Raw genomic sequence first — 72,089 nt, 5'->3', positions numbered from 1 at the left:
GGAAACTATCTTACTTAAGGAGAGAGAAAGATTTGGTGAAAATAAAATCTTTAACCGCCCACGATATTTATGCCTTCAAAGGCAATCATGACATTGGGATAACGCTTAGAATTAAACGGCTATTTAAAAAAAAACTACCTTTTTCGTTTTGTGACCTTTGAGTTGCCTAGTATAACCGCCCAAGTGGATTTTGTTTCCTCCCTTATGTTTTGTCCGAAGGGTATTTTCCATATCTATCGCATGAGATTTTTTCTATGCTTATTTTTGGTGAAATGCCTTGATTGCATTAAAGATTCTTCATTTGGTTTTTATGATTTTTTAACAATTGTCTAATGGTTTTCGCGTAACCCCGATTCGACAATTTGGGAGCAAACTGTTATGGCTGAGTTTTTGCAGGATGACGTGGAAATAATGACACGACGACTGTGACGTGAAGACGCGACGAAAAGACACGAAGGTATGAACAACCGAAGTACATGTAACAAATTATCTGAAAATGGAAAGAGTTCAGCAAGGCATTAAATTAGCCGTAAGATCCAATGACAGGGAGTAGATTATGCAAAGGAGGAAAGAAGATTGCAACGTTGAAGATCTCCTATAATCAAGCTACCGTTACCATTGTAATAGATTTAGAATTTATTATTGTATTCGTTGGAAAAAAGCCAAAGGAAGAAAAGGCATACAAAAGAAGAACAAGTATCATTAGAGAGGACTACGAAACAATCTTTGTACTAGGCGAAAAGAAAAGCATACTCTGTAACGATTGTCATTAGCTCATAACAACAGTCAACCATAGTAGATTAGTGGATCTCCATCCACCTGCGGTTTTTTACCCATCTTCATTGGGGTTTTCCGCGTCACCATCTTTGTGTGTTCATCCCCTTTGATCCCCATTGCATTCATTCATTGCATTGTCTTACACATAATCTGGTTTAATCGTCCCAAACTTTAATTTCATCGTAAGAGATAAATTTTAGCATAAACAATAACTTTTGCACATGTTTCACATGTTTACATAGTGTTTGCACATAGTTTACATAAATAACTTCAAATGTTTCTATAGTGTTTGCATATAAATAACTAATGTGTATACTGAGTTTACGTAAAGTAAAATAGTATTTGGTAAGGTACTACAAAAAAGACCTAGGAAACCGGTTGAAAACAACATAGGAAACCGGACTACAACCAGTCTCTATCTCACAGGAGTCATAGGCTAGGAGACCGGTTATGATGTTTGGTTTCTTTGTTTATTTGGGAGACCATATGTCAACTAAAACCAAACTTTTAGGTAATCATAGATATCATATGTAAAGAGGCTAGGAGACCAGTTAACAAAACCATTTTCCTTACCTTACCCTTTGAAAACAGTTATTGACCATAATCGGTTTCTTTGGTTTATAACACGATTTTTTTAAAAAATTAGAATAGATTATAGTATATATATATTATCCTGTAACTGCTCCTGCATTTCGGCTCCTTGTATATACACTTTTTTCTTCTATAAAAAAAATATATAAATAACTACAACAATATTATTAAACAGGAATTCTTGCTTGCTTTATCCATCATGTCGAGAAAAATATTCGCTACATTCTATTTATATCCAAAAACAAATTCTCTCAAAGCATCACTTTCATCCAATAATTTCTTTAATATAAAGTTTCTAATGCTATCTACTACTAAAACTAAAATTCTAAAATAAATAATATGTACTATTCAAAATTGACCGTCGTTGTCTTCAATCTCTATCGTCTTGTGCTTGGTTGTTTAAATATGCCACCATATAACTTTTAGCTCGTCAATCATCTCTTGCGAATAAGTGGACAGAATCCCAAGAAAGTACTCCAAAATAATTTCGAATATTTATAGTTAGAACTAGCTATGATATATTTTATAGTTTCTCATACACAAAATCATAAACAACAAATTGATCAAAATAGGATATATTCTAGTTCATGACACAAAGAGCCATTCCATCTCATCAGAAGCTAATTCATAAATAATTCTATTGGATACATGTATAAATTAAACATTTGTCTTGAAAGTATTATTCATAGCACTATATCAGAAATCGGAATACAATGAATCATTTAGCTTTAAACTATTAAAACAGTAAATTAATTTTGAAAATGTAGTTATGGAACCTATTTATTGCAATATTGCAAGGGAACTGGAGTGTCTAACTTGGTGATTTACTAATCTTGCCATTCCAGCTCATCAGAAGCTAGGTTTTGTAGCTGCATCCTAAAAGTTAGTAGTACTATATCAAAAATAACAGATCGATTATGTAGGCTCGTATAATTGTAAAGCCGAATGAGTCTCGCGTTAGTTTTATGTAGTTGCTATTTATCAATTGTGAATTAGATTATTCCTAAGCATAGCTTCATTTGTTGGCTTAATGCTTGTAGAAAGTTGCTAGGCCATGAAAACTGTGAACTTCAGTCACTGATGTGGGTGTAGGCCAATCTCGGATTGCGCTCACCTTCTCTTCATCCACCTGAATTCCTTCGGCACCCACAACAAACCCTAAGAAAAGTAACTTGCTGGTACAGAAAGTGCACTTCTTCAGATTAATGTACAACTTATTCTCTTGCAAAACTTGCAGCCTCATGCTCCAGGTGATCTTTCTTGTTCTTGCTGTAAATCAAAATATCATGAAAATAAACAACGACAAAAGAACCAGTAAAAGGACGAAGGACTTGGTTCATCAAGCGCATGAAAGTGCTAGCAGGCGCGTTCGACAAACCAAATGGCATGACCAACCACTCATACAACCCCTCCTTACTCTAGCTGTTTTCCACTCATTTCCCGGCCGAATACGAATCTAATGATACCCACTTTGCAGATCTATCTTTGAAAACTCCTTAGATCCTGACAATTCATCAAGCATGTCTTCCAATCGAGGGATAAGGAAGCGATACTTGATAGTTATCTTATTAATGGCCCTACTGTCAACATACATCCGCCACTGATTTCCTTTCTTGGGGACCAAAAGGACAGGAATTGCACATGGACTCATACTCTCCCGAATGAACCCTTTCTGCAACAAATCCTCAATATGCTCTCTCAAAATCTCATTTTCTTTGGGACTCATATGATAGTGAGGAAGGTTTTGTAGGCTACAACCAGGAATCAAATCAATGTGGTGTTGTATGTCACGCATGGGTGGTACTTCCTTCGGTAACTCATCAGCAATCAACTCCTTGAAACCCTCTAATATCTCCGAAACTTCAGCTGGTATGGGGTTCTCTTCTTTTACAGCACCTAACAACCCCTTAACTACTATTGGACAGAAAATTCAGTTTCTTTCATAGCATCATCAAGTTCCTTATCATTATAAGTCATTACTAAGAAACTGGTTTTCTTTCCCCTTGCCTTATCATCAAAATTCAAAACAGGAGCCATGGCAATTTATGGGATCCCCAAGTAAACATCATCACATTATCCCTTCCCCGATAAGTAATATCATTATCAAACTGCCAGGGCCTACCAAGTAAAATATGACACACATCCATATCAAGCACATCACACATTACCTCTTCTTTGTAGTGTTTCCCTATGGAGATGGGAACTCTGCAAGTCATCGTCACCCGAACTTGAGACCCCTTGCTGACCCAACCCAGGGCGTATGGTTTCTGATGTGGTGTTGTGTGCAGCCTCAAATACTCCACCAACTTCTGGGACACCAGATTCTTCGTACTACCATTATCCACAATCAAGTTACAGAGCTTGTTCTGAATTGAACAATGAGTTTTAAACAGGTTCTTGCGCTGGCCCTCCTCTCTAGAAGCTAACAGGACCCTTTGCAGCACAAAGTTAACTCGGTCAGTAGACTCCTCCTCAGCAAACTCTGCATCCGCATACTCATCATTCTCTCCTTCAAACTCCCCTCCATCTTATCTCCATCTTCTTTTCCTTCTAAGACAGCAATGACTCTCCGAGTTGGGCAGACATTGGATCTATGACCCTTGCCGTTACAATGATAGCAAGTGTCCCCACTAGGTCTTGTATACAGATTATTTTGCTTCTGGACAGGGGCCTTTCCTTTTGATGCACTACTAGGACCGACTTTTGGTGTAGACCCAGACTCCTTAGTTACTTCACTCTTCTCCTTCTCACTATGTTAAATTCAAAGTTACTCTGGGGTGAGTATCTTTTGAATGAAGAGAAATTTCTAGGGGATTTCTCTATTTGCTCCGCCTTTAACGCCAAATTAGATGCCTCAGCCACAATCTACACAGTTTGCAAACACATCTTCTCTTACAAAGAATTCTTCAACCCACTAACATATCGTGCCAGCTTCTGATTCTTGGATTCCCCTAAGTCATTGCGCTCAGAAAAAAGCAGGAACTCCGCTGTATATTCTGTCACACTCCTCTTCCCTTGAACACATTCTATATATATATCTTATACAGAATCTGCTCATAATCCTCCGGTAAAAACCGCTCCAACATCATTTGCGTCATGCGTCGCCAGGTCTTAACTGGCCTCTTCCTTTGTCTCTGCCTCTGCATAACCAACTTATCCCACCACACGGCAGCAGTACTCTTCAACCTAACCGCTACCATCTTAACATGCTTATTTTCAGGAATCTCCATAACCTCGAAGAATCTATCGACATCAATCTGCCAATCCAGAAATTCCTCCAGTCCCATAGTTCCATAAAACAACGGAATATCTGCTTTTACTCGATAATCATGCTTATGAAAATTATTACCTTCATCGCTACGTTCTTCTTCAAACACTTCCTCTTCAGAACTCGAACTATCTGCCACGACAGTTCGTTTACCTCTTCCTCGTGGAGTTTTGTTTGTCTCTCCTTGACTATTATTATTCTGCATATTGTTCTTCTGCGTAGTCAACGCAGTCATCTACTCGGTCAGTGCAGTAAGGGCCGTGGTAAAAGCCGCGGTACCCCTTCAAGATATGCCCTGGTCACTGGTTCTCCCATGGTCGTTCAAGCTAGGAAAAGGAACAGGAGAAGGCCTGCTTTGATACCACTTGACGCAGTTGGAAATTATGGAGAAAAGCAAGCGCTAATCTCGATCAAGAACAAGCAGATTTACAAGCGGTAAATCTGTAAAAACTCCGGAATCCACCAGAAAAGAGTGGGAACTCTGTGATATTATTAAAAGTCAAAAACTGCCTCCAAACAATGACCTAATAATGTTTAAATACTTAACACAAAACCCTAATACGAAATTAAGGAAATAATAAAATACGAAAATAATTAAAATGTTGATTTCGGGCCTTAAACGAACTCGGATGGCTTAAAAAGCCTATAGGTCACAGCATAGCGATGAGTTTGACTCGTTGGCCCGTTCCGCTTCCGAAAAGGTATCACAATAAGCAATCGGACTCCGTCGGCCCAATTAGTAGAAATCATTTCAGGCTCTTTTGTCGAACTTCATTATCGAACTTATCCGCTAACCTTCCTACGTCAAGTGGGCATGTTATCAGTAGTGTTTTGTATGCCTATTTAAAGGTTGTTTTATTTAGTTATTTATGTATGTAAAATATATAAAAATGTAGTCTTTCTAATTCTCCCAAAGTTTCTCTTTTTTCTCCTCTACAAGTTCTATAGAGGGACCTAGGGTTTCGCTAGCGAGAAGGGGACTCTTTAGTGTACAAATGGTGTGTCATGCATGTTCTTATTCCTATTTGAAGTGTTGTGCTCAAGTAACTCTATCATGTTACCCTCCATTGTTTATTAGTTTACTCCTTCGTTTTTTCAACGTCAACATTCATCTTTTTGCAAGTTAATTTTACTTTTGTTAATTGGCATAACTTGTGTACACATTGAAAAATTCTAATGGAATAACAGAGGTGCCATGTGGCGTGTATACATTGTCACGCACGCCTTCTAATATATTTGTACTAGTTTTTGGACCCGTGCAAAAATGCACGGGAATTTTTTTGTTTAATAAGCATGTTTATATACCAACTACAGTAAAGGCATATAAAAGATTTTCTACGTCTACTCGATTTAGTATAGGCTTATGTACTACTCGAAACACAAATGAGTTTAACCTCTATACCATATTAAATTAATAAACTTTGAACGATGTATTGAAATACAGAATAATCCTATACATATTTAACCAAAAACAAAGCATCAATGATGCACTTTACACCAGAAGACAAAAAATGCTCCTTTATTTAAATTATGAAGTTGTTTTGCAAATACATGACACTCTTAGGTTGTAGAAGACTTATTTATACATGTCATTAGCTGTAATATTAGACATATCGTGTTCTTTCTCACAAATCAGTATTATTATACACTTTCTACCCGTGACTTTAACCACATGAAATTGGCTATGGCTGAAAACCGAACTTGGGGGATACAAACCCATATGTGAATAGGGATATCTTTTACTTTTATTTATAGTCATTGCAAAACACAATTCAAGGGAAATTTTGTTCCATTTGATAGTATGAGTGTCATACGGGGTATAAATATCATATTACTCCTCTTTCCTTGACATACTCAGGCCCCCTTTAAATGATTCTCTAGGAATTACCAAATATATGTTTTCTACTATATTGAGATCCTCTAGAGTTCCAAAATAACTCTACACGGTAGAGTTCGTTAAATATTAGTCGTTGATTAAGAAATCAAAGGTTTGTATTTTCTTTCCCAAAAATCCCTCTTATTTCCCCCCCGAATATCATGCCCATATCTTTTCCTTTCCCACTAATCATGAGCCCTTGATTTTATGATATATGGCCAGGATTCAACTCTAGAGGATTCGGACCCATATAGTTGATATATGATCATTTCCCTTTCCCGAGCTAAAAAAATAACGTGATTGATTTTCTTGTTGCTGGCTCCTTGAGCCACACCGTGTCCTTGCCACCGCCTGATTTGTTGTTTTTCCATCTTTTTTTATTCTCATTTTAGTAGTGTAGTCTCCTTTTATTTGGAGCCCTTTAGCTTGAACATGTCTATGACCTCGAAGATGAATGATCGATTATCCATGTACCACAATTAACCAAATTTAGTAGAAGAAATACGCTATTCATTGGTACAAAAGATGATTTGTTTTTGTAGAAAAATTAAATAATTCATAATTTACGTTTCATAAAAATACACGGATGAGATAGCCCGTACAATAAAAAAAACTCAAACGGCATGAGATAAATACATCACGTTGATGTCATTTTTGTATAATCCATGTTATTTTAAAGTCATTAATTTTACTCAAACAAAATTATGGGTTACCTTTAAAGAATTATAAGTGAATAACATAAAGAGTTATGATTAGCATAACTTTCATAACTTACTAATAGAAAGTGGTCCTACTTGACCAAAATACACACTAAATCACACCTCTGTTATGCAACTTAGTAAAATCAGAATTTAGCATTTACTATTTTTCATATCGTTTTGTCCTACTCAATGTAAACCAACCTTAGCTTAAATATAAACCACCCTCATCCCTTTAATTTTATTCTCATAGCCACCCCACTAATCATACAATTAACTTCAAATTGAACAAAAATATTGACTTCAATTTATACTTGACATTCACCTATCGCCTATCTTTAGAACAAATGGGTATTATAGACATTTATTTAGTTCCACTATAATAATCATGATTGAAAATATAGGTGTTAAAGAAATTAAACACGCCAAGTTTGGATTTGTCAATATTTAAACTTATAGTATGATTAATACGATTTGATAAGTGTTTCAATAAAATAACCAACCTATTTCTTTACATTTGAAAATTTCATGTGATGGAATAAATCTAGTTCGATCTTGATTATGCATTAGTTCTAGGTGATTATGCTCCACTTATGAGGAAACTAATTTTAATTATGTTATAATCTTAACATATATTTATTGAGATATAAAGAGTTTTCTAACTTTCTTCCTTCTTTAATATATCATAATTACATAAATGAAATATCCTAATCATCTACGAACTTTATTTAAGTTATCAAATAGTTACCTATTTTTCTTCTCAATGAGATCTAAAGAATTCCTTAAATCTGAACCATAATGTTATGATGTTATCAAAATGAAATTTCCTTTGATTTTTTTTTTTGACTAAAATTATCTTCATAATCTTTTGTGCTCTCTCACCAAGTGATATCTACCATTTTGTTCGATGACTCAATTTTTTAGCTTCATTGAAAAATTCTCTAACTTCATACCAACATTCTACAAGGATTTTGTTTTAGATATAGAGATATTATAATTCAAAAAAATTAAATTAAATACATACTTTATTTAATGGTTGCGTACAGATTTAATAATAAATTTTAATAGTCATTATTAACAGCCATTTCAACCAAAAATCACGATTTTCAAAATTATGAGTAGATAAAGGAAATGTTAACACAATAATCTATTATATCTATAAATGTGATCAATTATAATGAAAGCGAAAATAAGTTATCTATTTTCCACCGTTCCCCCCTCCCTATACAATTCAGATCTTCAATTTTTATTCAACAAAAAAGTACCTCAAATTTCCACCTTAATTTTATTGAATAGCAAAATAGGAAATAATAAATTAGAAAATTTAGTCTGGAAAAATACTCTTTTATGTTTTCTTTCGTCTTGTTAATATCCTTTAAGTTTCTAAGCTATGATGAATATTGAGATTGTTCAAGGAATATTTTCACCTTAACTTTATTGAAATGTGTACAATGTTTACACCAAAAAGGGGTTTTGTCCTTAAAAAGGTAAATGCATAGACAAAATTTATATCATTCTTTCATGACAATGGTATGCAACTTTTTAAGATTATTTTCATATACAAAGTTTTGGAGTTGTTCTATATTATGCTTGTATATGCTGAATAATTTGGAGACATGAAGAATATATTCATTAATACTTATGAATTATAAGATATTATTGAGTTCAAGGCTATTTAGGATGTACATGAATCTCATTTGTGCTTGATAATCACATTAGATTTATTGGCTATTATGAAATTGCAATTTTTAATGTTTGTATTATCAACATAGTTGTTATATATATACTTATACAATCATAAGTGCTTATATTCTCGTACATTTGTTGGTTCATTTGTTCTTTGGTGGTCTAATCAATATGATGATTCTAATAGAATATGGCTTTAATAACTTGTACTTTTCCTACCGAAATGTTATTCATAACTTTCTACTATGATATATTAAAATCAATTATCTTTTCATGATGTACAATTGTCATGAAATGAAACCATGCATTCATTCCTAATTTAAACTTCGCAACCCATGTTTTAAGAAAAATATAATAAAACTTTTTTAAAAGGAAAAATTTAGTTAAAAGGCTAATAGTTTTCAATAAATGGTTCAAAGGAAATATAAGGTATACTTTTATAGTATAGACTTCTCTTTTCGTTTGCATACTATTGTGTATCATCTCCCGTCGTTTTATAGTTTTATTATTTCACTTTAGAAAAATCTTTATATTTGAAAATAATTACACGAAAAAAGAAGAAATCAAAATTTTCAAAAACTTGCAAAATTTCATAATGTCAATTTTGTATTAAAAAATGAACATTAATAATATGTTGATAGCTTGATATGAACGAAAAAATGATTTTATACAACCATTTCAATAACATATTCCCTCAGCGAAAAGATCATTGCCCAATAACAAATTCTATTGCACATATAAAAAAATTCTTACGAATCATGACTTTACTTTTCATTAAGGAGTAAGTAAGTAGCATATATTTCATTGGTATATATGACATATTTATTGACAAATTATTATCTCAATTACATATTAATTCACTCATACTTTCATATTTAATTTGAGTTTAGGATATTAAATTTTCCACGTTTAGTGTCATTTTTATCATCTTTTTCATTGTATTTTCTCTCTCCTCTAAATCGGTATTTAGCTTGAAAATATCTTCATAACTGGTATTTGTGAAAATAATAGCAATTATCGCTAAGATAATATTTGATTTGTTTCCTTAACTGATAAATGGTTGATTGATTTCTTTAGCTATTGTAATTAATATTATTTTCTTTTTTTTTTTTTTTGACGGAAAGAAAAGGGATTTCATTAATATTTTGCCAAACGGCACTTACAAGCCATTTCTGAAAAAACATAAAATTCTAATAGAAATACATATCACCCTAGAAATGTAAACATCGCAGATTTGATTTAATTTTGCCTTAATAAAATCTCATCTGAAGCAATGCAATCTGTGAGTTCGCTCTGGTTCGGCATACGATCTGCAGATGCGGAAATTTTGAGATGAACGTACTCCAATAGTCTTCCATAATTTTACAGAAGTTGTGAAACCCTAATTCTTCAAAAACCAACACAATCAACATAGTAGAAAAAATCACCATCTAAAAGATGGGAACTTTTATTGAAAGCAAATAAATAGGATTTTTCGGGGCTTACCACTGGTTAAGACACCAGTGGTAGCCCCTAAGAAAAGGATGAAGGAAGAGAAGAGGAAGAAGGAAGGAAGGAGAAAGCTTTTAAAAAGTGAAAACCCTAGCCGCGGAGGCTAGGAAGAAACCCTCCCAAGAAAAAACCTAGAGGGAACAAACTCTCTCTTTATTTTCTTAATTATTACACAATCGAAGGAATTAATTGATTATTTTTAAAATTATTTTTAGCAATGCCATGTGGTATAAGCAAGAATTAGGTCGAAAAGTTGAGGGTGAAGGAGAACAAAAGAAGGTTGAGGTCTTGCCACTTAATTTGTTTTTTAAAATGATTCCTATATTTTTCGTGAATTTCTTTTCTCACTTGCTTTGTTTTGTCTCACTCTCTGCTTGGTTTGCACTTATCTCCCTCCCCTGCTCCCCTTCTCTTGTATGTTCTCTCTCTCTCATTGATATCTTACTGTCCAAGTGCCAAATTCTCCCTCTTTTCCCCCATAATTGTAGTTTTTGGACCCGTGCAAAATATATGGGAATATTTTAGTGAATAATTTTTGTATTGATTATTAAACAAATCATATAATCTATAATATAGAAGTTACAATGTTGCAATGCATAAAAATATATCACCAACTCATTAATATATTTAATAGTTATCTTAGTTGGAAAAAAGTAATTATGTTGAATCTTATCTAATCAAATGATTACCTTAAAATAAATACAAACGATAAAAACAAACAATGTCATAAAAGAAATCTACATAAACAAAGTAGGGAACTATTATGAGTACTTATTCAAATATTTTGAAACACTTCATTGTATACCACGGTAGTGGTAAATGAATTCCTTATATGTAATCATCAGAAACTGCAAAGAACATGATTAATTATATTGCTTAATTAATATATTTCAACAATGAACTTGAAATTATTAGTGTGGCATCATATTATAAGTCATACTTGAACCATGTGTCATAAAGCTTGTAGATTATTAACAATTCTGCCTTAAACTATCCATAATGAATGTATTATTTGACTACAAAAATAATTGATAATAAATGTATTATCTGACTAATAAAAATATGCCTTGTTATGTTAATACCGGTTTTTCAGAGTGAGCGTCAAACTTATTTTATCTAAATTTTTTAATCTTATCTATAATTTTATGATCTTATTTTGTCAGAGATAAGACCAAATAAGTTGAAGTGATCGGACCCTTATGTGTTGCTTTTCAACTTTTCACCTAATTTAATTTCTTGTTGGATATGTTGTCTCTAGTCTCTCTCAGTTAGGCCTTATTTTTCTTTTCCTTTTCAATTTTTTATTGTGTCATTGGTAAGGATTTCTTCTAACACAATACATATTAGCCTCCCCATCGCACTTTTGGGCTAAGACTCAATTGTTGTTGTTGTTTTGATATATATACTCTCTCATAATACCGTTAACCATGGCATGTAATATAATGTCATAAGATATAATATGGCTATTAAATATTATTTTATAAAAAGTAGATTGGTAGAAGTTTATAAGATATTTTTTTAATGAAAAGGAGAGACAGTTGGATATTTTTTAAGAAATAGAGTGTGGGTCAAAAGGGGTTAAATCACTTATATAATAATAGTGAGACCACATCAAAATTAAAAGTATGTTCAAATTAATTTGGGATGAAATAGAAATGAAGGTATTAATACTATTATGAGATGAATAGAATATTAAAATTTATTTTTCAATAGACATCATTGAGAACGAACAAATGTCAAAAAGGCCATTTAATTGTCAATCATTTGTCAAATACAAACGAACCATTTCTCACTCTAATCCACCTTGATTGTTTTCTTGGTTAAATAACATAGCATTTAGAAAAGAGTTTCATGGAAATGAGTTTCATTTAGAAAAGCAAATAACCAGAGGAAAAAGAATAAAGAAAAGAAGAGAAAACCAAATTTCTACAACACTGCATTGTGGGTTCCCTAGAGCCTAGAATCATCTCTCCCTCATAAAGAAAAATTCCACCTTAAGCTTGAATACTCAAACATCCCAATCTCATTTAAAATCTATCTCCTCTGTTATTATTAATCAAGAGAACATCACCATATGTACTGTTGCCCATGTTTATTTGTCACTCCTCTTGTCCACTCGACATTTTCTGGTGTTGCCGCAAGTGTTAGATGAAGTGGAGGTCAGTTGTGGTCTTGTCTTATGTACAAAGTATGAACCCTCCAATTTCACCCATTTGAGTGGTCTGATTATAAACATTATCATCGATAAGTGGATCGTTATTATAATTTTTATAAAGTCCATAAAGTATCTTGTGGGACAATCGATTGATTGGAAAAACATTCAGTTCGTGATTCACGAACAATCCTCCCTAATTTTTTAATGATAGAGAGAAATGGCAATACATCACTTCATATGCACTTTAATCTATTATATATTCCAAATATATAATAAGTTCATATCCTAACTATTACTCTATGAAAGAAAATTGGATTTTAATAATCGAACTTTAATCAATCTTTTTAAAACAGTTTCCACTTATGAGTTAATTCTAAATAACTCAATCTTTTGTTGGTAGCTTTTCATATCGGTACCTGGCCTATTTGTGGCCGGCATAACACGTCAAGTGTGTCACGTGTCACAATCAATCTCATTGGTCACGTCATTTTCTCCTTCCTCTACCTCTTTTCTTCCATAACCACCACCACCACCTATCTATCACTTCCACCACCCCATGTCAGCCCCCTACCCCACCCCATCCCAATCCTCTACCGGCTTGTTCCTACCCCCACAACAAACCACCTATAGTCCCCCTACTCGTTGTAGACAACCAACCCCCACCCACGACCTTTGTCTCGTCCCAGCCATGCCACCCTCCCCCTCTCCTTCACCCCCAATGCCCCTGTCGCTCTTCCCTCTCTCCTCTCCCTTCGTCTCTTTCCACCCCCTCGCATCTCCCCTAAACCTTTCGTCCATCCCCCATAACCCCCTATTCCCCGGCAGGCCTCTGGGAAAGAAGTCACAATTTAACTAGGACCATTATGAGAAGATACCATCAAAAGGTTACATTATTCAAAAATAATTCATAAGTGTAGGATTGTTTTAAGTGAAACAATTAAAAGTTGGATTATTAAAATCTAATTTCCTTCTGTGAATGGTATAAGGGTTGCCATGTTCCCATCCCTTCCATTAGTTTTACTTTGAAGTATATGTAAAACTGAAAAGTTTGTATTTCCATCTACTCTTGAATGTTCACTTCCCATAATTTCTATCTGAACTAAAGAAGTTGTTATAATTTAAATAACTACTTTAAATGCTAATCTTTAACAATCATTAGCCCACAACAAACTAACAAGTATCTCAATAGCTAATAGCTACTACAATGTTTAGTTTTTCCGAAAAGTGAATAGTAAACAACTCAAATTTTTTATTGTTATGTTGCATCCACGATTAATTATGGATCCCTATGATTGACACATTTGGTACATTCTTATACATATTTCGTGGGTTCGAGCTATGACTATGGATATCAAGTCAAGTACATGAACTCCTTCTACGTATCTTGTTATTGTCCTTTTCATTACATATTAGAATATAAACTTATTTGTTCTTATATTCTACCAGATTCTACGAAAAAAAGGTTCTATCATATTCATATACAATCAAGTTATACAATGGATTTCAAAAAATATTTCTTTCAATTATAATTATTCACTTTTAAATTTTTAGTTAATAATCGAAGTGATTGGATCTAGATGCTTATTTTGACAGAAAATATTCAAATCAATTTTCATCGAATGACTATTCATCTATGTTATTTTCATACAACAAAGGAAAATCTCTATGAAAAAATGGTGGTTTAATGCAATGTTGTTTAAGAAAGAGTTAGAACACAAGTGTGGGTAGCGAAATTCCATATTGGGTAAAACGGACCTGAACGAAATTACGAAAGGCATAACATTCTAAGCACTTTCTCGGAGAGATACTCGGTGAAATAGACATGTCTGAATACTTCAAAGTTAAGAAAAAAAAAGTAAAAAGAGGAGAGAATAAACGGATCCCACCTTAAGTAAGACCGCATCACCATGGGGAACTGCCTCAAACATATCGCCAGCAACATAGATCACGCCACTTCCATTCTCTTGTATCCCTTCAATCACATGTGGTAGTTCAAGTACAGTACACTTCAACCTTGGGAAGGCCTCCATAATTGCCTTAGCAGTAGTCCCATTACCGCCACCGACATCGACCAACGATTCTACACCTTCAAATAAACCTCTAAAACTTTCGTTAGTCACTAAGAAGCTCGTAACAAATCGAGAATCACTCTCCATGGCTTTGTTGAAGTACGCATTAAACTTGGGCTCGTGACCAGCATGTTCCCAAAAACTTTTTCCAGTGCTAATATGGAAAGGAGATTCAGCCTCATTTTGGAACCAACTACTCAAATGATGGGAGGGAGGGGTCGATAAGAGTTTGGTCAAGCAATGCAAGAGCAAACGGTGCTTGTGTGAGCGGATGATTTGTTAAGAGAAGTTTAGAGCTTAAAGTTAAAGCAAATAATGATTCTCCATTTGCTGAAGTTTCTTTGGAGATGAAGTTGGAGGATACTAGAAGGCGCATCAGGCGATGGAGGGATGGAACCTTGTTTGGGTGGATAGCAAGTGAATTAGCTAGCTCAAGAAGAGTTATGGACTTGCCGTGTTTCTCAATGGTGTCTGCGATGCCGAGTTCAAGTGCACATTTTAAAGCCATGGAGTTAAGGAAGTGGAAAACATGTCTCCATAAATGAGCTTGTGCATCTAATAGCTCTTTTGCTTCTGCTTCTGGCAAGGTGACCGAACCCATTTGTGGTACATTTAAATTTCAATACCGTCCTTGTATCAAGAGAGTGACCAATTTATATAGGAAAACTAAAGACAGTCATTGCATGTTCTAAGCTTTTGAGCTACTTTTTCAATAAGGCTCCGTTTGGTAGGGCGTAAAACATTTTCAGTGTAAAATGATTTTCATGGAAAACAATTTACAATGGAAAACACAATTCCAAAATTAGTTTTCCGTTGTTTGGTTCGATGTAAGAAAAATGATGAAATGAAAGGAAAATGAAAGGGAAAGTAAGGAGGTAGTGAGAGGAGTGTACAACAAGAGATAAGGAAAATAATTTTCCCTTCATTTTGAAAAGAAAATGGTTTTCCATCATTGGGAGAGTAATTTTACCCCAAGGAAAAATGGTTTCACACTATTTTGCCAACCAAACAATATAAAACTGAAAATAGAGGAGAATAGTTTTCCGGGAAAACGTTTTACGCCCTACCAAACGGAGCCTAATTGAGAAAGTTACGGAGTGTTTGACACGAGCGATAGGAGATACTAGTGGGATAACGCAAAATAATAATTCGGTGTTCGAGTACTTTGATGGGTCATTTTTAGGCTCAACCACTAAATTTATTATAATTACTTTTCCTTTATATTCTATTTATGTCAAATTATATAATTGATTCATTTGAAAAATATAGAAAACAATTTTAAAATATTAAATAGACTATTATATAATTTAAGTTAGCTAGATTTGCAATCCTCCCAATTGAGATTGTGTCATTTAATTTATATATTATGATATATTGGGTCCCAACATGCAATACTTACAACATTGATCACTCATTTTATTCAAAATATATGACTTGTGGAATTATTTATGAAAATCATGCATAAATATCTCCATGTATTTTCATTGAGTGATGTAATAACTACTTACAAACAATTATTACAATATATAAAAAATTTATGATCTCTAGAAATTTTTATGGCAAGAAAATCTAAAGCTTAGAAGAAGGCGCCTAAGGCGGAATTACATTTGGAGAAGATGATTGGACGGAGTTCTGCATCTTATGCGAAAATGAAGACAATGGATTCGATTTTGGGAGTTTCAATACTGGAGATTGAGGATAAAAGCTCATGTCGAAATTCAGGAGGAGATCCTTGCGCCACGATCATCAATGCAAGATCTTCAGCAACAATATCAATTAAGGGAGAATTTCTTAGTATGGTTATTAACGATGAATCAAGCGGCAGAAAAAATGACACCGGAACAAAGTAGACGAATCAATCGAGTAAAAGGTATGATTGATCCTGTACCAATTCTACTATCCCCTAATAATGAAATTGGTAAAGAATTGAATGGAATAATAACACATGATAGTCCTATGTTCAAAACTGATATAGCAACGAAAAAACATCATATGTCATAAAAAAGTGATCTGGTTTATTGTAAACGGGGTCAGTTAATTAAGCTCAACTGATCCGGTTTCAGAAAGGCCTGAATCAGTTTATTGGCTGGATTTTGTATAAAAAACGAGGCCCGTATGAAATCTTGAGCTCCCTCACTAATGGATCCGGTTTCAATAAGGCCCGAATCAATTAATGGATTGGACCTTAATAAAAAGCACAAACCCCTCGCTCCTTCCCTCTCTACTAATCTTCACTCACTCAACCTTCATCCTTTCTCAACACCACAAACCCTAAAACACTCATCTCCCTCATCCTCACAATCTCACTCATCTCCCTGGGTCCTCTCTTCTCTCTTCACTCTCCTCATCTCTCAACACATAAACCCTAACAACACCTTCCTTGACCGCCATTACTTTCATGTCATCAGTTATATGTTCCGTCGTCTTGCCTCGCCGATAGCACTGCACACACCACTCTCTCTTCTTCTTTCCATCTTCACCAACACCACTATTAGCGGAGACCAATAACTCAACGAAAATGAGTTTGCTTCCCTCCATCTTAACCGATTTTTGTCTTGTTCATCATCGAAGACCAACAACGAAAATGGGTTTCCTTCTCTCCATCTTCCTAGCTCGATTCTCGAATGCATTTACCTTCATTAGCGAAAATGGGCTCGTTTTTATTTGAAAATGGATTCATTTTTCATCGGGGTTTCGGTTTTAAGTTCTACATCTAATTTTAGTGATCAATTTCATTTTTTAGTTTAAGAAGTAGTTTCTTTTTGTTTTTTTAGTTTGGATCCCATTTCATTTCTTTTTTCATTTTTTAGGGTCTAGGGTTATAATTTATTCTTTCATTTTTCGTTGTTGTAATTTTGTTCTAATTATTTTAGTTCCGATGTAATTTCTAATATTATATAATATTTGTAATTTACTAATATATATTTTTCAATTTTTGTTTGTAATTTAATATTGTAGGCGTGGATTTTTACTTTCAGCGTACCGCGGTGTGAGCGCATTTATTTGACTACCCCATTGTTAAGGTTTTATTAAAATACTTTTTGAAGTCGCCGACAAGTCTTTAAAGGAAGATTTATAAACCTAATTGGATATTGAAACTCTAGAGACATCTTACAGACTTATCCAATGTAAATTTCCCTGTCTGGACTCCATAGATGGTTAAAATGAACCAAAGATTAAGTTCAGGGGTGAGAGTATAACATAGTCAAGAACCATGTTATCAATTGCTGGCCTCTACTAAATATCGATCCATAACAAATTTTATGCTAAGGAATAATCATATAATATTTTAATACACCCTAAAAATATTTAGTTTAGGTTGGTTCAAAAAACAAATAAAAATACTATATTTTTAGTGTCAAGCTAAGTTATTAGACAATCAATGTTACAAGGTACCTAACTGGTTGTCCATGTTATCTGAATTAGTTAGAACAATTCTATAGGTCTTGATTAACAATAATAACATGTGGGCGATAGAATCATGCATAGGAAAAGTAAAACAATCAGAAATATTATATACAAGAATAATAAGAAAAGGATTAGAATTTACAACAATCACGGTTATCAATTAAAGATTTATATCATGACAACAAATTGTTAGTAACTTCAATATAATAAATATATTTGATTATTCAATGGTCCTCATGAATTATACCTATGCGGCTTAGGTCGAAGAGCGTAACGACTTTCAGGCAGATCGAGCAATTGTGGAAAATGTAGTATGAGCAAGAAATAGAGAGTAATTTAAAGTATTGAAAGTATTTTGTGTTTAGATGTTCGAAGTCTGTTCCGCAGATAATCGTATGTTTTATGTGTTCGTAAATAATAAATTGAAAACTCATAATTGATTCAGAAAATCGCCCATATTTATAGGCAAAAGGCAGTTGCGTCGCACGTGCCTACTGCCGTCGGCGCAGTCTATCGTGGCAGGTCCAGGTCCACGTGTCAGGCGCACATTGGCGCGCCTGACGTGGTATACCCAATCAAGTTAGCACGAGTGTAAACGCGTGTTTAAAAAGATAAAAAAGAAACTTATGTCTCATACAGGGTCCGCGCTAGGCGCATGACTCTGTGTGAGTTACAAGTCCACGTGTCATGAGCTCATTGGCGCGCCTGACGCGTTCTAGCCAATGTGTTGGACGCACGTGGCGTACTGAGCGCGTCCGACGCATTTTTCAGTTTTTTATTAAGCGCGTCTTTTAAAGATAATTTTCTGTCCCTAAAATCTGGGGATTGAATTTTACTGAATAAAAATCTGATTTGTATTAAGGCATTTATTAAAGATAATTAAATAATAAATATTTAATTTGGCTATTAAAATACCTTATGTAACACCCCCAAATTTCTCTGTTTCTAAAAACATATTCTAATATAAAACTCCTTGAGAAACTTGAGAGTATTACCGTCACGTGATAACGTTAAAGACTTTAATACTAACTGCTAACTGATTTTTAAACTAATGCAGCGGAAATAACTCAAATAACTTCTCTTTATTAATATAACTTTATTGTACAACTATATAACAATGGAAATAAAGAAAATAAAATAACAACTCCTTGACTAATTATGATTCCTCACTAGCTCTCCCACATGAAGTATGATAAAATCAACCTGTAAATTCTGCTCGCCAAAATAGGGTCATCACAGGGACAATGCCATAAAACAAAAGCGTGTCAGTAAAAAAAAAATACTGAGTACATGTATATGCGGAATATTAAACACTTTGTGTAATTAATTATTTGAAATATTTAATTTCGAAAACCTTTTCTGGATACTTGATAATACTTGTATAATATAAAGTATATAACTTTAATAAAAACTCATTTTCCTTGCCTAGGTACCTTGCCTAAAGTGTGCACACCCTCGAAGTTTAGTATTCCTTACTGAGTCTATTACGAGGGGTTACTACCTTGTCCACATGACTTATACAAAAAGTACATAGGTAAATAATATAATGGCTACCGTTCTTGCTAATAAATAACAAGTCGTTGCCTGGGTCAATAATATAAATAGCTATCGTTCTTGCTAATAAATAACAAGTTGTTGCCTCTTTATAATTGCGATCATAAAAGATCATATATCTAATAAATATCCTTCTGAAATAATCCTCCTTAAAAAAGAATAATAATTCTTAAAACTTAGCCATATAAAGGCATAAATAAAATAAGGGATATTCCATTTGGTACCATTATACTTTTGGCTTTTCTATTTGGTACCACTATTTTTCAGATATTCCACATGGTACCACTATAATTTGATTTTATTCTCTATTATAGCATTCAACTAAGTAAAGTGTTAATTTAAGTTAGAATAGGCTAGAGTTTTACTTCGATGTACATGTTTTAATTTGTGTTAAGGTTTTAGTAATCATTTTAGTCGTTAAGGTCAAAGTTGAGCTCATATTTGACAATAAAAAGACATAGAATATTATGATTATTATTATGAAAATTTTGACAGAAAAATAGAGCTTTAAGGGTTAAAACGACACCCTAAAATCTTAATTTATTAAATTTTTGCAATTGCAAATAGAAACATGCAAACACAAACAAAATTGTATTCTTGTTTAACCATTAACTAACATTTTACTTAAAAAAATGGTATGATAAAGATTAATATTAAATTAGAGTGGTATCATGTGGAATTTTAAAATAACAGTGGTACCAAATGGAAAAGCCAAAAATTCAATGGTACCAAATGGAATATCCCATAAAATAACTTGCTCAAGGGGTAACCTTTGAAAAATAATAATAGTTCAAAAACACTACTTTTTAAATATTTAAACATGAATCAAAAGATCAAACTCCTTCTAAAATATTTGAATATAAATTCAAAGATCAAACTTTATACATATATTAAACGAAAGACATAATTCAAAGTTCATAAATAAAATTTGTAAACATTCAAACATGTTCATATAAAACAGATGCACTTCATAATAAAACTCATAAAAACATGTATTTCAATCCAAAGTATTTTCCTAAAAACATGATACCACACTTGCAATATAATTATTAAAGATCTACAAATACACGCACCTTGAAAATTAATAATTACTAGGGAGAAAGAGAAAGGTAGGCTAGCTAAAAGAGAGAGAAAAAGTTTAAACTTGAGAAAAGAGATTTATTTCTCAAATTTAGTGTGAAAAATATGATGGGTGGAGACCCCTATTTATACTAGTTGGATAGGTAGAATCGGAAAAGGATTAGGAAACCAAAAGATAAATATATGGAAAAGGATAAACTAATCTAGCTAAGATATAGTTAATATTTATGATTATCCAACTAAAAGATTAGGAAAAGATATAAATTATCTCATAATACATAACTATCTAAGATAAAAAAGTAACCAAACTTCATCAAACAATGCCGCGAGATATGATGCGGCGGAAATCTTGTTTTTTTTTTTCTTTTTTTAAAAAATTTCTTTAAATCTTTTTCTTTTTTCTCTTTTTTTTTTTGTAATTCATTTTAGATTTTCTTTTAAGAATACCTTTAACTACTAAACTAACTACATGGATTATAATTTATGAACTTAGGCCCATTATATAATTTGGGTTAGAGTCTATTTGAAAAAACCCATAATATATTACAAAAACCTATTTAAAACCTTTATAATTAATAAGAAATCTTTTTAACAAATAAAACCCTTTTAAAAATTATAATTAATAACTTACTAAAAATACGGAGTATTACAGACTACCCCTCTTAAAAGAAGTTTCGTCCTCGAAACTTGAACCAAATAGTTGAATGTAAAACTTAGGAAAGTTAGGCCCAAAATCCATTTGGGCTAAAATTTGTTTTAAATACCCAAAACCTTTCTTATAAAAGCCTATTTAAAAATTAATAAGCCTTTTTAGTAAATAAAACCTTTTTAAAAACTAAAACTATTATAAAAATATAAATATTAACTTACTAAAAAAATGCGGAGTATTACACCTTAAATGGAGTCAAATCTTTTTATGGGCTTAAAATAAAATTAATCATCATGAATAACTAATTGGGTTTTAGAATATCATTTCAAAACACAACTTTGGATTGGTTGTTCGGATTGCTCTTCCATTAAGTCGCGCCAACTAATGTCGCGGTATGTTTCATCATTGGACCCTTAAATGGGGAGACACAATTATGTGTCTACAGAAGCCCTCACTTTGACTGAGATTTGCAAAACCGAAAGTCAAAGTATACTTATCGGGACAAAGAATGATTCTCGATGATCTACAATCCAAAATCACTTTTTTTTTGCGCCGATACCTACAAAATAAGCAAAACTTCAGGAACAAGCATGTGTGGAACATATTTACAAAATATGTATAATGAGATGGGGAGTGAAAGAAGGTGTCATGAGCTATTTCTGGCCCGACTCATGTTGGAGCTATCCTGTCTCGATGGATAATGATCCGTAGACCTGGTGGTTCTTTGACACCTTTTTTTATTGATGATGGTCCATAGACCTGGTGGTTTGTTTGTCACCTTTTAGATTGATAATGGTCCACAGACCTAGCGGTTTGTCGCCTTTTGGATTGATGATCATCCGTCGAACCAGTCGGTTTATCGCTTTTTTGATTGATGATGGTCCACAGACTTGGCAGTTTGTTTGACGTCTTACAGTTGAGGATGGTCCGCAGACCTAACGGTGTGTTTTTCGCTGTTAATACTCCTAAGTGATTGTTGTCTCTCGAGCAAGGTATGTTGAAATTTTATAGAGTATTGCACGTTGGAAGAATGAAAAAATTGTACTTTTCTTGCGGATTCAAAAATTTGTTAATTTGTCGCGCGTAATGACATAAGGACCATTTGAATTCGTATAGAGTTGAGCATGTGGGATAAACTGAGACACCATGTTAACAGCATAAGCAATAAAAAAACCTCATTTTTTTTTCCAACCGAGATTTTTTTCCTTGGCCATGGACTTCACGTCTTCCGCTGTTTCTGCTGCCCAACCGCAGCCACTGCCGGCAGTTTCTTCCGCCGCCCCGACCACCACGTCGGCGTCGCCCTTCGCCGCACCGCCCGCCACCGCTGCCGCAGGCATCCAGCCCTATGCTGGGTCGTTTTTTACGCAGCCAATCTTTGCTGCCAGTGCTGCCTCAACCACCTACCATGGCTTCTCCCAGGCGCCCTTCTCCGCCTCCTCACCGTCTTCGTCGACCCGCACGCCACCCCAGTTTCCTCCTGGTTTCGGCGCCAACACCACGGCCCCACCGGCCGCCTATTCTTCGCCGGCGCCCAATCACGGCCTCTCCTACGCCGCCACCAATATGTTATTTCATTCGACGCCTTCCTTCAGTCTTCCGCAATTATCCGCCCCTAATCTGACGAACCTGGTAACCATTACTTTATCTTCTCCTGAAGATTATTTATGATGGAAAACGCAAATAACTTGCCTGCTCCTTTCACATCAATTACTTGGTATTGTTGATGGTACTGCTATTATTCCTCCTGCCACTATTATTGATGAATCTGGTAATATTGTTCCCAATGTTCACTTTTATGAATATTTGCGTATTGATCAACAAGTTAAATCATGGATTTTTGCTACTTTATCTCATGATGTATTTGTGGATGTTCATGATTTGCATACCTCTGTGGATATTTGGACTAGATTACAATCTAGATTTATGCATGCTAGTATGGCCAGATCAATGGAATTAAAGGGTCGGTTAACTCGTATTAAAAGACTGCTTCCCAGACCATGGATAGATATTTACCTGAGATTAAGGTGATTGGTGATTCCCTTGCTGCTATTCAATTTTTTGCGTCGAACCAGGAGTAAGTGTAGTATACTCCGTTGAGTCTGGATCGTGATTCTGAGTATGATCACATAGTTACTACTCTTCTGCATTATCCATTCCCAATTAGTTTTGATGATTTGCGTCCCAAGTTGTTACTGCATGAACAAAGATTGTTAAATTCCAAGGATGCATCTGGTCCCTCATCCCATCATGCCTTACTTGCTGTTAAATCTACTGGTACTGGATCAAGTTCCTCCTCCCAGATTAATTCTGGACGGAGAAATCGGGGAAGAAATAACAGAAACAGAGGTGGTAATAATAATCGTGGGGGCAACAATACTCAAAATGCTCGGGGTAATAACACTAGTACAAAAAACATCAAATGCTCCGGTTAAAAACCCATCAAATGCTCCGTATTTAACGCGTAGCAAAAGCCATACGAGCAATTGGACAATTAACAAATGCTCCGGTTCTCAACCGGAGCATTTGATGGGTATCTAGGCATATGATTATGATGATACTTTAATTGTGCATAATAAAAACAAACTTTTGAATAAAGCATCCTTAATGATTCAAAATTAACATACAAGTAAATCATTTGAACAAAGATGCTAACTAATTTTATATAAGAGTAAGAGGGAGCACAACTAACCTATGGGAGACCGAGAGAGAGAGCGCGCAAAAGCCAGTAGACACAGACGGGGTGTAAGATATGTAGGCACCCTGAGCATTATAACCAAAAGGAGAGGATTGATATTAGCAACGACTTTAGCAGACAAAAGAAGTAGTCATTCATCCCCTACTAATAAAATTCCGTTTTTCTTTTTGAAATTTCATCTCTGAGATTTTTTATAACATATTTGTTTTCAGAGATTTTGGTACACTAAAGTTATTTATACATATGGCTTTTAGCTAATTTACTTTGAATATTTGTTGTAATTTTGGAAGCATTTCCAATTGCTTCCCCGTTTCCTACTTTTTAGAATTTTGCATTTGTATGTTTCCTTATGTCTTTGTCTCTGTCTCCGTTTTCCATTTTCATTTCCCTACTTTTTATAGCACAAAAGTGAAAATTTTGCTTCAAGAAATTCAGGGAACTCTGAGTTGTTAACATAAGAACCTCTTTCTATGATGTACTACTTGAGATTTCAATCAATGTGTTTATCAGACTGTTCTTACTTGTATGTCATGACTAGTTCCCTTAAGTACTTGTGGAATTATTTTTTTAACAATTTTTATTCTGAAAATACCGAGCTATTAGATATTTTTACACTTTTTGATAAATAAGATGCAATTGTGAAAGATTTGAATCCTGCAAACTGCTTAATCATTCTCAGTTAACTTTACATATGACTCCAGATCTTGAGGCCAGATGAATTGGAGGAGGCACGCCAAGCAGACCTGGATGACATTTATCCTGAAACTATACAACCTAAATCAGCTTCCATACTACCTGATGGCTGGATTGTGGAGGAAATTCCACGAAGATGTGGCTTTAGGAGTGACAGGGTACCTTCTTGACCCATCCATCCCTTGATTTTCATAAAGATGCTATTAATTTCTAGCTAAAACATCAGATATACCAGTTATCTGACTCCAAGTTTTTATCTTGACTGCACGTTTAAGTTTGAATGGGGTTTCCCAGTATTTGATGGTTTTCATCTTCCTCACACGCACAAAACCCTCGATGCTTCTGAAAGTATTAGAATTTTGTGGGTTTGAATGAGATGTATGTTACTTGAATCAAGCAAGATTCTGTATTTACAGGAAAAACCAAACATAGAAAGCCTAGCACATTCCAGACATATAAACTCGTATTCGTTTGTGCGAGTGCTCAACTTGAAACTTTGTTTGATTAACATATGCTAGGATTAAGTTTCTTCTGTAGTTCTGCTTCTAAATTAGGGTGTTTCACATAAATTTTTGGAGAGAGAAAGAAGGAAACCTGGGATCAAATGCTCGATTGAACTACGGTGAACGGCGGAAGCAGCACCGATTATGAACCTGAGCAAACAATTTTTCACCGGAATTGTCTAAACTCGATTGAACTACGGCCAGGGAATTCGAACTGCGGCAGACTTCGAACGGCGGCAGACTTCGAACGACGGCCAGGGACGAATGAGTGTGGGAGGATGCGAAGCGAATTCCAATAAAATCCGGCAATATTCCGGCAATTCCAATCGAACGACGCCCAGGGACGACTGAGTGTGGGAGGGACGACTGAGTGTGGGAGGGACGACGGAGGATGCGCAAGGACTTGGGAGGGAGAGGTGATAACTGATAATTAGATGGGGTGTTCTTAGCTTGCGGTTATTATTAATTACTAACATCACTCTTCTTTTATCTTTTTGACAACTTTTTTTTTTTTTTTTACAACGCTCTTCTTATCTCACTTCTTTATTTTCTTATATAAAGTACCCTTTTAAATTATTTTGTTTCCTTATTTTTTAAAATTATATTTGATTTTTAGAGGGGTGGGATCTTTTTTTTCAATGTTGTACGACAAAACTATCTATTAATCTCCATCGTTTATAAGATCCTTTAATTTGGTTATTTTTCTCCCTTCTTTTGATTTCTTCTTCTTTAACAGTTAAATAAAAGTCACACTTACTTTAATTTAAAAATATTAGCTCAATATAAAGAACTTAAAATTTGAGTCTTTTTCTTATACCCTAATCACAAAATACAATATTTGCATATATTCTTTGATTTTGAAATATGCTATATATATATATATATATATATATATATATATATATATATATATATATATATATAGAGTCGGGATCCGGTGAGAATGAATAGTTATGTGAGAATAGCTTAATATGTGAGAATCAACTACAAGCGTTGGATCAAAAAAGAACTAAGGGTTGCGATTTGGCCAACACTAGTAACAAAACCCAGCACTATACAGTATACACACAGACTTGCGATTTTAGCGGAAAAAAAAAATTGACAACGTGAAGCGTGATTCTTCTCACTGAGAAATTCATACCTCTCATCATCTACGATTGATTACAAACAAAAATCTCAACTTTTTCGTCCTAATTGATTCTTCAAAATTGATTCTTCAAAATCAGGTACGAAATATAACCTAGTTCGTGAATTTTGTCCTTTTTTTCTCTTGAATTTTGTAAAATTCAATCTAATTTTTCGATTTTCGTTGAATTGTTCATAGTGAATCTCCCATCTAGAGCGACTATATATTGGGCGAATCTTCGTTTTTGATAAAGAAGTTATGGGCATATTCAATAAAAAGGTTGGTACTTTTTCTATAGTTTGAATCTTTTTTTTTTGTTTTGCTACAAATTTTTTGTGTCCCATGAAGTAACCATGTTGTCCGTGTTGCGAAGTGTTTAAAATTGATGGGTTTGGTTAATTGAATTTGAAGATATGTTTGATGGATTAGATTGATGTTTGGGGAGTTGTTTCAATTTTTTTTGTTTTAGTTTTCGATGCAATTGATGTTTGAATATGGAATATCTCTGCTTGTAGTGGGATTGATATATATTGGGTTTAAATTGATGTGTTTTGGGGTCAGGTTGTAACTGGGATTACTTTACCATCAGGGGATAAGCTTTACACAGGGAGTAAAGACGAGCATGTCAGGATTTGGGATTGTGCATCTGGACAGGTTTGTTCACTTGGACACTTGAGAATCACTCCTTCCACTACGAAATTCTTCATCTGTTCTAAAATAATTGCAACATCTATATTTATGAAGCTCCAGAATAATACTACTTGTAGTTGTCAGTTATAAATACTTAATATTCCTTGAATTCTTTTCAAAATCTTAGAAAAATCTTGTTTTTGAAAGAGGATAGTGGATTAGAGTCGTTCAATTACACTAGAAAATAGACTAATATAGTCACTATTCATAAATATTAAGTCAAGAACTCCTAGTTGAAACTTGAATTAGTAACTTTATTTTGGCTTTGTGACTTTTAGTGCTTTATGTTGTGGCAGTGTACCCAACGTCTTGACGTCCTTAGGACTTTCATATATCAGGGCTTTTGGTATTTAAGTAGCTCTATTGTTGGTATGTGAGAAAGAACCACTCCAATTAGCTGGTCTGACTTTGGATACACCGACTCTTCTTAGACTCTGCTAGAACAGGTGGAAGTCATGTACATCAGTGCTACACTACATATACATCAGTGCTACACTAAATGTACATCGGTGCTACACTACAAGTACATTAAATCTGAAGGACAATATTAAGTATTCCTTTTTTAACTGAGTTCTAATTTCACCCATGTGCTTGAATGTTATTATGAATGTTTGGCATTGAAGAAGAGAGTTTATTTTAAGTGAGTTGGAACTCATGTACATTTCTTTTAATAAAGTTGGAACTCGTGTACATTAGGTCTTTACCATATGTACATCATAGGTAACATACAAGTACATTAAATCTCAAGCAGATTCAAAAAAGTATTTCTGGTGGGAAATCTAGTAGATGATAGATAGAGTGATTGATTTCTTCTGCAAAAATCAGCTACCAAGGCTTCACATCTCAAACTCACCCTTTCTACTTTTCCTAACAAATTATGCCTTTAAACTGTAAATTCTTGACTAATGCTCAAACAGTGAAAGTGCTTATCTTCCTCTCTTTTTTTTCTCTAGTTGTTTATACCAGCTTGCTTGATATATATGGGTCCTTTCCGAACTCTGTAAACTAGACTTCAGTTGTGATATTTGAATATACATTTTTGCCTAGAAAAGATTATTTACTTTTGAAGAAAGAATGAATTCATATGATTCCATTCTATTTCGTTGCCCTTGTTTCATTAAGCAACTGAACATGAGGGCAGCTCCATCTGCAGCATGCCTTCTATTGTAGAACTGCACTCACTCACGAGTGTGAGCCGAAAGCCTGAATCTTTCAACCACATAGTATATATATCGCCTCATCTTTGCTGTAAGGATGCCCTTGAAGAAGGTTTATTCAACTAGAGCTTTGTTTGCTTAGTTCATTAGTTTTGGTAGGATCTATTAGATTTTACTGCTAGCTTCTGTCTTCAAGCCTATAACTTTTCTAGATATTAGTAAAGCAAATAGTGATACAAGTTTTAGAAAAGAAAGCTCTTTGGGACTTTCTCATAATCACATTAGCTTAGAAGGGTTCTTAGTGTAATAAAAAAATTGGTATACAGATGGCATCCATGGCTTGAATGTACATCAGAGATGGCTTCAATGTACATCACTAATATCTTCAATGTACATCAGATGGTATAGCCCCTTCTCTTGCTTTTTTTTCCAACAATTTATTGCATTTATGTACATATCAATTATCAACACTTTCATTCCCCAAATTGATTTATCATTATTCAGTCCATTTATGTACACATGTGTTCGAGTAACATAGGCTACAGCTTAACCCTCACGATCAGATTTACTTTTTTGTCCATGCAGGTTAAAAGGGAGTTTCACTTACCTACAGGAGACTTCCCCAATGTGGAGCACTTCAGGGAGGTTCTCAGGGGTTATAACTTCGACAAGTTCAAAAAATTGAAACCACAAAAGGTACAAGCTGTTTATGACATGCTTGGCTATGACATCCCTGGTTGAATTTTTTTAGCTAAAGTGCTTCATCAAAGCGGAAGCTCACACAAGTCAACCCGGGCTAGCTCAATAGGCAAGCATTCTTGAAGTGGATGGATTTGCTTCTTTATTAATTGAGAGAAGCTTTATTAGATGAACTGAAGATCCATCTTTGCTGCCATGTCTCTCTTGTTAAAGAGTCAGGAGACTAAGATTATAGGATTTTTTTACCAGTTGGAGTTGTGGCCTCTTGGAAGGCTTATTATTCATTTAACTAATGGTTGTATGCATTTTGACAGTTAGTTTATCAAAGAAATGGGCGGGCATAATAGATGAAATGGGCATTACATGAAACATGCCACTACATAGAATGATTACATAGATTTATTTCAGTGTTTGCATGTACATTAGTGCTAATTATTTTTTGGTGAAAACTTTAGTGCTAACTTACCAAGTGTGCTCTTCGGTTAATTATGTACTTGGCTCTATAAAATACTATATAAATATAGTATTTATTTCGCTTCGTTTGCTAATCATGAAGCACTCTAAAGGCATGTTCTGCCCTATGTCATTTTATAACCTGTGTGGGAATCGAACCCACATCTTGCGCATAGCACATGCTCTTCCATTTGAGCTAATAGGTTTTTTGAAGTACAAGTAAAAAGCATAGGCAGGTGTTTATTAGGGTACTTACATGTGATCTCCAATGTTGACAATCAATGGGATACTTTGATATTTTCATGGATTATGCATACAAAAGCTTTTGAAATAACCTGATTGAAACTCTTTAATATGTCTAATTTTATTTATTACAACTATGACATTATTCAAAGATTCTCCAATATGTACATACATTGCTCTCTTCATCAGTGAAACCAAATTAATTTTGCACCCAAAATCCAAACTAGTAGGAATTATTATTTGCAAATTCGTCTGCCTTAATGTGTACGCTAATTTATTACAAAGTGTGCATATCTCCTTCTGCAAGCGGTCCATAGTTGACAATAAACTTTGTGCTTTCAGCTGGTCGTTGATAAAGGCAACGTGCGCTGAATCATTATCATTTTAGTTTGTTGTTACCCCTGAAGCGTCCTTTGTAGCTTTTGTTACCAAATCATCCTGCATTAACTGTAAATTCAGTTTATCAGAGAAGGAAGAGAAGACATAACCAATAGTCCACTGTAAAAAAGTTTGACATCAAACTCAGTGCAACATTGACCAAAGTTGATAGTGCTCAGTATATCTCAAGACTTGCAGAATATCTATCATGTTGATATGTTTCAGACAAAAGAGAAAAAAAGAAGTTCCCTACATTTCACCATGACTGTTCTAGTTGATAAAAATCATGCATATCAAGAGAAGGAGCAATAGTTGATATTGTGCATTAAGTGAACAAAGTGATGATGACGAATTAGAATAGCACATTTTAAACAAATCAAACTAATGAGATAAACCAGACAAAATTAAACAGAGAAGTAAAAATAGAAGCAAGGAGGTCCCAGGCATCACCAACTCTAACCTAAGTTGCAGACACTCCGTGTAGGATTGCCTTGTCACGTATCTGACATGTATTGAATACGAAGTTGCCTCAATATATTATGGTAAACTATCTCTTCTCAAATCTCGTAAAAGAGCATGAAGAAAAGTACTTGTACTTCTGACAGATTCATAGATTCTCCGTCCTCCGTTCCAATTTCCATAGTTACATATTGAGACAAGTAATTAGCCTCATCATCCCAGGAATTACTTGAAATTCCTTTATCCAAGACTTCTACCCTACTTAAAATTGAATTTTCCACCGAATTCTCCATATTAGGTGGCTCACACAAACCCTTCTGCAGTATATGAAACCCATTCTCAACATATAAGATTCACTTATAAGCTTTTCAGTAGTGATGTATGTAGATACTATACACTATCATGATATTATTATGGAGTGTTTATTAATAACTTATTAGATAACTTATTGACTCAAATAAATTACTGTAACAGTTGTTATATCAACACATTAGTAATAATATGTCAATAAGAGTGCAGGATTTATTCGATCTTTTTTTGCTTTGACTTTCACCTTGCATAAATTAGCTTGATAGTGGCCTGGTATATGGGTGCATAACAGAATCCTGGCCACTGCATATTCATATATTTTCATAGCATCTTACATAGTCACCTCTACCATAGCCTAAAATTATGTTATGAGATTGAACATCATTCTTATCTTAACATTCTTATCTTAACATCAATATTTTTCCTTTGCGTATCTCCTCCAAAACACTTCTGCATGAAATTTCCGTCAAATCTTCACTTTTATCATTTAGCTTTCTAATTTTAGGTGTTCTGTTAACAACCATAGCTGGCCCACCTACAAGTCGCTTAAATATAAATCATGAATGACCTAAAAGCACATCACAACTTGCCTACAAGTACATCAAAATGAAAATAACAAAAAAAAAATTCTTCAAAATCGCAACAATACACCAAGGTAGAAATATAGCAAAACATCCAACAATATTCTTCTATGTTGTCCATTTTGTGGATCTCAATGGACAGAAGCTCCACAACTTGTCCCCACAACCAAAAGAGACCCATGGAAAAAGGCATCCAGCTGACCTTCAACTCTATGATGATGATGAAGCAACCACCAATAACTTATGTGTCCTAGATTACATAAACGTGCTACGGCTACCTAGTAGAGCTTTGCTTAATTTATATCTGGTATATGAAGATAGTGGATATATCAGTGACAATTAATGTAATCTTGGAGAAGTTAATTCCAAAAATCGCAAATAGCTAGTGTATATATTTGATAAAAGTTCATTTCTTTTTTGCACCTAGTTATATATTCTCACCAAGTCATGAAGACGAACAGTTAACTCATAGGAAAATTACCTTATCAATAATCTCAAGCTACTTATCAGAATATCAATAATCTATATTTACATTATCAATAATCTCAAGATACTCATTAGTTATCCATAACTCATTATCAAATGATATAACTAATCTTGGTTTAAAAATACATCACTAATGGCTTAATTGTACATCACCACTAGCTTAGAAGTACATCACCCATAACCACTAGCTTAAACATGGAGTCAAGCCAACACACATAAACACCATATTATACGCCATAAATATGGAAGTCTAGAGAACTTCAACTCTTACATTACAAAGTTCTAAATCCAAAATGAAATAAAACGAAACAACTAAAACAAATAGGGAAATGAGAATGACATTTTCCATAGCTTAATTTCAAAGTAACAACATCAAATTATCAAATTGAAACCCTAAAATCCGAGATGTAACTGAAAAATAGAGCAAAAAAAATCCGAAAAAATACCATAATGAAATAAAACAAAACAACTAAAACAAATAGGCAAAATGAGAATGACATTTTTCAGAGCTTAATTTCAAAGTAACACCGTCAAATTATGACATTGAAACCCTAAAATTCGAGACGTAACTGAAAAATAGAGCCAAAAAATCCGAAAAAATACCAGTTTGAATCTTGTTCAAGCTTCAATGGAGAACTTTGGATCTTTTTCGATCGCCAATTGAGGACGAAATCAGGTCGAGCTACTGTATTTCTGGAATTTTTTTTACGAAATTGGAATTTGTTTGAGCTTTGAGGACGAAATTGTGGGTTTTTTCTATAGTAGGTGGAGCTACTGTATGTCGGCATTTTTTTTTGCTACAGTAGGTGGAGGAATGTTTTTTTGCTGCAATAGGAATTCTTTTTGTTGGAATTTGTTTGAGCCGTTTATGTTTTTTTGCTACAGTAGGAATTCTTTTTGTTGGAATTTGTTTGAGCCGTTTGATTAGAATGATCCAAGGGTAGAGGTTTATTCTCATATAATTAAGTATTCTCACATAACCATAGTATTCTCACATGAGCCCAAATCTATATATATATATATATATATTATATATATATATATATATATATATATATATTATATATATATATATATATATATATATATATATTATAACCCGGTTTAATTAACGATTTAAGTCTAAGACTGTGTATATCAATCAATATTAATAGTTATATTGTCGTTTGTCCGTTTTCTTTTTTCTAAGCATCAACTGATAATGAATTATTTTATTTGTAGAAACATTTGAAGTAATGTTTTTCTTAAGATGATGATAATATAACATTATAGCCAGATAAGGAATTTAACCAAAAGAAAAAAAAAACTCGCGCCTAACGATTCAAGTGCTCCGTTGATGAACCGGAGCATTTGATGACAAATGCTCCGGTTAACTAATCAACCGGAGCATTTGTGATACAAATGCTCGGGTTGATTAATCAACCGGAGCATTTGATAAGTAGCAAAAGCTCTTTTTTACACTAGTTGGTGGGAATGGAGGAAACAATAATAATCGTGGCTCTAGAGGAAACAACAACAACAATGGTAATCGGGGACGCTCAAATGGTATGAGTAAATATTCTCACTTGTCATCCTATAGTATGCCTTGCCTAGATTATATTACTAATAATTTGTCGTATGCAGGGAATAATTCATCAAGTAGTAACAATGTTCCCTCTACCCCTACTTTCGATACATGTGGTTTATGTTGGATTCCAGGTCACCAAGCTGCCTATTGTCCTCAATGATTCAATTCCAGCTTTGTTCCCTCCTCCTCTGAAAGTGTCACTCGAGCCTTAGCTGCACTGTCTGTTGGTGGTGAAGCTAATGACTCAGTCTGGTACCCGGATTCGGCAGCTGCATCTCACATGACTCCTCAGGACGGTACGTTTTCCTTTAAAACTCCTTATGCTGGGTCTAAATCTGTTGTAGTTAGTAATGGTACCTTACTCCCTATTAAAAGTACTGGAACTTTAACCTTGAAAACTACAAGTCGTCCCCTCCAGTTATCATCTGTCTATCATGTCCCTAATTTAAAACATAATTTATTATCAGTTAACAAGTTGTGTCATGAAAATGATTGTGTTGTGAGTTTTGATAAAAATTCTGTTTATGTTAAGGACCAGATAACGGGGGAAGTTCTGCTTCAGGGAACCAGTAAGCAAGGTGTCTACCCTCTTCAGCCCAGCATTGTCCCTCCTGAGCCTTCGGTTCCTGCTTTCCTAGCCATTAAGGAGTCGGGTGACGTGTGGCATGCTCGTCTGGGTCATACATCTTCTAGCATTATAGGAAATTATGTTCAAATAAATACATCACATGTACCTCTAAGTTTCATGATGATTGTGTTGGATGTATGCTAGGAAAAATACATCGTTTACCTTTTGATTCAGTTGAACATATTTCTACATATCCATTATATAAAATTCATAGTGATCTTCGGCAATCTCTTGTTTTGTCCAAATCAATTATTTCGCTATTATGTTGTGTTTGTTGTGATGATTTTTCGCGTTATTCCTGGATTTATCCTTTACGTCGAAAATCGGAAGCTTATTCTAAATTCCTTATGTTTCAAAAGATGGTTGAAAATCTTTTTAATTGCAAAATTAAAATATTTCAAAGTGACAAAGGAAGAGAATTTGACAATTCTCCTCTTCTACAACATTTTTCTGACAATGGTATTATTTTTCAAAAATCTTGTCCCCACACTCCAGCTCAAAACGGTGTTGCAGAACGCAAACATCGTCATATCATTGAAATGGCTCGTACTATGATTATTCATTTGACTTTCCTGCGGAATTTTGGTTGATGCATCATATACTGCCACTTACACTATCAATCGATTACCCAGCTCGGTTTTAGGGGGTGTTTCTCCTTTTGAAAAATTATTTCATTGTCCTCCTTCCTATTAATTTTTGAAGACATTTGGATGTGGCTTCCTTTGTTTCTCAACTCTAAAAATCACAAACTGCACCCTAAATCTAAAACTTGTGTTTTTATTGGATATGCATTGGAATATAAAGGGTATTGATGTTTTGATCCTACTACCAAGAAAGTCTACACTAGTCGTCATGTCCTTTTTCATGAACATAAATTTCCGTATCGTGCTCTTCTTGGTCCTGTGTCCCACGAGTCCCATACCTCCCCTAGGGTCCTCTCTGCGGACTGGCATCCTCCTAATGTCGCTAGTGAGTCTCCCTTGGTCAGTGTGCCTCACCCGTCCACTTGGCTATGAATCCCTTAAGCGTGCTATATAGGATTGTGCGCTAGACGCACAGACCTGCGCTTGGCATGGGGTGTTGCGCCTGACGCAAGAGTGCGTTAGACGCACGTTTTGTTGGTGCGCCTGGCGCAAGTGGCGAGTTGGGGGCATGTTTTAAAAGACCTAACAAACCACGAGCAACCTCATTTTCCCCATTTCTCTGCTCCACCATTTTTTCTTCATTTCTCTCTCTTTCTCTCCTAAGCTCGAATAACCACTTTTGTGTTTCCAAAGCTTCAAACTCACTTGATTCTTGAGTGTTTCTTTAGATCTAGCTTAGATGAGTGATTAATTTCGCTTGTTTGTCACTTTTGTGAAGTTTTGGGCAATTTTTTAGCGGTTTTCAAGGGGTTTGCAATTTTATACCCATTTTCGGTGAGTTCAGTTGCGATCGGTTTTCCGATTTGTTCTTCCTTGTATTTTTTAAAAAAAGTTAGTTTTTTTTACATTTTTTTTCGCGAATTTTCCCTTTTTTCGGTGCATGTGGGGCGGAAATGTTAATTGTGGCCGGTGATTCTTAGGACAGGTGACGTGCGCGACCTCCGGCGAACTCTAACGAGTTTCCGATGCTTTCTAGCGAGTTTTCTCTTTTCAGATCTTATTGCTCGCGAATTTGATACTCGTTCCATGTGAGTTATGCATTTATTTTGTAGTTCGATAATTCTTTAGATCATGAATCTAGAATTAGATTGTGCTTAATGTAGTTTCTAAATTCGCAACTTAGAAACATGCGTAAGGAACTTTGAAGTTTATGATAATGCTTAGATCATGAATCAAAGAATCAGAATTAGCATAGTTTTTAAGTCTGGAACCTAGAAACATGCTTAAGAACTTTGAATGTGTAATGATTCTTGGATCATGAATCTTAGAATCAGAATTAGTGTAGTTTTAAGTCTTGAACCTACAAACACGCTTGGGGAACTCTGAATGTGTGAATTTGTTGCTAGTGTCGTGCTTTAGGTGACAATGTATGCTCTTTTGATGTAACCTATATGTTGCAACTCAAATGGATTCCTGAAATCTCATCAGATATGCTGGTAGTACTTTTTAGGAAGTTGTTTTGGAAATTCCTAATTTGTGAAATCTAGTAATTTATGTTAGAGTCAAGGACTCTTTGATTTAGTCTCATTAGTTGTTTCGATTAGGTTAACATGTCGTCGAAGGATTCTGGTACGGAGGACAATGGTAGGGCCGCTCCACGTCCCTAGAAGGCATGGGAGGTTATGGGATAGACTCCTGATCAGTTGCGTTTTGATCCACAACATTACGTTTCCCACTGGCCGCTTTCAAGTGTCGTGAGTATCTGCTCTGTGTCGATTTCCTTTTAGTTTAAAGCTTAGGCACACTTATTGATTTTACGTGTATTTGCAAGACGAGGGTAAGACACATCATTTTGGCATCTTCGACTTTGACTGGCTCAAGAAGGTACGAAAGCTTCAGGATCAAGTTGTCTTACTCAAGCAGAAGTGGGATATCCCACTTCATTCATGTCTATGAAAGCCTAGGAGATGTATTCCTCCCAGGTTGTAGTTCAAAGTTTTCTATGCTGGTGGTGGGATACCACCAACTCATTTCACATGCGCCGGAAGGAGCTGACTACTACCTCTCCGGACTTCTTCTTGATCTCTAGTCTGTCTTTCACCGGCATCCGAGTGTCGTTAGGCGAGCATTGTCGTTCAACACCTTTTGGGTTAGAGATCTAATCGGTCGGGTCACCGATGTTCTTCCTCCGGGTTTGTCCTCTTCTCCCCCACAAGTATGCGACTAGGGGACTTTTCGATGCCGGGGACTTCCGACGAGAAGAAGGTGTGCATTCTACTATGGTTAGTTGGTTGCGGCCTGTTGCGTAGTGATAAGCTAAGGGATCGCGAGTTTCGACGTTATTCCCAAGGCCTCTAGCGGATCTGTCTCTGGTGTCGACTTATGACTGGGTCGAGCTGGGCTATTGCAGTCTTTTGCCCTGCCTGCAGGCAGTTGAGTGATAGTAGATCGATCTCCCTTTTTGGTCTGTAGAGACTTCTTGATGTATGATTGTGCACATTGTCTGTCTTTTTATTCTACTATGTTGGTTGGACCTGACGTGGTCTTGTTGCTACAACTCTTGGTTTTTGAGTATTTTTTGGGCTTGGTCATGGAAAGGGTTATGGATCGTTCTTTCCATGCCGACCTTTACTTAGCAAAGTGTAAGGGGGAACGATATGGTTTGGTACAGAGCGTTTGGAAGGCGATCCGGTGCGCTAGGGATGACCATGTAATCATAATGAATCACCTTTATGCCCTTGAGTTTGTACCAAACGTTGACTTTTCATCTGTTCTGCAAGTTTCTTTTTATCATTGGGCATCGTACCCAAATGTGCCTGAGTGGGCTCAGAGAGCTCGCCTTCTGACCTTTAACAAGGTCATTTTACACGGGGATGAGGACCCCGTATGGTACCTTGGTGAGTGGATGATGCCCAATTTGACGAGTCGCTATTACTAAATCCTCAAGATCCTCCTGCCATTGTGATGGACAGGGATACTCTTGTTCAGGCTGTCGAGGAAGGGGTAAAGGCTCGGGTGAGCTACTGCGACTTTGTAGATGAAGGATTTAGGACATAGTATAAATCGGAAAGGTTTAAGAAACATGTTTGAGGTATAAAAATTGCTCACAATCTTGCTTATGAGAAATATATGAATTTGAAAGATGAGAATAAAAAAAAAATCAATCATTAAAACTATTGATGATGTAAGTGAGGTGATTAAAGTGAGTATGGAACTCTCTTGAGAGCTTCGGTTGTCTGTTTGTCTTATCTATTGAAGCAAGGGTTGGAATTTCATGGATATAGGGAAGATGAAGAATCTCTTAATAGGGAAATTTCAGTGAGCTTTTGAAATGGTTAAAGTCACATAATAAAGTTTTTTCAAAAGTCATTTTTGAAAATGCTCCTGAAAATTGTCAAATTGACATCTCCCATGATTTAAAAAGATTAAATTGTTGTGCCAAAGAAACAACTAAGCGGATTATGATTACTTTGTTATCTTGGTCGATGAATCTAGTGATGTATGCCAAAAGGAACAACTAGCTCTTTGTTTGAGTTATGTTGAAAAGAAAACGGGATAGGTAGTAGAGTGATTTCTTGGACTTGCTCATGTTGGGGATACCACCGCTTTGTCTCTTAGAAGTGCAATTATATCTTTGCTTGTTGATTGTTTATTAAATCCTTCTAAGCTTCGAGGCAAGGTTATGATTGGCCAATAACATGAAGAGTGAGATAAATGGCCTCAAGACTTTGATTATGGATGACACTCCAAATGCATATTATGTTCATTGTTTTGCTCATCAACTTCAATTAACTCTTGTTGTGGTTACTAAAAAGAATGATGAGTGTGGTTGGCTTTTTGATACACTTAGAACCTTGTTGAATGTGGTTGGAAATTCTTGTAAAAGAAGAAATATGATTCGAGACATACAATCTTGAAATGTTGTTCGATCCTTAGAAATGGGTGAACTTGAAATGGGGTCGGGGTTATATCAAGAACTTTGTTTGAAAAGACCCGGTGACACTCGTTAGGGTTCTCACTACAAAACTCTATAAAATGTCATGAACTTGTTTCCTACAATTATTGATGTACTTGTGATAATTGGAAAGAATAGTTCAATTGCGAATGATAAGGAAAAAGCTCAACGTGTTTTACTCTTATTAGAATCGTTTGATTTTTTTTATGGCACAATTAATGTCTACAATAATGACTTGTGTAAAGATTTACAAAGAAAAGATCAAGACACTGTTAATGCCATGAGACTTGTTTCTTTGACTAAAAGAGTATTGCAAAAAATGAGGGATGGTGGGTGGGAGATTCATTTGAGTAAGGTTACCTCATTTTGCAATAAACATGACATTATTGTTCCCAACATAGAAGATAATTACATTCCTCAAGGAAGATCAAGACGTTTTGTTAAAGAAGCGACATATCTTCATAGGCCTGGCAAAAGCTGACCCAACCCGATAACATAACCCGAACCCGATCTGAAAATAGCGGGTTTGGGTTGAGTTTTTCAACCCGATTAGTTAAATGGTTCGACCTGAACCCGACCTGAAAGATAAATGGGTCAGGTTCAAGTCGAAATTTCTAACCTGAAAATGACCCATCTAACCTGATTTTTAAATGAGTCAAAATCAGATCAGGTCAACCTGCTTAACCCAATTCATCCAAATAATTACACTTTATGAAAATCCAAAAAATCTAAGTTTGTCTAGCCGAAAATATGTCCAACCCAAAATATTGTCACTCACCTCACCCTAAAATTTTAACGGACACATACACTCACCTCATCCTAGTGTAACCTAATCCTAAGTTTCTAACACATACATTTTTATTTCACTCATCTCACTCTCAATCTCTCACTCTCTCAATCGCTGCTCTTCTTCGTTGAAAGGTAAATCAATCTCTATTTTCTTTGCTTTTTTTTTCTTCCCTTCGCTCTCAATTTTTTATTTTCGTATTTTCTTACATATTTGCTATTTTGCTTCTCCTTTTCATATTTCGGATTTTCTTCTCGATTCTTCCTTCTCTTTACTTCTGTATAAAATATTTCCGCATTTCTTATTTATTTTCTTTGCTCTTTCTTTCGTATTTTTTTTTCAAATTTTTCTGTTGTTCGAGAAGATTTCCTATGTTTAATATTCTGTATTTTTCTCTGTATAATTTCTGTTTTTTATTTTATATATTTTAGTTTATTGTGCTTCAATTATTTCTATTTATATGTTTATAAGACTTCCTGGTTTTAATATTCAGTATTTTTTCTGTTATTCAAGAAGAGTTATGCATGTTTCATTTGTTTTTGGGTTGAATTTTTTTTTCTGTTTATATGGTTATAAGATTTTCTAGTTTATTGTGCCTGCTTTTTTATGTGATTTGAGTCCTTGATTCATCATACATGAGGTTTTTGCTCACAAATTTAGTTTATTTTGTTGGTTTATGGTAATTTCTTTTTAAGTTTTGACGATTGATTACGGATAGATCTGGTCTTGTTTTTCTTAATCTCTTTCATTTATGTTTTTCGATTTAAACAGACATAGTGTTGTTTTAAGTGTGTATGTGTCTAAATTATAATCTTATAATCTCATACTCTTTGTCAACAGACATAATTTGTTTATTTGTGGGCTGCTTCGACGAGTTAATATAAATTGTAGGAATACTCTTCAATTCTGATTTCTTAATCAATATTATTTGAAATATTAATACTGTATTTTTTTGTTTTGTGCTTGTAGATCCAGATGACTTGGAAGTAAATTAAACCAAGAGATTGATACAACTGAAACAAGACTTTTTCGAAATGATGAAGCTACATTATTTGTATTCTTTTAGACAATTTTGTTTGGGATTAAATTGTTGTTTTGCTTGAGAATTTTAAGATGCACTTGTTTGAAAAGTCAGGTTAAATGAACAAAATCAGGTTAGCCAGGTTAAGCCATCTCTAAATATAACAACCTGATTTATACCCAAAATAAAAGTTTTTAAGTCAAATCAGGTCATTATCGGATTGACCCAAACCCGAAATTATCAGGTTCAGGTTGTGTTTTTCAACCTGAAAGCTTAAATGGGTCAGGTTCGGGTTGGGGGTGGCTGACTCGAAATCAGCTGACCCGAATACGAACTCGACCCGACCTGATCTGTTTGACTCCCCTATATCTTCACCATTTTTGGGTGGAAGTGTTCATAGCAGTAATTGATCTACAACTTCAAGAACTTAACAACCGTTTTGATGAGGTTAATATGGAGTTGCTTAAATGCATGGCTTGCTTGTGTCCCAACTCCCAAAAGATCGATTCACTTCTTTCAACAAGGAAAAGGTACTTAAACTTGCCACTCCTTATCCTTTTGAGTATACAACTAATGATTTGGATACTCTTGATTGTCAATAACTTGATATATTTATGGAAGATATGCGAGATGATAGTGGTGAATTTCAAGATGTCAATGATCTTTCTTCCCTTTCAATGAAGTTTGTTGAAACAAATAGGAATGAAGCTTAGCCACTTGTATTTTTGCTCATTAAGTTGATGTTGATTCTTCTCATTGCTACGGCAAGTGTGGAAAGAGTGTTTCCGAAAATGACTTACATAAAAAGTAAGTTGTGAAATAGCATCGGTGATCAACTTGAATGATTGTCTGGTCACTTTTCTTGAGAAAGAAGTGTTTCATCAAGTTTTCGATGATGATATTATTGATCGTTTCCAACAAAATGAAGACTCGTCGAACGCACTTGTAATTTTTTTTATTTATTTATGTAATTTTTTCTTAGCTTGGGATGTATGACAATGAATATTAGACGATGTTTCTTTGCGTTGTAAAATTTTCAATATTGAATATCTTTTGTCTTTTTTTGTGCCCCCGATTTTGAAATCCTAGTTCCGTCACTGGATACCCGCTTCACATTCTCTTGCATCATGTGCTCTATACATCAGCACGTTGATGGAAAATGTACACTTGGGCATAGGATGCAAATTGTAAAAAAACTGGCAATACATAATTTGAGCATAGGCAACTCACTCCAAATACAACATCCAACTCATCAATTCATCTGAAAAGATGCAATACAAGCTAAGGACAATTAAGGGCTCTAATATGCTTTTATGCCTCATGAACATGTAATATACCTAAGAGCTATACTGTATTGTTTACATGAGAACGTCTATCCACACTAAATTGGAAACATCTATCTATTCACAGCAAAGAAACATGTATATCTGCTTATTAAGAAGTTATAGTTAGCATTACCCCCCCCCCCCCCCCCCCTTACAGTGTCATGAACTCATTTGTAAACCTACTAAGTCACTTTTTAAACATAAACAAACATTTCATAGGTAAAGGTATCCTTTTGAATAAATGCACCCCCATTGGAAATGGAATTAAGTGGAATTGAAGGCCTAACAACGCCAATAATTCCACACAAATCCAGACCCAGAAAAACAAAAACATCATTTTTTGATCAAGTCCCCTCCAGAGGATAGCACAAGCTTCATGTGGCATTATCGTGATGCAACTTTGCCGCAAGATCTGTAGCTTGATTCAAATAGACAAAATTTCCTCCATTTCCCACGCTTTCCTGTCCAACAATAACGCCAATAACCATTTTCTTCCATCAAAAGAAAAATACATGTTCTTGTATATATTCTCTTTCCACCCAACTTCTCAAACATGCTTCTTTAGGATTTCACTGGAACAAAGAGAAACTTTTACGATGCCTCAAATCTCGGGAAGACCGAGACTGGTCAACTGATCCCCTTGGAGTGGGTTCAGCAACTTCAACTACATCTCTTTGAGAATTAGAAGATCGAGGAAGCAACTTGCACCCGATCCTCCAAGCAACTAAGCGGGGAGAGCTAATGGAACTATGTGACTTGCTCACTTTTCTCATCTCCTGCTTTATGTTACTGAACTCTTCTTCCAGTTCCTGAACCCTAGATCTCATCCTCTCCATGTCTCCTTTTAGACCATGGTTTTCACGCACAACTGACACCCACCCATCTCTCTGGATAATCTGGTCCACCAATGAATTATGTGCGTTATTAGGATTAGTCGGGCCTTGTTCAGGGTCCACGACATGGAGACAACCAGCAATAGCAGTTCTCAGATGCATCTGCTCGAAAAATAGGACCTGAAGAACAACCCTAAGAGGCAGTCTTTCATTTTGAGATGCATGAGCACATGCATCAATGGAGAGCTTTTGGTAGTCAATCATGTTGCAAAGTTGTTCCTTCTCGCCATCTGAAAGCCAAGGATGATCCTGCATTATCCAACAATAAATTAAAGGATCTTATAGTGATTGTAAATCCAAGAAAATAGATAACAGATATATATATTGCCAAGTGAAAGGATATAAGAGCAGAGGCGTGTATACCCCTTTCATTCTAAAAACTATGCTGACCATATAATTAGGTGCCAGTACAATCATGTCTAGGGTGACAGGAATACCAATAATGAATAATTACAAGTAATATATACTCATGAACATCCTTTATGATATTACTTTTACATCCCTCTTAACCAAAAATGCAAGAACATCAAACAGAATTTGTGATAAGTCGGTTGTCTTTGATTTCCAGATTTTGTTACTCATTTTGGAGCATTAATCAAGTGAAGAAACATGCCTATTCTTCTTTATTTTTTGGAGTTCTAATTAAAACCTTCCCCAGGCCTGTCACAACAACAAAAAAACCCTTCCCAGAGAGCATTCAACTTCAATCAAAATCAATCCAAAGACAAACCTTGAAATACATGTCAAGTGCTCTGTATAATCCATCATGGAAAGGTCTTGAATCTTCAGGAAGAGTCTCGACAAGGGCACGTATTTTGTCTGGTTTCAAGTTCACATCAGAAGCAACCTCAGCAATATAGCCATCAACTAACTTTGCCACTTTCCTTAATGGTTCAGATGAAGGTGAGGCTTCTATATTAGGTGAACAAGGAGAAAATGCTGGAACTCTTGGCTCAGATGACACAAAATGCTGGATAATCCGGTGAACACAATCTGTGTCATACAAGGTGTCAGAATCTGAGTAAGTAGGAATCAGAAGACCATCCAGGGTTGCTAGATCAAGTTGCATTCCAACTCTTTTCTCCAAAGAATCCTTGCATTCTTCACTAACATTCAAAATCAAAGCGGTACGGAAAATTCCTAACAAGAAGCGACAGTAAGATTTGCTCTTCTTTTCAGGCAGCAACTTTGAAATAGTTTCCAACAGGGCCTTTTGATCAACAGTTACAGGAGTCAGGCTAAAACTTGCAACTGTTCGAGATTTACCACCATGTCCACCCTGCCATCGACTGAGACCTGGGAGGAATTTCCTGGTATAGTACATAATAGCACCTGCTATATTTTCAGGTCTTATGCCTCTTGCTTGCATTGTTTTAACAAGTTTTTCAAACAGATCAATGCAAAGATATGATATATCCTCGTACCACCAATCAGATTCTGCACTTCTAATTCTTGCACCAGTATTGATTCCGTTCCACAGTATGCTTCCACCAGGGCTTTGTAAACGACCATACATCATCATAGGCCATCCAAACAAACTTGGATCTGTACAAACCATTGTGGATATGGCATTCAAGCATTTATCAATCAACTGAAGCTTCTCTGCCAACGGTATGACAGTTTCAGCACTCTGAAGGGCAATAATACAGTCCTTCCAGTTACGAAGTATGTTCTTGTGGAAAAAACTATCAGACCTAGATAACAAGTTGTCCGAGCCATATTGATCTGTCATCTCTAGATAGTCTGCAGCACAATAAATCATCATTATGTTCCTCGGGGTCAAATCAAAATGAAGTCCATAGCAGAATTTGGCAGCTATGAGAAAAGTTTCAGGGCCCCCAGGGAATCCTTCTAGCAACACAGGGGACAATCGCTTCTGTATATCTTGAGAAGTTTCATGTTCTTTATCCAATTTCCCACATCTTGATACAAGAGGAAACTGAGGAAAAGTACAAATTAATAACCCAAAGGTATTGCAAGAGCATACAATTCTCCCTCTCAACAATTATGACAGAACAAAACTAAAACACAATCAATGTATCAGAAAATAAGCTCTAGAATTCAAAATCAACAGTTTTTGCTCCCCACAATCAAATCAATAGAAGCAATGAAGATAAGTAGAGATAAGCACAGCAGTATAGATACAAACACATGGCAATTAGCAGAAGTTAATGTCCCTAAAGTCCTGAACCCATGATCAATTTGATTGCATCCATAACTATTGATGATCTTGGTCTGTATTCCAGTCCCTGTACACTTCTGGGATGGAGAAGGGAATCCATAAACCACAAGATAGACAGTTCTAATATCCTAGACTGGTGCCATGTAATATCCTAGTATAATGAGCACCACCTCTTAACTAGGTACAGATTTGAATCCTTTTTTCAAGGGAGCCAGATGTCTGAGAAGACAGGTATTGTATTAACAATTTTACTTTGAAATGCAACGTTATCAAATCAATTAACCTGATGTAACTTAGGTGTATTATATTATTATATGGATAAATTTTTATAGTTCAAGTACATGAGATCAGGCAAAATTTCATATCAGTAAGCTCTATGTTGAGTATTCCCATAGTGGATAACTGAAGTTCATATTGTGGTCTGATTTTGGGTATTTCACCAAGAGGTTCTAGACTGTTGGCTCCACCATCAAATCACGAACATGGATAGTACTTTGACCAAGCCCAATGGCCTTTTGATGATGTGCAGTAAATATGAAATTTTTTGTGATTGTTACCCGCCATAAAAAGAGAGAAAATCATTCCAAAAAGTTTGTATGCATCGATTCCTTCCTTTGTCTCAAGTTTCCACACAAACAAGGAACCCTTTTTTTTTTCGCCCCCAGGCCCAAAGGAAATGCTTCTTCACCTTGATAATAGAAAGCATGTACTTGAATTTGTACAAAATTGCACTAAGGAGACCTTGTGATCCTAATATTTCGACCTATTACCTAAAATTATGCTTTGAGAAAGTATGAGTTCGTTATGTTATCAGAGGACCTTAGACCCCTTTTATTCGAGGAGTTGAGCGGCTTAGTTTGGCTCCAGTTGGGGCCGGTTAGCCTCGGATGTTGATAAAACAATGATTTTTTGGTCTGTTGCTTCTAGTTTGTATCCCGGATGTATTTTTTCTGTTTATCTCTTCTAGTTTGCGTCCAGGATGTGAATCTAGACTCAGAAAACAAGGAAACTTAGAGCAGCAATAACCTCTCTTGCTATTAGACATGGCCACGGGCCGGGGTGGGCCGGTTCAGCTCGGCATGAACCTAATCCGGACAAGTTAGCTCACCGGTCACGTTCAGGGTTGGGACCCTGAACCGGTTCAGTCTGGTTCAGAGCTCGGGCCGGGCTGGGCCGCTTCAGGTTTGGTTCACATGTCCAGTTTTTTCATAAATGGAAAAGCATTTAGATTTTTAAATTTTAATTGCATATGCACTATTATTTACAATAAATAATTTTCGATACCTTCCATATACGCTAGTGTTATTGATAAATAGGTCGAGGATGAAGAACTTTTATGCATATTTAGAACCGGTTTAACGGTTCGATTCAGGGTTTAGTACGGTTTGCAGTCCCGGTTCAAGGCTGGGAGCAGTTCATAGTCCGTTTAGGGCTAGGATCGAGCCGGTATCTTCCCCCGTCAATTGGGCCCACGAGAACCCTTATGTTTGTGCGGTTCCGGGTCGGTTCAAGGTTTGGTTATGCCCGCCCGATGGCCACTCTACTTGCTATTGAGAGTTATCTACAGCTTTACAACTTACAAGTACTACAATCAATACGTGAACTGAATCGAACAATTTCCCCACCCTATGGTGATCAATTTGTTCATTAGCCCCCCCTAAATCGATTGGTTTAATAATAACAAGAAAAGGCGTCAAAAAAAAGCAAGCTTGATAAAGCAAAGCAAGCAGCAGGACAATATGATAAGTAGTAGGTAGCAAAGTGAAGACTTAGAAAGAGCTTGAAGCAAGCCTCACAAGAATAAAGCTGAACATATATTGCTGAAGTATAACAGGCCCTACATATATTCATTTGTCCTTGACGCATTTTATTTACCACCAATAACAACTTCTTTTAGACTTTAATTTCCCGAATCCGTTTCCACTTTCACTACTTAATTATCAAGTATATGTAAGCAAATTCATTGGAACAACCTACAAAACGACCATGATGTACAGCATCTCCCGAAATGTATAGAAAATTGAAGATAGGGCCTTCCTTATAATAGATATACAGAAGTGGATAGCCTTAATGTATAAACAATAACAGCAGATAAATGCTAAAGATTTAAAAGACATTTATCACAATTACACAATGATTCGAGAATCAGCACTCTTAAATATCGAAAGAATTTGGACAGAATCGTGATAAGAGGGAAGTGTACCTTGTGCAGGTGAAAATTTACTCCTTCCACAAGAACAGTAATATCGCTTGGCAAACCTGCATTGCAGAACCTGTCAAGATCATAAAAATTACATTACCCAAAAACAAATTTAAAAAAAAAGACCTTTCAAGACACGTAAAATGTCCAATCTGCGGGTAAAAACTTCATCAAGGCAGAAAAGTAACCCATTCAACAACCCTTAATAATTTCATTACAAAAAAAAAGCCACAACACACAGTGAAAGACTTAAAACATAGCTGAAATTTACTTTGTTAATCACATACACACACTCACCTGAGTGGTACCTAGTAAACAGTTTATATTGAACAAATTTTTTTACTTGGCATTAAAGATGTTGTACATTAAATCACACATGTTTATATTGAAATCAAAATTCTACCATCTTAATAGAGCTCGTAGATGAATCAATCCCTTTATTTTCGTATACAACATTTAGGCTATGTTTATTTTCCATTATTTGGTTGGATAAAGTATTTTAAAAGGAAATTTAAGGTGAAAATAAGTTTTTCATCCCTTTATAAACAGTTTCGTCTCCATTCTCCTATTTCCAACATCTCCATTTTCCCGTTCTTTTAGTTCAATAGTTTCCCTTCAAATCAAACAAAGGAAAGGTAATATCCATTTGCATTATTCATAAAAAACCATTTTTCCAAACCAACAAACAATTACTCGCACGGTTTCATTTTCATTGTTACACTTTGATATTTTACCCTATTCACAAACTTCACTTTGACCATCATTTGTGATTTATACGCGGATGAAAATATAGTCATGTGGGATCTTGTTAGATTCATCATAACATGTATTTTATTAATATGTACTTTTTAAATTTTTACAAATACAAAACTAAAGATATATATCCTCAAAGTTTTGCATCGACATGTATGAAAAGTGTAAGTGTTAGATTAAAATGAAACTGAGTTACTCCCTCTGTTCTGAAAAGTTCTTTCTACTGTGACTAATCTCCTCTCACAGAAAAATTCGATTCCAAATAAGAAGGATACGAAGGGAGTATGAATTAAAAATTTCTCCCACTTCATAAACTATTAAAAATTTCTCCAACTTCATAAACTATGGAACAAACTGTAAAAAAACCCAAAAATGTAATGATAAAAAAAACTTACAAAAAGAAAACCAAATACATATGTGAGAGAGAGAGAGTACCAATCACTTCCTTCGCGACGAAATTCAGCAATTTTTCCAGAAGGAGCCATGAAAATTATAAAGACCAAACCTTATATTATATCTCTCTAACAGCATACATCAAAGTATTCATTCAACCAGGAAAAAAAAAACGACCCACATTTCAAAATTAAAGACTACCAAAACCCAATATCAATTGATTTATGGGGTTTTGATTTTATTGCAAAAAGTGGTGCTATTAATACTTCCTTAATATATGTATGAGCCACCAAATATCGCACTACTGAGTCAACTCGGGGTCCCCAACAAACAAAAAGTAATGAAGAAGAAATGTTTTTGTGAAGTTAAGTATTTCAAAAAGTACTGAAAACCCAAAATAAAAAAATAAAAAAAAAGGGAAGAAGAAGAGAATAGTGGAGGAGTTGTGGTGGGTTGCAACTTTACAGCGCTGCGACAAAAAAGGGGAAAAACCCAGGTGGGGTTTTGGGGTCTGGAAAATAGAAGAAGCAACAATGCGACGTGGGTTTTAAATTATTGAAGATTTTGAAAGCATTTTTATTGGTAAACGAGAAGAAAAGAAGAGAAATTCACCACAATTTTTGTCTTTTTGAGGGGTTCAGAGAAACGAGAATTGAGGAAAACGTTGTTTTAGGACAAGAGGAGAGAGAAAGAGAAGACTGTATTATTAGTAGTACTACTGTTACTGACTTACTGTAGTAGAGAATGATGATGTGTGATAGAGAAAGAAGAGGAGCTTAAAATTGGAAGAAATCGATGATATTGATGCGTGGATCTCATAAAAGACTAAAACGACTTAAGAGGAGACGAGGACGGAGGTGGTTTTGGGGTTTACGAAAACTATTTGAGGCTGGTACGGTTTCATTTCAATTTAGGTCAGTATTTTATTTTCGACATAAAATAGCTAAATTGAATTTAATTGAAGTGAATTGAATATGTGAGAGTAAGGGTCTGTTCTCCCCAACTTATTTTCAGGTCAGTTCAATCAGCTTTATTTTTTTATAACCATTTTATTAAATATTATTATTATGTTGGTCTAATTTATTTTACTAATAGTCTTATTATTATATTTATTTTTGTATCATTATTATTAAGTATTATTATTATTATTATTATTATTATTTCTATATAGTATTTTGTTTATTATAGTTTTACTCATTATTATTAGGAGGAACATGGTTTAGGTCAAAAGCACAAATAAACCCACGTTTTTTAGCCCATAAACCAATCAAATTGCGTCAAAACGGTTTATGATGCGATTTTGCGCGGTCCAACCCAATCATGATTTTTATTAATAAATATTATTATATTATTAAATCTAATTATTAAAATAGTAATATTAATTTATTTATTATTGTTATTATCGAATCATCATCAAGTATTAATATATCAATACAAATAATATAAAATAATAATTATTAATTATCATTATTATCATTAATTATTATTATTATTAATTATTATTATCATTAATTATTATTATCATTAATTTATGATTATTAATATTATTTATTTATAACTATCATTTAAAAATATCCAATATACTATTATTATTATTCATTATTAATTATTGATTTTTACTTATCATTATAATTATTATTTAATATTCATATTATTATTATTCAAATATTATTTATATATTTATTGCATTTAATTTAATTCAATTCAGTTTAATTCAATTTAATTTAATTCAATTCAGTTTAATTCAATTTAATTTAATTCAATTCAATTTGAATGCATGATAAGGGATGAGAAAAAGGAGAGAAATGGGGGGAAATTTTGGGTTTAGTGAAGTCACGTGAGGTCACATGACTTATTAAGTGAAGTCAACACTGAAATCCGGTGAGTCAACACCGGAAATGTGGTCAAAGTTATTTTCAACAAAAAAAAGTTTCATTAAGGTTTGAATTTGCCCAAAAAAATTTAAAATGTTGTCTTTCGTAAAAACTTGTTTTTAAAAGGTTGTCTCTGACAAAAAAAACTCTTATTTTTAAGTCAAGTTTATGTTTATGTCTAGTTCATGTTTGAGTTTAAGTTTATGTTTATGTTTACGTTCAAGTATAGTTTGTGTTAAATTCAAATTTAAATGTAAGTTTATGTTTACGTAAAAGTTAACATTATGTTTAAGTTTATTTTTATTTGTATGCTTAAGTTCAATTAAAAAAAGGTAAAAAAAAATGTTTGTGTCATTCTTGTTTAAGCTTTACTTATTATCTTAATTAACATCTCAATGCAGCTTTTTACATTATTGTTCTGCTTTTTATATTATTTGCTTTTTACATTATTGTTCTGCTTTTTACATTATTGGTCTGTTTTTGACATTATTGTTCTGCTTCTTACATTATTATTCTGCTATTGACATTATAGTTCAGCTTTTGACATTATTGGTATGCTTTTTTACATTATTGGTTTGTTTTTTACATTATTGTTATTCTTTTTACATTGATGTTTTGCTTTTTACATATAGGTTAAGCTTTTCACATTATTATCTACACTATATAACTCGACTTGTTCACCATTTGCTCACACCAAAACTAAACACATTGGCAAATTTGTAGCATGAACTCCTTCAACTTAAACTTTAGCGCTTCAAGTTCCTCTGGTTCTTAGGAGGAAAGAAGATCATCCCGAGCAAGATGTGCAGAAATAGATGATTTCTCGATCAACGTTGTTCAACGAACTCTTCCAACTCTTATATCAAATATTACTCCAACACCAAGGAATAGAAGAGCAAAAGTGACTAATGATAGTGAGGATCATCACTCGACTTATTTGAGGCAGGGAGGAAGGCCGTAGACGACTTTTCAATGATCATTTTGCTGAACATGTGCATATAAACATGACTATGAGACTTACTAACCAATGACTTAAATTATTTTTCAACCCATAACAAAAATTTCAGCCCCTTAAACACACTTCCAGCAATATCAATACCATAATATGGATTAATTTACTTCAACAACTTAACAACTTTCAAGCACTTATGAATTTGTCAAGTATAACACCAACAATATGAAACGTTACCCATCCACAAATCTTAGCATAAAATTTAACCCAACATAGATATCAAGAACTAAATAATTCCTAAACGAATTATAATCGTACTAGGTTCGCCGTTAGTAACCTGAATTTTAGGTGGAAAAATAATACTAGAACGGCAAGAAAGAAGAGAATAACATGGCTCCCGAAGACTCCAAGAAAACCGGATGACTCGTCTGTGTGAAACGAAAACTGCAACCAATTCTTCCAGTATTTTCAAAAACTGATGACACCGCGAGCAAGATCTCTCTGAGTAGATGAATTTCGACTACTCACATGTCGAATCTCGATAAGAGACGAAGGAGATATGGGGTGAACAAGATGGGTGTGCAGAAATGGCCGAAAATGCGAGAAGGGATAAAGACTCTTTCTCATTCTCTCTAAGGCTGGCGTGAGAGGAGGTTTTTTTTTTAGTGCAGCAAAGTAATGTGATTGATCATATCATTAAGCAAAGGTTTAATTGCATTAAGATGGGTTAATGGGGGGGATGGCTCTTCACTTTTTGGTGGTTACAAAGAGGGATAGAAGATGCTAATGTTATGCTTAATACTCCTCCTCTAAATTTTGGACAACATAAGAAGGATATAGACTTGCAAAAGGATTCGTTACGTTGGTCTACCCATATTATATACAACGCTTAAAAACTAAAATCACACGCTACTTAAGTTTATAGAATTATTAACTATATGATAAAATAAATACACACATTATATATATATATATATAATATATAATTATATATATATATATATATATATATATATATATATATATATATATATATATATATATAATTACTTAATAAATATATATACACTTTAAATTAATAATGACAACAACATAATACAATATAAATAATTATACACTTTCAAAATAGTTTTTAATAATAAATTATTTTATTTTAACAGAAAATATCATTTTAATGTAAACAACGCCAAAAATACAAAGTGAAGATTACGGGGTGTTACAACTCCCACCCTATCGTTTACAAGGATTGAATGAAGAGCTGAATGAGTACAATTTCAATACAAAATCTAGAATATATGAGGTGGCCAACATTGGCAATCCAATCTGCTGCTTTGTTTGCTTCCCGGTAGACATGTCGAATATTCCAAGAAGAAAAGGGGCGGAGAGAAGTCTGGATATTCTGAATGATGTTGGCGATCTGCCAAGGGGGGACCATAGATGCCTTTGATGGAGTTGATAACCATGAGGTTATCTCCTTCAATGTGGAGATGAGTAATAACATTTTGAATAGCTAGCATGACTGCATTCTGAAGGGTTGTAGCTTCTGCCACCGAGACGAAAGATGTACCAAGGTCTAAGGTTGTGGCTTAGACTAGGTTGGCGTTGGAATCTTTGATGATAAAATATGTTGCTGCTGAAGAATCACGAACAGAACCGTCGAAGTTGAGTTTGAAATATGGAGATGATGGAGGCTCCCAAGCCACCAATAAGATTGAAAAAGTGTACTTGAGAGCGGAGGGATGGAGAGAAAAGTGGAAAAACGGGGAGCCAGAGGAATTGCAGTAATCAACAGCATTCCTAAGACTCCATTATGAGAAAAGAAATTTTGCTTTATGAAGAATTCTATGAATATTAAGTGAGTCGTTATGAAAGATGATATTGTTTATTTCTTTCCAAATACTCCAAATTAGGAAGACAAATTTAGAAGTGTAACTTTTATTCTATTTTAATATTAGAAAAAGTATCAAAAAAAAGTGGCACTAGTTAAGAAATGGGGAAACCAATGTGTTAATTTCTTTAAGCTATCAAAGGGGGAGGAGCTTGGAACAATGTCTAAAGATATGAGACCACATTTCCAGATGTGAAGTATGTGTACAAGATTGAACTAAGATTTCAAATATAATCAAAATGTAATAAAACATTTGTATCATTATCGCCAATTTTAGGTCTAAGAGAGAATATATTGATAAAATGGTGATTATATTGAATTAATGCACTTAAAAGGAGAGATGATGATACAAGAATGAATGTTGCAGAATACTTAAGGATGTGTCTTCTTCATCTAAATTTGCTAAATTTTTATCTACAATGGATTTATATATTGAAACTTATCTAACTTAATTGAAGCACAATTTGAAACCTATTGGCATTTATCGTTGACTTATTTTCTTGACACTAATAATATTCAAGGTGGGAAACTTTATCCTTTACTTTTATGAGAAAAAGAACGTGTTTTTACATGAACATAGAATATAAAACATGGAAGGACAATGTAAATTAAAGATGGTCAGGCATTACACTTTAATCTCAAAAGTAGAGGATGTTACATGTTTGTAACATAGCTTAGTACGGGGAAAGAACATGCCTTTTTCTCTCTCTAGAGCTTTATTCTCAAACCATCACGATATAATTCTATCCCGCTAAACTTGCTACTGCTCGCCGGCGGCCTTGTCCCTGCCGGTCGCCGACGAGTCCCTAATTGTCTAAACTTTATCAATTTCCTTTTTTCTCTTCTTTTACTACGATTTTAGGGGTTAAGTTCGGGTCTTCTGTACTACTGATTTGGGTCTCCCTCATCGAGCTAGGCAATTAAACGTTAGCTTCCTTCATTCTTCTGTACTACTGATCTGGTTTGTGGTTCAGTCCCCTCTCTTCTTTTTTCTTCTATTGTGCTTGTTGTGAGGTTTTTAGTTGTGATTGACGATCTGGTTTGGCATCTATTTTTCTTATTTGCCAGTTGTGTTATTGCTTAATTATGGTTGTGATTGAGGATATGGTTGGTTCTTATGCTTTTTCTGCTATTATTCAATACCATCTATCTGTTTTAAAGTATGAGGATGAAGATATTGAGGAGATGTTGAGATTTTTTCAGCTCCTGAGGAAGTACTTCCTTTTGTGTCATCTTTGAAAGAGGAAGGAAATCATCTGTTTAGGCTAAAGGACTTTAGTTGTGCTTTTGATAAGTATGGGAAAGATATTAGGTTATTGTGTGTTGGCATCACCGCAATTTGTGAGGATTTTAGTTTGTATAATGGTGTTCCACCATTTAAGGATCTGGTTATTCCTTTGCATTTGAATCTTGCAACTTGTGGGTTAAAATTAAGTAAGTTCACTAAGGTTATTGAGGTGTGCTCATTGATCTTGGGGGTTGATAAGAAGAATGTGAAGGCATTGTTTAGAAGACGATTAGCGTATAAGAAAACTGGATATTTGGGGAAGGCTCTTGAGGATTTTTCGCTGGCCAAGGAGTTGGAGCCAAAGAATACGGACATAAGCACATAGTGCACTAGTTTGGAGAAAGCTGTATGTTCATCAAAACATAGATTACAGGAGGTGCAAGTGAAGTATGGGAGTAAAGGAAAGTTGTAAGGAGCGGAATTGGCTGATTATCCAATTGGATTAGGTGTGGAACCACTACCACTAAGGAAAAAGATGAAGAAATATTGTCATGAAGGTGAAGAAGGGGAATGTTCTACAAAGGAAATAGATGGTGTAGGTAGTGAGGTTTTAAACTCACTGGATCACAGGGTAAGTATCACGTAACATGTGAGGCCAAAGTTGATAAAATGCAGTGTGTGGAAGAGGGTGCGAGCAATCCTCACATTGAAAAATCAAATCAGGCGGAGCCTAAATATCGGTTTATTAACCGAAAAAGACCGGGATCCTCATTACGTATGTCAAACCATGATATTCAAACGTTGAAGAAAGGAAAATTAATCCAATTGTTCAATCCAAAAACAGGGACATCCATGATGGTCCCTTTTTCTCATTTGGTAAAAGAAGGCGCTAATGGGGAAACCAAAATGCAGGACAATCGGGTGATACAACAATCTTCAGTTCCTATGTCTGAGCATAATGTTTGTAACGGAGTGGATGAAGTCATTGATTGTATTATGCCTCACCATGAGAATGATGATTTGATGCTAGAGAGTATGGAGTCTAACACTGGAAGTGACATTATGGAGGAAGAAGCAAGTACTATGGTTCAGAAGAGATCGATTGATTTATTCAGTATTCCAATTAGTGGATGTACCACATCAGCCTCCAAGGAAAACCATCGTAGACGCCTCAGAAATGTAGTAATAGAAAAGCAATCCCAACTTCGAAGAGCGAAGTCCCTGCGAGTTCTTAAGCCCTGTTGCAAGAAAAAGTCCTATTTCCTTCCTCATTTTGATCGGAATGTCAGATTATGTGTCGAAATGAAGAGGAAAGTTAGTTATAGTGATGATACTGCCCAAAGCTCAAAGAAAAAATCTGCTTCAAGTTGTTGTACTGGTAGTGTTACTTGTAGTGTTAACATCGAGTCATATGGTAATATTGTCTCAAGTTCTTGTATGGACTCTGTCAGTAGTGATTCTAGGGATGATGTCATGAGTTCCTGTATTAGGTGTCCTAAAATAAATGAATCCCATAACTTAGCTATTAGAGATAAAGGGGGGGGTTTACTTGTAATGTAATGGTTTTTTATGTTAATGTATGCTCTTATTGTAAAAATAAAAAAAAAAATAAAAAATAAAAAAAAAAAAAAAAAAAAAAATAAAAAATAAAATACCTTAATAGTTAGTACCTTACCCCCAAAACAACAAAATCAGATTAGACTGATTATGAAAAAGGGTATAATGGAAAACCCTTTTTGTTAACAAAAACTAATGCCAACAGTTAGGCGCCCGTGGCCTAATGGATAAGGCGTCTGACTTCTAATCAGACGATTGTGGGTTCGAGTCCCACCGGGCGTGCTTTATTATTTTACATCTCCAGTTTCCATGGACTGGAACCTTGGCTGCAGCTTTAGAAAATTTTATGAGCCCAAACCACGCTTACATGATTTTATAAGTTTTCGTGCAGCTTCAGAATTTTTTTACAATCATTACAAGCCAAACAGAAAACTACTCGAGGAGTATTGTAAAGCAAACAAAGAATCTAATTATGTTAAATTTCTTTAAAATGTAATCAAACATGTTAAATCAAGCTCGTCTTAGATGAAACTACAATCAACCAAATCAACTTATTAAGTAGCCCATGCCTCTTGTATATGCTAAACTTGCAGCTATTCATGGAACCCATTTTTGACATAGTTTGAAGCATAACATTCTTGATCTAACTATGTTGACCGCAACCGAGCTTCATTATTTTACATCTCCTTAGTTTCCCTGGACTGGAACCTTAGTTGCAGCTTCAGAAAATTTAATTTCCCAAATTATGCGTACTTGATTATATAACTTTTCTTGTACTTCATAGAAAAAGAAAATAACTAAGATGAAGTAAATGCAAACTGCAAAGTTTCAAACGCATAAAACAAAGATAACACAGACGAGAACATGAAAATACAATCATTACAAGTGAAACAGAAAACTACTCGAGGAGTATTGTAAAGCAAACAAAGATAATATAATTTCTTTTGAAAGAGAAGTTTCTTTGTTTTTTTAGGAAAAAAAAGTAATTTCTTTGATCGAAGGTAAAACGACTTAAAGGAAAAAAATATATAATCAAACTTGTTTTTTTTTTATGAAACTACAATCAACTAGATCGACCAAATTAGCCCATATCCTTTGTATTTGCTGAATCTTGCAGCTATTTATAAAACCATTTATCATTTTGACATAGTTTGAAGAAGAATATTCTTATTCTAACAATGTTGACCGTATTCGAACTTCATATAAACTTAGGGCCTGTTCTCCCCAGCTTATTTTCAGTTCAGTTCAGTTCAGTTCAGCTCTAATAAGTTCAGTTCAGTTCAGTTCAGCTCCAATAAGTTCAGTTCAGCTCAGCTCAGCTCAGCTCCATTCTTTTATAATCATTTTGTTAAATATTATTATGTTGGTATAATTTATTTTACTAATTACTCTTATTATTATTATTATTATTATTATTATTTAAATATATATCATTATTATTAAGTATTATTATTTTCTTTATTATACCTTTACTCATTATTATTACTATTATTATTAGGAGGAACATGGTTTAGGTCAAAGCACAAATAAACTCATTTCTTTAGCCCATAAACCAATCAAATCGCGTCAAGACGTTTTATGATGTAATTTTCGCGGTCCAACCCAATCATTATTTTATTACTAAATATTTTTATATTATTAAATCTAATTATTAAAATAGTAATATTAATTTACTTCTTAGATATTATTGTTATTATATATCGTCATCAAGTATTAATATATTAATACAAATAATATAAAATAATTATTATTAATTATCATTATTATCATTAATTATTATTAATTTATGATTATTAATATTATTTATTTATAACTATCATTTAAAAATATCCAAAATACTATTATTATTATTCATTATTATTACTTACCATTATAATTATTATATAATATTCATATTATTATTGTTTAAAATATAATTTATATATTTATTACATTCAATTTAATTCAATTTAATTTATATTAATTCAATTCAATTCAATTCAATTCAGTTCAGTTCAGTTCAACTCCAATAAGTTCAGTTCAGTTCAGTTCGACTCCAATAAGTTCAGTTCAGTTCAGTTCAGTTCAACTGTTTTATGCCGAAGAGAACATACCCTTAGCTAAAATAAAATTTGTTTCTATAAGTTAACAACATCATTTTTTAAATCATCCTCATCCATAAGTAAAAAAGACTTATAGAAGATGACTAGAAAAAATTGAACTTCCACTCATGATCAAATGCATCACAAAATTAGATTATACTGGCTTATACCATGACCAATCTGGTGTTCACAGTGCAGTGTGAACTGTGAACAAATGAGAAAAAGTGTCGTGAAATTTTTGAGTCAATAGAATTCAACAGATGTGTAACAAATTTGTATATTCATCTATACAAATTATTGGGTGTAACAACCCGAAAATTTCGCTTCTTTTATAGAAAAAATAAATGACAAAATAACATCATATTCATGTAATTATTTGTATAGTTTATATCATTTTTGTTGAAGTTTATGTCATTATTATGTGTGTTGTGTTGTTACACCATAAATTACACACTCATTCTTTTTTATTTTGTTTTTTCATGTATAGATTGAGAATTGCAATATTTGAGGAAATACATATTAAGATAAAAGATTTTCATTCATCATACCTTTTTAGGATCTACAAATAAACATTATTTTGATACTTCCTCCGTTTTTTTTAGATGTTACACTTTCTATTTTAGGAAGTTTTAAATTAGATGTTACACTTTTATTTTGGGTAATAACTTCTCTCTATCTCTCTCCTATCACATGTTCACAAATCACATGTGACCCTTTTGTTTTTCATTATCTCTATCTCTCTCCTCTCCAAAAATTACCCAGGAGTCCGTGATTTGAAAAGTGTAACATCTAAAAAAACGGAGGAAGTATATTTTTACAATTTTGAATATTTTTATTTTCTATTCTAAAAGTGGTAGATTATAATAAACGGCGGGAGAGAGGAAGATTTGTATCCACACTGTTTAGTTCGTGTCATTTTTTTAAGTCATAAGGCTTGTAATATTCGTTTTCTTTAATCTAATAAAGAATTGAATAATGAAATTTATTACTATTTAATTAGACTTTACATTTTTCCTAAATATTCTTCCATTTCGGCCGTGAGACTACCCATAAGGTCTTTTTAAATATCCGAGTTATACGTAGGCATAATTAACCATAGTCTTATCTAGTTATCTTATAGTTTATACTTTATACCATTACTTTTAACATCTTTTATACACAAAGGCTACATTAAGGTGGTAAAATAATCTTGACTTATAATGCACAATTAAGGACTTGTAAATATAGATTTAACTTAGACTACAAATACTTGCTACTTAAATAATTATACTTTAACACAACTCATAATATGACAACTAGTTATTAGGCCCGGACTATGCCTCAGGTAAGAAAAAATTTCATTTATTAATATAATATTTTATGATAATAACACTAAATACAACTTAGTATAGTGGTTAAGACTTTAGCATATGTACTTGAGGTCTCGGGATCAAACCCCTATACTACGCAATTTCTGTGTATGCACGCTTTTTAATACATTTGTATAGATATTATCATTCTTTAACCTTAATATGATTAGAAATTAACTAATGAGTGACATATACTATTGCTATTAAATAACTCATTTATTTCCTAAATAAGCTTAAGCGTAATTATTACTAAACTTGAATTATTATTATTATTAATCTAACTCTCAAAATTATTAACATTAATATTCCACATTAGTTGTCAACAAGCTTATGGACTAAATGTAGTCATTTTTACAAACTAGAGTGTTCTTAATGTTCAATTACAAAATTCAGATTATAAGACTAGTAGTTAATTAGTTCAACATAACATTTTTAACTAATTCTTAATATAATATTAGTCCAAACTAGTTAAAGGTTTAAGGTAAACTAAGTGATTTAATTAAAATCCAATAAATGCTTAACAGAAAACTAAATCAGTTGAGTCTTTACAATAATAGCCTATCTAAAGAAATTCAGATTAAGGCCCAATAATTAATTAATAAGTTAATCTAGTATGACTTGATGGAAACTAAATCAGTTTCTGGTCCCAAATTTCAATCTAACTAACATGGGTTATACAATTATACTTGGGCTCAAAGCTTGAAATCAGAATTTTAAGAGGGAAAACAAAGAGGTAACTTTTATCTCTGCTCACTAGGAGCAGCGAAGAACAGACGCGTCAAGGAGGGGTTCAACGAGCTCCGGCGAGACAGGCAGTCTGGTGGTGCAGCGCAGGTCCGGCGATCCTACGGCAGAAGCCTTTTGGTGCGGGCGAGTCCGACGGAGTTGCGGCAGCGGAGAAGAATGAGCTAAGGAGGGAGTGAACAGAGATTAATTCATAATATGTTAATTTTGCAATACAAAAATTCATAATATGTTAATTTAGTTAATAATTATCGTTAAGCAAATACTTAACCCTTTTAATTACTTAATTAAATATGTTTTAATCTCAGGATATTACAGTAGAACTACAATATAATTCCTCCGAATTTTAGCGGTTTGTAAACTATTGACTTTTACATTATTCATGCACATTTTTTGACCAAAAATTTGTAACTAATATGTAATACAAACTTTAGTACATGTTAGACGTTGCTGGATTCATCTCAAAGTTGTGTATTACAGTATTAGCAAGCATAAAAGTTAAAACATTGCAACTATTAAATAACGGAGGAAGTACTCTATCTTAGTAGCGTTTAAAGTAAGTACCAAGCTTGTTTGGTGCTATTTATTGAGGAATCATCCCATAACCTTACGGGATTTGGCATGAGGGAGAGGAATTAGAGGATAAGAGAGTAGGATGACGGATTAGTGGATGGAATAGAGAAAAAAAAGATTTTTTCCTTATTTGGTATAAAAGTATAAGTTGGAAATCAGATTGAGATAAGTTACAAAGTAACCAAGATACTTTTACTAACTCTCACCTTTGATCCTCGTTAGTGGTAAAATTGTCTTTTCTTCACTTTTTTTAAATCCTTCTTTTTATATCATCCCCTATTCGATTTATTTTGGTGGGTTAAGAAGGCTTTTATACCTATCCTCCCATTTATTCCTATTCTCTTAAATGAACTCTCGCCACCGCTCGTTCCTGCTTTCCCTTGGTTCGTCGTCCACCCTGTTTCGCTCTCGTTCATTAGTCGCCGCCTCCCCTGGTTGTTCACCGTCTACCTCACTCTCCCCATTCCCAGTTCCATGGCGCCCAGTTATTTTCCCTCCTCGTTCCCCTGGTTTGTCGTTTGCAGTGATTAGCTTTAGGTATCCCCTCCCCTTCCCCGGTTCTCTTGAGGTGTTTAGGTCTAAGTCCCCCTTCCCCACTCCCCTGTTTTGGTTTCGACGTGAGTAGGTATTAATCCCCCTTCCCCGTCCCCTGTTCTATGTTCGAGTTTCGTCTTAGAGTAGTTCCCTTCCCCGTTCCCCTTTTGTATTAGCTGCTATTAGGTTGGTGTTCGCCAAGGATGTAATTGTTAGGTGAGTGTAGGTTACATGCAGTTTGCAGGTTGTGCGGTGTTGTTGTAGGCGTGTTTTCATGATTTGGGTGGCGGTTTACTTAGCTTGTTTCTGTTTTGTTTTTTGTTTTAGTCTTAGTTTAGATTTATCTAGATCCATTTACCCGTCCCGTTCTAAGTATGGTTGTGTTTGGGTGCTTGTTAATATGGTTTGATGGGAAATAAGAGGTTCTTGGGTTTTGAAGAAAGGATGTTCTCACTTTATATCTGTTGTGGTTCGATCTTCCGAGTTAGAGATTGCAAGGATGGATCTTCGGATCCGTAGTTTAGGTGAATTACTGTATCATAATTCACCACCAGTTATAGTTATCGTGATGACTTTCAGAGTCATCACACTGCAAAAATGCATCTTGTGGGAGGCCCTCCAATTTAATTTGGGGCAAGTTTTGACCTCCACGTGTTTCGAGTTTCAGTCTTATGAGACTAAACTCTGGATAGCCTCGCAAGAGGGTCAGAAGTCACCAAAAGACGTGACTTCTTTGTTACTTCTATCTGTAGAATCCCAAGAAGTTAATTTCGTTTAAGGACCTTGGGATTTCCCATCTAGCTGATACTGGTGTCTGCTAGTTGCGACGTGGCAGTCTATTTTCGAAGATCGTCTGAATTTCATCAATCAACAGGTTTCCTCTCATATCATGTCTTCTTCAGCAAGACATTCAACCCAACCCCACCTATCATCGCTCGCGACAAGCTTTAATTGGATCAGATATGTAATAGTTAGTTTGTGTTTTAGTAGAATAAATGATATTTGCTGCGGTGATATTGTTGCGGTTTTACCCATACGCAGCAATATATCATGTAAAAAGAAAAGGTAAAATATAAAATAAAGATATTGCTGCGGTTTTGGCCTAAAACCGCAGCAATATGGTGTGAACAAAATTTTTTTTGAAAAAAGTTGACTATTTGACCCGATATATTGCTGCGGTTCTTGACAAAAACCGCAGCAATATATAAAAATAATATTAACAAATAAATTTTAATATATTGTTGCGGTTTTTTAAAAAAACCGTAGCAATATCATTAATTAAAAGTATAAATGGCGAGTGAGCTAGGGTTTTTTATTTCCTCCTTTCATCTCCTCTTAGGCGCCTCTTTCTCTCACCCTGCCTTCTGATAAGAGGTTTTTAGTGTGTCGTTAAGGCACTAAGAACCGCTTTCCAAACAATATTTATAAGTCCCAACAAGCAATTACTAAGAGAATAGTAAGGGCAAGTCAAGGGTCGATCCACAGGGAAAATGGGATTGATTAAAGTCTATCAAGTCCAGACTACCTAATTGAAAGGTATTTGGGGGTTTGAAAGATGTTTGGTAACAATTAAGACTAACTAACAACTAGAACAAGCAAATATCACGAGTTTAAATATCAAATAAAAGACACTAGAGTTAAAGTTACTAGTATGAATAAGAACGGATGATGATTGTTAATGCGATTGTGAAGCAACAAAGACGATTATGCAAGGTTTAGTTCTCCTCTAAAATACTCGAGTCCTCTCTCGAATGGTCCTCAAGAGTAATCACTTAATCAATCAACTAAATCCTCTCTCGAATGGTCTTTATTAATTGATTAAGAGATTCAATAAGTTTGGAAAACCCCTAATGAAGGATCCCTTAATTTCCATCCAATATCTTGGTATAGAAATTAAGTTGATTCTTGGGGATGATAAAAGAGTTCAAAATCCGATTTAAGAACATTTGAAATCAAAATACCAAAGTATAAATGTGATCAATATCTATCCTAAGGTCTCAAAACACCAAGATCAATGCATAAGCTTCTCCATACATCACAATCACATCAACATCATATTTAAAACCCTAATTCATACTTTCACCCTAACCCTAGATATGAAACTACTCACTAATCATGGAGTAAAGCAATTAAACAATAAATCTATGACTAATCTAAGGCTAAACATGATTAAGTGATGATTAAACTAATGGAAATCGCAATTATTAAACTAAGAGAATGAAGATCTAAAATAATATAAGAACATAAACAAACACCAAGAGAATGAATTAAAAACTGAAACTTTGAATTAAGATGAACGAAAAGTACCTTGAATGTCAATGGAATCACAAACTATGATCACTAATCTCAATTACCAATGAAAACAAAAGTGTTTTCTCTCTAATACAAACCCTAGAATGTTGTGTGAAAACCAGAATGAAAGCGTCAATCTAAAACTCGTTTAATAAAGCCACGAGCTCCATTTTCCGGAAATGACTGGTGCGGGCGCACCAAGATGAGGTGCGGGCGCACCAAGATGAGGTGCGGGCGCACCGGACAGAGGTGCGGGCGCACCTAACCCTTCTGCCTCAAACTGGACAGTTCAACTTAAAACGAGCATAACTTCTTCGTTTTATATCCAAATCAAGCTTATGGCCAGTCGTTGGAAAGATATCGAAACGAGCTTTTACCGCCAACTGAAATTACCTTCATCCGATTTATGGTTTGAAAGTTATGTCTATTTTAAGTTCTCCGTTCAAGATTTCATTGTGCAATGTGCTCCTTTGTGCGAGCGGACATGAGGAATAGTGCAAGCGCACCATTTATCAATGTGTGCTTTGTTTTCATTGCTACCTTTTCCAACTTTACAAATCGTAGCCATCTTAGTAGTTTCACCTATATCAAGAACATGGCAAAACAAGGTGAAAGCAAATGTACTAGAAATTAGGTCAAAAATGACTAAAAATCTAGCAAAATATCACTATGATCAAGTATGATCAAGTGAATGAAATAGAAGGGGAAAGGGAGAATAAAGAGGGAAGAAAGGGGAGAAAGAGGATCAAAATGAGCTAAAAGGAGTCCATAAAGTACGTTTCAAACACACTTATCACCTTCTCTCTCCTCTCACCCTACCTTCTCTTTCCTCTCATCCTTCAAATATCACGCCTCTCACCCTTCGCCTCTCACTCTGCCTTCTCTCTCCTCTCACCCTACCTTCTCTTTCCTCTCACCCTTTAGATCTCACGACCTTCTCTTTCCTCTCACTCCTCTCACGCCTCTCACGCCTCTCACGCCTTTCACGCCTTTCACACCTTCTCTTTCCTCTCACTCCTCTCAAAAGGGGTTGTAGCGTTTTCTCTCATCAAACCGCCGGCTGTAGCGGTCCGTCGCTGATCTCGTCGAGAGCTCGCTGATTCCCGTTCGTCACTGATTTCCTCGAGACCGAGAGTTCTTCGCTGATTTCGTTCGTCGCCTTTAGTTGTCCTTCGAACCAGGCGGTTAGACTTCTCAAGACGAAGACGAACCGATCTTCTCAAGACAAAGACGAACACATGCTCTTTAGTTTTTCTTTTTTCTGTTTTTAGTTTTTTTTTCTTTAGATCTAAACTTCTATATATTTTATTTTCTTGATTTTTATTATTATTTTCGATTTAGAGATATTAACTTATGTATTTTGTTCATTTTATACTCACGACTATTGTTTGTTTGAACACATAGATTTCTCGAGTTTATATTTAGAGATATTAACTTCTGTATTTTATATTTCAGACTATTGTTTGTTTGAACACATAGATATTAACTTTTGTATTTTTTCTTTAGATCTAAACTTCTTGCTTATTATTTTTATTGTCTGAAATAAGTTTCACCGTGTATATCTCGCGGGCATCAAATCTATTGCCTGAAATTTTCACTCGGATTAATGACAAATGCAAAAAAAAAAAAAAATTTGACCAACCTTGACTCTAGAGTATATTGCTGCGGTTTTGCTTAAAAACCGCAGCAATATATTGATTTTTTCTAATATAGAAAAAACTTATATTGCTGCGGTTTGGACTTAAAACCGCAGCAATATTGGTAGATATTGCTGCGGTTCAAAACCGCAGCAATATAATTAATACCTATTGCTGCGCCCTTAATTGCTGCGCGCCCAAAACCGCAACAATATGGCACTTTTTAACCACAGCAAATAGCATTTATTCTAAGAGCATATGCGGCTCCTTTAGAATTTGTTTGCTTTGTTTTCTGTTTGGTTGTATTAGCTTAGCCTGTACTTTCTTTTTTAATTAATGTACGTTTCCCCGATGTCAAAAAAAAAAAATTCTTATATTCCTTCCTCCTTAACCCCATCCCTCACTTCTTATCCCTATCTCTCTTTCCATATTTCTCTAAACAAGCACTTTGCAAGTTTAAAAGATCGAATTTAATCTTCACTACCTACTATGCTTGCGGGTAGTGTCCCTTACCATCCCTAATCTCAAGTGTGGCTCAACAATAACTAGACCAAGAAACCATTAGTGTTGATGTCTACTAAGGGTTCTTGCGTTCTTCTGCTTACCAACTAAAAACACGTCTAAAATAAAATAGAATCTAGGACTATATTGTCTCTTTGGTACATCATCAAATTGGAGAAATTTTTTGGGTTAATTTTTAAAAACCTACAACGAGATAAAATACGTGTAATTACAAAATTACCTCCCTTTAGACTCATAAGACAAAATTATACTTCCTCCGTCCCATAATATAGTGCTTGTTTTTCATTTTTCACAAGAATTAAGGAAAATGGAAAGAGTTCTAGGATTTCACAAAAATATATAAAAAAAAGTAAATGTTTATTGGGTATTTTTGTCTTAGAACTAATTTTTTTCTTCTTTTTCCTTCAAAATAAAATGAAAGAGCAATAGATATACCTTGAAATGGTGTAAAACAATAAATAGGAACACATATCTATACTAATATATTAAAAGGCGTGCGTAAACCAGGAACGGTGCCACGTGGCGCTCTCCCTAAGGAGTTTTAGTTCATGTAATCCATGTACAGTAAAAAAAGATTAGAAATTGCATGGTATAGGTTTTGATCCCATGACCTCAAGTTCATGTACTAAAGTTTTAACCACTAGACCAAGTTGTATTTAGTGATATCATATCAAAGTACAATATTAATAAATGAAATTTTTCTTACCCGGGGCATAGCCCGGGCCTAATAACTAGTTTTAAAAGAAATTAGGGATATTTTGGAAAGTTTTATGTAGAAATGAAAGAAGGATAATTTAACCCAAACAAATGGATAAAAAAAAAATAGGCACAACATTTTGAGACATCCAAAGAGGAATACAAACACTATACTACCTCTGTTTTTATTTAGTTGCAACGTTTTGACTTTCACGCTTGTCAATGTACAATTTCAAATCGTTTTATCTCTAATTATATGTAAGTAACGTAAACCAGGAACGGTGCCACGTGGCGCTCTCCCTAAGGAGTTTTAGTTCATGTAATCCATGTACAGTAAAAAAAGATTAGAAATTGCATGGTATAGGTTTTGATCCCATGACCTCAAGTTCATGTACTAAAGTTTTAACCACTAGACCAAGTTGTATTTAGTGATATCATATCAAAGTACAATATTAATAAATGAAATTTTTCTTACCCGGGGCATAGCCCGGGCCTAATAACTAGTTTTAAAAGAAAGTAGGGATATTTTGGAAAGTTTTATGTAGAAATGAAAGAAGGATAATTTAACCCAAACAAATGGATAAAAAAAAAATAGGCACAACATTTTGAGACATCCAAAGAGGAATACAAACACTATACTACCTCTGTTTTTATTTAGTTGCAACGTTTTGACTTTCACGCTTGTCAATGTACAATTTCAAATCGTTTTATCTCTAATTATATGTAAGTAAAAATTATAAAAATTTGATATTATGAAAGCTTACATCGAAACGAATCAAACAAGACCCCACATGACTATATTTTGTTTAACATATAAATCAATAAATGTGGTCAAATAAGAGAACATGAATAGTGCAATTTGTCAAACGTTGTAACTAAAAAAGAACGGAGGTAGTATAATGGGACGGAGGAAGTAGTTAACTTAAAACTGAGGCAAATAGCTCACTCCACCAAATTAACAATTATTATCAATTGAACATTATACATTATTTTGAGATGAATATTCCAGTACCAAGTGTCTACACTCGACAAACAAAAAATTCCAAACAGGTCTGTACTGGCTAGGGAGCTAGGCTACTCAGCCTCTTGCATTTGACAAATTTCAGAGTAAAGCATATACATGAGCACATTAATACCGCTATTGTCCAGCAAATAACGTCTAAAAAAAGGATAAATCTACAATTTAACATAGTAAGAACACCCTCCTTGACATGATCCAAAATAAACGTAACAGTACATTGAATTTTCTTTTCTTTGAGCGGCAAACAGATAAGCTGATTCCACAGAGAAACACGTGTCCCCTTCATAAAAACTAAAAATCAGCAACTCCCCACTTATGGCAAAAGTTCATAACCCTAACAAGTACATTACACTTAAGGGTACCCTCCGAATATTACAACTTCTGACTATTACATGAACACTTTGACTACCCACATAGGAACAAACACAAAAAAAAAAAGGGAAAAAAAATTAAGGTATATGTGAATAAACCATTTTAGACATATCTCAAGAGTTCTAAAAGAATTTGAAGACAACAAACTAAACAAAGTGTGATGGCTGAGAGTATGAGAGCTTGAACTGAGGCAAACACCGCCATTTCCATCCTTACTCCTCTCTTCAGCTGGATGCAACGGGCTTTGACATCGCCTGCTTCACAGCCTCGGCATATGTCCTATGTTGGTATGTGAGGGTTGATTCCAGTAAGTCCCACAGAGATGTCTTAGGGTTCCAACCTGAAAATTTAATGGAATGAAGAAATGATCCTTCAAATTTTCTGCAGAAAAGAGATGAGGGTGGAAACAAATACAAATTAATTCCAGAAACAAGGTATAATACCAAGCTGTTTGTTGATGATGGTCATGTCTGGAATTCTCTTGTCGCTGTCGTCATATCCTTCACCGTAGAACTCCTTGGAGCTAACATCAATAGTGGGAGTTTCAATTTCCGATTCTCCACTTACCTTTGAGTAGACCTGCAAAAAAGAAAGTGGAGCAATTTCAACCTCATGATAATGGCAAGTTCAATATGAGCACATAAAAATCACTTCTATGATGCACGCATGGAAACACAAGCTTACCTTGGTCATCATCTCAGCAAGCTGTCGAACAGTAACTTCATTGTTAGGGTTGCCAACATTGAAGATGTGACCATTTGCTCTGGCTGGATTTTCCTGGATAAAGACATTATACTTCAGTAATTGCCTTTTCATGCAAAAGAACCTCAATAATATTTTCTGAAATTCATGGAAAGAACAGATCAGCTAGGACTTATATCAACATACAATCATCAAGAGTACAGCCTCAATGGCGTCTTTGATGTAAATGAAAGTTCTTTGGGATTCACCACCATCCACAAGCTTAAGTGGTTCACGACGCAATAGGTTCTGGAAGAGAGATACCGAGATACGCTGTTAATAAAAGAACCAAAAAAAGCACCAACATAAAAGCATATTGATAAAGACATACATTGCTGAAGCAGGCTAGAACCCTTGGGACACCTTCACTAGGGCCATCAATTCCAGGGATGAAATCCATCCTGGGGCCTATCCAGTTGAAAGGTCTGACAATTGTGAACTCAAGACCATTTTCAGCACCTTCCGCTGTAACATAGAAATATAAGAAAAAAATAAATTCAATGGGTTGAAAAATCAGGACTCTATAATTGGAATGCCCATGAGAAGGCAAAACTTGAGCGTAACATTACTTACCATAGACGAGCCTCTCAATCAATTGCTTTGCACACGCGTAGGACCACCTCTGTTTCTCAATGGAGCCAAAGATGCAGGGTGATTCATCTTCTTTGAGAATATAGTATGAAGGATCCTGCCACATCAAAATATGCATCAGTAAGCTGAAACAAGCCAATTGAAATTATAAAAGGAAGAGCTTGCATTGGTGATTGGACTAAACATGACAGCCTGTATCCTCAGGTACAATTAGATAACAAGTTATCTCAGCACTCAAGAGACGTTCATCTACGTTGCTCACTTCCATCAAATTCTACTTAAGTCAATATGCTTGAGCACCAAACATTCCTCAATAAACAAAAAACTACAGGACATATGGATGTAAACATCGTGGAATAAACTGCTTAATAAATACTTGAACTGATCGCGTTCAACTTGGAAACATAGGAAAGGAAAGGCAAAGACACTTGACAGTGTTTGGATGAGGTAATATATAGATGTGAGGAAAAGGAGAAGTGAGAGATCTATAATTCCTTGTCTTGATATAGAAATGAGTATATATCGTAAGGGAAATCGAGAAACCCAGTTTTTTTACCTCTTTGATAACCCAAAACGTTCCAGTATCGAAAATGATTTAAAGGAAGAACGTAAGCCCGTTCATTCTCTTCCCTCCCCTACCAACACACCATAAAAGGATGTGGCGAACAAATTCAACAAGTGACAATGTAAGTGCTCAATTTGAAAGCAGAAATACCGAATCAAAGATTTACTAGAAAAAAAGAGTAAAATCAGGAATTTACTGCCTCCAGAAACAAGGATATTGCCCATCAAAGAGCTACAATAGTTTAAGGCTAAAAATAAACAGGTGGCTGCAGCTTGGATACAAGACATAATTTACAAGATAAATCAACAGGTGGCTGCAGCTTGGACACAGGAAAATTTCTTCAAACTGAACTGACAGCTGGTTGCAGCTTAGGAAAACATCTTTCTTCGCACAGGAAGAAAATAAGGTCAACACGTGGCAATCTCAAGTGATCCATAGATACCAAATGTTATTATACTAGTATTGTCACACACTGACTAAAGTAAAGAGATAAGCATTCTAGCTGAAGTATATCTTGTAAACAAAGAACTAAATGGACAGGTGGTGAAAAGTAATAACAGGCAAGGGAAACCAAATAAGTTGTTCAAGCAAGCGCCACTTTGCTTGAAATAGTTGATAAAGCAGCACAAAGAAATTAAGAGGATTAGGAGGAACTGCTGTAAATCCCACTCATAACTAAAGGAAGTAACTTAGGAGATGTTTGGTATAATCAATATAAACGGAATGGAAAAGGATTTGGATGAGTGGAAATGAAAATAATAATTGTGACATTTAATAGGTGCTTGGTATCCTGGTGGAAAGACAATAATTGAGAGGTTTATGATGGAGGAAGGATACGTAATTTGTTTCCATTAGTTTGATAAAGGTAAAAAATGGGAGGATTACGTTTCCCTCCGGAAGCAATATTTATAAATTAACACTCATACCAAACCATTAGAAATGGAAACGCTTATTTGAACCCGTTTCCTACCTCAAAACTTTTCCCATACCAAACACCCTCTTAAATGCCAACAGGAAGCAAAGTATCATACATCACAAGCATTAGTAGGAACAACATGACTTTCTCCATGTTCACATCCAGACGTAGTTAAGTGACTTAAGAAAAACTAGTTGTAGTTTAAATATCCATTTGTTCATCCAAAAACAATGTATTTGCCCAGATGCCTAAAGCCATTCAAATGAAGAAACCACATTATTATAGTCAACATAATGAAACAAGAGAGATTTACCATTCATGCAATCCAACTATCCAAGGAAAGAAACATATAAGGGGGATAATATCCATTCTTTTTTTTTTCATTCTCTTGTAATAAAGTTGATGATGCATGAGTCATGACATGATCAAAAATAAAAATAAAAAATGATGTCCCAATAAAGTTAAACTATATGCTCAGTCACCAAGTACCACAATATCAAAACAATTCAAAGTTCAAACTAGCATGATATAATCAGAACAGTAGCACCAGCAAACAGATCCATTCCATCTTGCACAAGTGAGCCATGCATTGTATCTAAAAAACTAATAATTATTCAACATTACTATATCTACGAATCATCTTATTGCAGAATTGCTCAAAAGAATTGCTATATTTCAACATGCGACTAATACAATAACACTTAGTAGGAATACTTCACCCAAAGTTTAGACGTTACAGCTTTCCACAATGCATATAAAGGATCACAAACATAAATTGTATAGACATACAGAAATTATACTGCAATTGCTAGAAAATAACCTATGTGTTTTCTTCGTCTCATAATATATTACAACACGCAAATATATGGCATAACCTACTTTGCAGGAGCATATAGCTTGGAAGATTTTAGAAGAAACGGAAAGAGGTCAAAGATGACCTAGATAGAGGTTGCTGGGAACGATAGGAAGATCTAGGAAAAGGAAGCTCAGAGATAAAATCTTCATTTATGTAACCAACCCGACCTATTAAGGCTATGACGTTGTTGTTGTAGAGAATCCTAACTTATAGCTAAGAAAAATACCTTAAGCTTAATGACATTAACTAACAAATCTGATACAGTCATTGTTGTAATGAGTGATAAGTAGTATTCTTAAATTGTCATACAAAAACAAATCATCTTATTTTATACAACTACAGCACCTCCAAGAGTCCAAGTATTATATTCCCACAAGTCAATTCACACAACTTTGACAACAAAAAAGCGTCCAAGCAAATAAAAAATTAAAAAAAAGCCTTTTTGAATTGAAAAAGCGTCTTCAAAAAGCTACTCCATGATACAACAGAAAAGAAGAACACAGATCTGCATCAAAAACAGGTTTTGTTTCGTTAGAAAGCTAAAGTTTACCTGGCGCAAAGGGCTGTCCTTAGGAAGGAAGCTACCAATAGTTTTTCCATACACTTCACAAGTAGAGAAGTGAATGAGACGCTTGTTGTTCTCCGAACAGTACTTAACCTAAAAACAAATCATCATTACATAAATCAATGTCATAAAAATCAACATCACGTAGATTTCATGATCATCAAAAAAGAAGAAAAAGTCGATATCCATACCACTGGCAACGCATCAATGAAATTGCTGTAGATTGTGTCAAGAGGACGTGTGTTGTAGTCAGCAGGAGTACAGATCGCTGCCAAATTAATCGTCTAGCACAAAATAAAACACAAAATTAAGCACAAATCTAACCGCCGACACCAAAATTAACTGAAAATTAAACACTCAGCAACTTCAAAACATCGAATGATCCTCCAAATCACATTAATCAAGCACAAAATTCACAGTATATGAAAGCATCGGAGCTTTAAAACATCAAATCAGTCACCGAAATCACA

At 34.6% G+C, this 72,089-nt stretch overlaps 4 protein-coding genes, 1 long non-coding RNA gene and 1 other non-coding gene across 6 annotated transcripts in view; 3 read left to right on the top strand and 3 right to left on the bottom strand.

Annotated features, from left to right (window-relative positions):
• Positions 1-14,342: 14,342 nt before the first annotated feature.
• LOC104903610 (trans-resveratrol di-O-methyltransferase) lies at positions 14,343-15,232 on the bottom strand. The gene is given in 2 exon segments (XM_057391828.1): positions 14,343-14,827; positions 14,829-15,232. Coding segments are annotated over 2 exon segments (828 nt in total). The 5' UTR covers positions 15,213-15,232; the 3' UTR covers positions 14,343-14,383.
• Positions 15,233-26,224: 10,992 nt separating this feature from the next.
• Positions 26,225-29,433, top strand: LOC109135360 (EH domain-containing protein 2-like). Its single transcript, XM_048636844.2, has 4 exons — positions 26,225-26,422; positions 26,521-26,601; positions 26,884-26,976; positions 28,755-29,433. Exons 2-4 carry the CDS (start codon positions 26,581-26,583, stop codon positions 28,908-28,910), a joined length of 270 nt encoding a protein of 89 aa, XP_048492801.1. The 5' UTR covers positions 26,225-26,422; positions 26,521-26,580; the 3' UTR covers positions 28,911-29,433.
• Positions 29,434-39,180: 9,747 nt separating this feature from the next.
• On the top strand, positions 39,181-41,379 carry LOC104903609 (uncharacterized). Its single transcript, XR_791506.4, has 2 exons — positions 39,181-39,432; positions 40,268-41,379. It is a non-coding gene; the product is annotated as an uncharacterized LOC104903609 (long non-coding RNA).
• A 166-nt stretch (positions 41,380-41,545) lies between these two features.
• On the bottom strand, positions 41,546-48,923 carry LOC104903608 (BTB/POZ domain-containing protein At3g44820). Its single transcript, XM_010691674.4, has 4 exons — positions 48,108-48,923; positions 46,923-46,992; positions 43,268-44,476; positions 41,546-42,786 (listed from the first exon to the last, which is right to left on the bottom strand). The coding sequence occupies exons 1-4, from the start codon at positions 48,155-48,157 to the stop codon at positions 42,214-42,216; spliced, it is 1,902 nt and encodes a 633-aa protein (XP_010689976.2). The 5' UTR covers positions 48,158-48,923; the 3' UTR covers positions 41,546-42,213.
• Positions 48,924-55,773: 6,850 nt separating this feature from the next.
• TRNAR-UCU (transfer RNA arginine (anticodon UCU)) lies at positions 55,774-55,846 on the top strand. The gene has a single exon. It is a non-coding gene; the product is annotated as a tRNA-Arg (tRNA).
• An 11,358-nt stretch (positions 55,847-67,204) lies between these two features.
• The window catches only part of LOC104903606 (UDP-D-apiose/UDP-D-xylose synthase 2), a 5,562-nt gene continuing 677 nt past the window's right edge, over positions 67,205-72,089 (bottom strand). Inside the window, exons 2-9 of the mRNA XM_010691673.4 lie at positions 71,811-71,903; positions 71,605-71,712; positions 68,700-68,814; positions 68,458-68,591; positions 68,274-68,375; positions 68,070-68,162; positions 67,829-67,964; positions 67,205-67,725 (exon numbers count right to left, since the gene is read on the bottom strand). Of these exons, the coding sequence (XP_010689975.1) occupies positions 67,610-67,725; positions 67,829-67,964; positions 68,070-68,162; positions 68,274-68,375; positions 68,458-68,591; positions 68,700-68,814; positions 71,605-71,712; positions 71,811-71,903 (897 nt within the window). The 3' untranslated portion in view covers positions 67,205-67,609. The remainder of the gene's footprint in view (positions 67,726-67,828; positions 67,965-68,069; positions 68,163-68,273; positions 68,376-68,457; positions 68,592-68,699; positions 68,815-71,604; positions 71,713-71,810; positions 71,904-72,089) is intronic.

Source organism: Beta vulgaris, chromosome 9 (genome assembly GCF_026745355.1).
Source record: "Beta vulgaris subsp. vulgaris cultivar EL10 chromosome 9, EL10.2, whole genome shotgun sequence".
NCBI classification, from domain to species: Eukaryota; Viridiplantae; Streptophyta; class Magnoliopsida; order Caryophyllales; family Amaranthaceae; genus Beta; species Beta vulgaris.
The sequence above is the reverse complement of the archived record's forward strand: the minus strand, read 5'-3'. Positions and strand labels throughout refer to the sequence as shown.

Coding starts and splice junctions, on each gene's coding strand:
- LOC109135360 (XM_048636844.2), top strand. CDS start 26,581: ATGGGCATATTCAATAAAAAG. Junction 26,602..26,883: donor TGGGCATATTCAATAAAAAG/GTTGGTACTTTT, acceptor TTTTGGGGTCAG/GTTGTAACTGGGATTACTTT. Junction 26,977..28,754: donor GGGATTGTGCATCTGGACAG/GTTTGTTCACTT, acceptor TTGTCCATGCAG/GTTAAAAGGGAGTTTCACTT.
- LOC104903608 (XM_010691674.4), bottom strand. CDS start 48,157: ATGGCTCCTTCTGGAAAAATTGCTGAATTTCGTCGCGAAGGAAGTGAT. Junction 46,993..48,107: donor CGTCGCGAAGGAAGTGATTG/GTACTCTCTCTC, acceptor TGATCTTGACAG/GTTCTGCAATGCAGGTTTGC. Junction 42,787..43,267: donor CACTTGACATGTATTTCAAG/GTTTGTCTTTGG, acceptor TGGATAATGCAG/GATCATCCTTGGCTTTCAGA.